The sequence below is a fragment of the Herpailurus yagouaroundi genome, unplaced genomic scaffold, assembly GCF_014898765.1.
Source record: "Herpailurus yagouaroundi ecotype Mexico unplaced genomic scaffold, PumYag 142, whole genome shotgun sequence".
Classification (NCBI taxonomy): domain Eukaryota; kingdom Metazoa; phylum Chordata; class Mammalia; order Carnivora; family Felidae; genus Herpailurus; species Herpailurus yagouaroundi.
The window spans coordinates 19,825,922-19,898,010 of NW_024412397.1; the positions used below are offsets into that span (position 1 = coordinate 19,825,922).

The following is a 72,089-nucleotide window of genomic DNA, read 5'->3' on the forward strand; positions in this document are numbered from 1 at the left end:
AAATGTGTATGGAACCACAAAAGACCTCAAATAGCTGAATCAATCTGAGAAAGAAGAACACAAGAATTGCAATTCCAGATTTCAAAATATACTACAAAACTGTAATAATCAAAACAGTTTACTGTGTGGTACTGGTATGAAAATGGGCATAGAGATGAATAGAACAGAGAGACCACAAAGAAACCCACACTTATATGGTCAATTAATCTATGATGAAGGGGGCCACAATATACAATGGGGAAAAGACCATCTCTTTAATAAATGGTGCTGGGAAAACCAGACAGCTATATTTAAAGAATGAAATTGGACCACTTTCTTACCCCATACACAAAAATACACAGAATGGACTAAAGACCTAAATATGAGACTTGAAAATGTAAAAATCCTAGAACAGAATACAGGCAGTAATCTCTTTAAAATTGGCTGTAACAACCCTTTTTTAGATATGTCTCCTGAGGCAAGGGAAACAAAAGCAAAAATAAATTATCGAGACTACATCAAAATAAAAAGCTTATGCACAGCAAAGGAAACTATCAACAAAACAAAAAGGTAATGTACTAAATGGGAGAAGATATTTGCAAATGATATATCTGATTTGTGGTTAATATCCAAATAAATAAAGAACTTCTACAACTCAACACCAAAAAACCCCCCAAATAATCCAATTTTTAATTGGATTAAATGGTCAGATGACTTGAATAGACATTTCCCCCAGGAAGACTTACAGATAACCAACAGACACATGAAAAGATGATCAACATCACTAATAATCAGGGAAATGCAAATATAAACCACAATAAGATACCATCTTACACATTTCAAAATGACTAAAATAAAAAAGGCAAGAAATAGGAAGTGTTGGCAAGGATGTGCTAAAAAAAGGAACTGACATACACTGTTAGTGGGAATGTAAATTGGTACAACCACTAGGAAAACAGTATGGAGGTTCCTCAAAAATTAAAATAGAAATACGTATGATTCAATAACTCCGCTACTGGGCATTTACCCAAAGAAAACAAAAACACTAATTCGAAAAGATATATGCACCCTGTGTTTACTGCAGAATTATTTACAATAACCAAGATATGGAAGCAACCTAAGTGTCTATCTATAGCTGTATGGATAAGAAATATTATATACATATATGTATATATATGTAAAATAGAACACAATGTACCATAAAAAAGGGTGAGATCTTGCCATTTGAGTAATGCAGATGGACCCAGAGGGTATTATCCTAAGTGAAATAAGTCATATTGAGAAAGACAAATACCATATGATTTCACTCATATGTGGAATCAAAAAAAAAAAAAAAAAAGAATAAACAAAAAGCAGAATCAGACCTATAAATACAGAGACTGAACTAATGGCTGCCAGAGGGAAAGAGGGTAAGGGGATGAGCAAAAGGTAAAAAGGAGTGGGAGATACAGGCTTCCAGTCATGGAATGAATGAGTCACAGGAACAACGGGCACAACATAGGAAATATAGCCGATATAATAGCATTGTATGGTGACAGCTGGTAGCTATACTTGTGATGAGCACAGCATAACCTATAGACTTGTTGAGTTACTATTTTGTACATCTGAAACTAGTGCAACATTGTGTGTCAATGATACTCAGAAAATTTTTTAAATAAATATCAATCAAGCAATCAATAAACAAAATAAAGTGCTGTCTTTATAGGCACTTATAAAATTGGGTCATGATTTTCTAATCTAATTATACAACATCTGTGTTTTAATTGAGGCATTTAGACCATTTAAATTTAATATGAGTATTTACCTGGTTAGGTTTAAATCTATCAACTTGTCATTTGTTTTCAGTTTATCCTACTGGTCTTTTGTTCCCTTTCTCTCCCTCTTTTTTTTTATTTTACTTCCTATGGATTAACAATATTTTTAATAATTTCATTGTTATATCCTTTGCTGACTTATTAGGTAAAATTCATTGTTTTGCTATTTTAGTGATTGTTTTACAGTTATAGTACACATTTGAAAATTTTTTTTAACATTTATTTATTTTTGAGAGACAGAGAGAGACAAAGCATGAATGGGGAGGGGCAGAGAGAGAGGGAGACACAGGCTCCAGGCTCTGAGCTGTCAGTACAGAGTCCAATGTGGGGCTTGAACTCACGGACCACGAGATCATGACCTGAACTGAAGTCGGACTCTTAACCAACTGAGCCACCCAGATGGCCCTATAGTACACATTTTTAACTTATTAAGTAATGTTATGCTATTTTGTGTATTCAAAGGATAGTATTAAGTAATGTTATGCTATTTTGTGTATTCAAAGGATAGTATACTACCCACGTATAATACTATAACTTTGCAGTGGTATCTTACCTTTTTTCCTCTGTCAAACTTTGTGCCGCTGACCTCAAACATTTTACTTTTAGATATAACACCCACGCTGTAAGTATTTCTTTTCTTTAAACAGTTAGTTAACATTTTAATGTAATTCAAATATTAATTAACACATTTATATATTTACCATTGTAGATACCATTTCCAGTCTTCTTCTCTTCATTCCTTTGTTTAAATTTGTATTTCCATCTGGTATCATTTTTCATCTAACATTTCTTTTAGTGCAAGTCTGATGGTGATAAATTATTTTACCTTTTATATTTTGAAAATGTGTTTAGTTTGCCTTTGATTCTTGAAAGACATTTTTACTGGGTATAAAAATTTAGGTTGACCATTTTTTTCTTCCAGTACTTTAAAATTATGCTTCATGATCTTTTCGCTTACACTGTTTTAGATGAGAAATGTACTGTCATTCTTATCTTTGTTCCTCAGCATGTAACATGTTTTTCTCCCCCTCTGGCTATATTGAAGATTTTCTCATTATCACTGTTTTTGAGCAACCTTATTATGAGGTGCTTTGGTGTGGTTTTCTCTGTATTTTTTACGCTTATCTCAATGAGATTCATTGAGGCTCTTAGATCTTTATAGTTTTCATCAAATTTGGAAAAATACCCATCATTATGTCTTCAAACATCCCTCCCAACTTTTGGGAACTCCATTTAAACCTATATTAGACCACTTAAAATTGTTCCACAGTTCACTGATGCTCTCTTCATTTTTAAAAATTCTCCTTTCTGGGGCGCCTGGTTGGCTCAGTTGGTTAAGCATCCAACTTCAGCTCAGGTCATGATCTTACGATTCATGGGTTCGAGGCCCACATCAGGTTCTGTGCTGACAGCTTGGAGCCTGGAGCCTGCTTCAGATTCTGTGTCTCCCTCTCTTTCTGCCCCTCCCCAGCTTGTGCTCTGTCTCTCTCTCTCTCCCTCAAAAATAAATGAACATTTAAAAAATTTAAAAAAAAATTCTTTCTCTGTGTTTCACTTAAATAGTCTTTATCATTATGTCTCCAAGTTCACTAATCTTTTTTTTTCCTGCCATGTCTAATCTAGCATATTTTTCACCTCACACATTGTAGTGTGTATGTCCGAATCCATGTCACTAGTTTATTTTTTTTTCTACTTAACTTAGTAAACTCATGGAATACAGTTATAATAACTATTTCACTGTCTTTGCCAGCTAATTCTTTTGTTTAGGTCAGTTTTGGTCCTTTTTCAACTAATTGATTTTTCCTCATTAGTGGATATGTTTTCCTTCCTTTTGTCATGCCCAGTAATTTTTAATTGGATACCAGATTAATTTTACATTTTTGGGTACTGAATATTTTGTATTCCTATAAATATTCTTCATTTTTGTTCTGCAACAGGAGTTACTTGTAAACAATTTCATCCTTTCCAGACTTACTTTTAAGATTTATTAGACAAAATTATAGCAGTGCTTATGGGAGGGTTAATTATTCTCCACTATTGAGGCAAGATCCTCCTGTATATTCTTCCCAATACCCTGTGAATCATGGGATTCTCCAATCTTGCTAATGGAAACAGGTGGTACTTTCAATTCTGTGTGAATGTAAAGCACTGGTATGCCTAATAATTTGAAGTGATCCTTTTCCTGGCCTGGAATAATTTCATCACATACATGATCTGATCAGCACTAAGCTAAATATTTGGGGAAGCCCTCTGTAAATGTCCACAGTCCTTCCCTGTGCAACTCTTTCTTCACCCATATTCTGCCCTATATAATCTAGTTTCTTCTCTGTGCAGCTCTCAACTGTCCCATACTCTGCTCTGTATAATCCAGCCCTCTTGATCTTTCTCACTTCTGCCTTAATTCAAGGATTCAACTAGCTTCCATCTGGGTTCTCCTCCTTGTACTGCAACCTAGAAATTCTCTCAGAGTGGTAATCTTGGGACAATTGTATAGCTGGCTTACTTAATTTGTTTTAAAAATTTTATTTAATAGCTTGTTGGCCACTGTCTTGAAATCCACTGTGTCACATATTTTGGTTTTGGTTTGTTATTGTTTGTTGTTGTTGTTCTTGTTTTATTGTTTCAGGCAGGAAGGTAAATCTGATCTGTGTTATTTCACCTTGGCCAGAAGCAGCAGTGTTGTTATTATTTTAAAATTTGCTTCTTTCGGGGCGCCTAGGTGGCGCAGTCGGTTAAGCGTCCGATTTCAGCCAGGTCACGATCTCGCGGTCCGTGAGTTCGAGCCCCGCATCAGGCTCTGGGCTGATGGCTCAGAGCCTGGAGCCTGTTTCCGATTCTGTGTCTCCCTCTCTCTCTGCCCCTCCCCCGTTCATGCTCTGTCTCTCTCTGTCGCAAAAATAAATAAAACGTTGAAAAAAAATTAAAAAAAAATAAATAAATAAAATTTGCTTCTTTCCCTGGCAGCACTTATAACTGATTTCCTGTGTGATAACAGAGAGTTCTGGTCCTTAGCACATCTCCAAAATAATGGCTTGGACATTCCAATTCATCATTGGGTCTCCAAGGTTACCCAAGTGAATGGCAGTGCTATAAAAATATAAGCATTTTCTATGTCTAACTGACAGAGGGAAATATAAAGTTTCAGGGGAGTTTCCATATAATGTCACATTTCTAGGTGTCCTGGAGTAGAACAACCTTCTACTTGATAAAAGAAATCACACAAATGATAATAGACTATTATCATTACTCAGTTGATTCTGTCTTCATTAAAAAAAGGCAAAACAAAACAAAACAAAAAACTATACAGTGTAAAGGATAGTAAAAAGAAAAGATTTAACATATTTAAAAGAAAACTTCTTTAAAATTTTTTAATGCTTATTCGTTTTTGAGAGAGAGAGAGAGAGTTTGTGTGTGAGTGGGAAGGGGCAGAGAAACAGGAAAACACAGAATCTGAAGTAGGCTCCAGGCTCTGAGCCGCTAGCACAGAGCCTGGGTGTGGGGCTCAAACCCATGGACTGTGAGATCATGACCTGAGCTGAACCACCCAGGTGCTTCTTTTAACATAAGCAGATAATTATGTACAAAAGTTTGGACCATTTAAAAACAAAGCACTGTCTATTTATTTAAATAAGTTACTTAAGATCTCTATGAAATAGTTAAATGAATGAGATTTTTTAAAACCTATTTGAGTTATTCTGTCTCATCACTAGTTTTTCACAAATTCTTTTAGTTACCGCATCAAACACAGATAAGAACTGCTATCTGTGGCAGATGGCCCTGTTCTCTTTCATACCTTGAAGTGACAATTTTCTCTGTTAAATATATTCTCCAATTCATCCTGCTTTTTTCTTCCTTAAGTCTAAATTATATATTGATAAGTGTGCAGCATTTAAAAAAATTAAGCCTTTTTGTGTGCAGACACCAGTACACTTTCATTTGGGAAATATAAGTTTTCAGAAAAGAAGATCTTCACTGAGCCCAGAGCGGCAGGGCTCATTTGCCAAAACAGTATCGTCTGACTTGCATTTCAGTCTTTCAGCAGAAAGAATGAGAAGACTATAAACTGAGTAAAATTACCGCCCAATAAAGTCTTACCTATCTTAAAAAAGAGAGATGGCTTTCACAAACATATATTTGCTTTAATTTATTAAGCTCTGATGAGAAAATGTCATAAACTCTTATTACCTCTACACTGTGACAGAGAAGTCCTACATTTTTCTGCCTTTCAGGGATACATGAGGACTTATCCTATCTTTTGTTAGGAGTCTAGAAGAAAGAAGAGCAGGGGCTGGGGTCAGGAAGGGCTTCACTGGGTATGAAGTACTGAAGACAGGACTTAAACCATGGATAGCATTTCAGGTGTAGTTCCAAAGAAGACAGGGCACAAGTTGAGAGATGGCAAAGATGTCACGCCTTCAGAAAGGAGTGGTTGGGTGATTTTGTTAAAGCAGCAGGTTTGTGTGGAAGGATGGTGGCAGCTAATACTGGAAAGAGAGGTTAGCTTTGTCATGAAGGGGTTTAAAACCTAAGCTAGGATCCTTGTTCTTTAGTTAGCCACCGGTGGTTGTTAGATATTTCTGAGTAAAGGATATAAAAATAGATGTGCTTAAGGAGGATGAACATGGAAACAGTGGTTAGACTAGATGGTGGACAGCATGAGGAGCATGTGACCTTAGGGATCAGGAGAGAAGTAATGGTTCCCTAAATCAACATGGCCTTTGTCAGATTAAATGTTCTTTCACAAACAGGATCTTATCCTTCTAATAATCAGGTAATATAAGTAGAAATACAAGAAAATCAAGGTTCAGTTCAGATCCTTTGATTCATGCCAAGGTTCTCTTCACCATACCATCCTGCATTTTGGCAACTTGGAAATCAACTCTACAACTAGAGATCAACTCTAAAACTTGGAGATCAACTCTTCAACTTGGAAATCAAGTTTACAACTAGAGATCAACTCTACAACTTGGAGATCAACTCTACAACTGTGAGACTTCAAATAGTGCTCAGCCTCAGAGGTTCTGGGAGTTCCTTCAAGGGCTGCAAATGTAGGCTCAAGGCTGTCAGTCCAGCCTCTTCTTACCATCACTGCCTTTCTTACATATTGGAATTTCTTATACAACTTCCGTTGACAAAGATGTTGTGGAGGCAAACAAATAAATCTAATTAAAAAATTAAAAATTGCCAATCTACAGAACTTTGTGACTCATTAGCTATGAGGTATGAGGGAGATAGGGAAATCAAGACTTCTTTCATAAGATTAGGGCCTGGGTACTTGGAACAATCATAGCAACAGCAATAGTAACAAGGAAAGCAGTCACAATTGCACCAAGAATCATGAAATACCTAGGAATAAACCTAACCAAAGATGTAAAAGATCTGTATGCTGAAAACTATAGAAAGCTTATGAAAGAAATTGAAGAAGATACAAAGAAATGGAAAAACATCCCATGCTCATGGATTGGGAGAATAAATATTGTTAATATGTCAATACTTCCCAAAGCAATCTACACATTCAAAGCAATCCCAATCAAAATTGCACCACCATTCTTCTCGAAGCTAGAATAAGCAATCTTAAAATTTTTATGGAACCACAAAAGACCATGAATAACCAAGTAATATTGAAGAAGACCAAAGCGGGAGGCATCACAATCCCAGACTTTAGCCTCTACTACAAAACTATCATCATCAAGACAGCATGGTATGAGCACAAAAACAGAAACATAGACCAATGGAATAGAAGAGAGACTCCAGAATTGAACCCACAAAAGTATGGCCAACTAATCTTTGACAAAGCAGGAAAGAATATCCAATGGAAAAAAGATAGTCTCTTTAACAAATGGTGCTGGAGAACTGGACAGCAACATGCAGAAGAAAGAAACTAGACCACTTTCTTACACCATTCACAAAAATAAACTCAAAATGGATTTAGGACCTAAATGTGAGACAGGAAACCATCAAAACCCTAGGAGGAGAAAGCAGGAAAGAAACCTCTCTGACCTCTGCCGCAGCAATTTCTTACTTGACACATCTCCAGAGGCAAGGGAATTAAAAGCAAAAAATGAACTATTGGGACCTCATCAAGATAAAACCTTCTGCACTACAAAGGAAACAATCAACAAAACTAAAAGGCAACCGATGGTATGGGAAAAGATATTTGCAAATGACATATTGGATAAAGGGCTAGTATCCAAAATCTATAAAGACCTCACCAAACTCCACACCCAAAAAAACAAATAATCCAGTGAAGAAATGGGCAGAAGACATGAATAGACACTTTTTTAAAGAAGACATCCAGATGGCCAACATGCACATGAAAAGATGCTCAACTTCACTCCTCATCAGGGAAATACAAATCAAAACCACACTCAGATATCACCTCACACCAGTCAGAGTGGCCAAAATGAACAAATCAGGAGACTATAGATGCTGGAGAGGATGTGGAGAAACGGGAACCCTCTTGCACTGTTGGTGGGAATGCAAACTTGTGCAACCACTCTGGAAAACAGTGTGGAGGTTCCTCAAAACATTAAAAATAGATCTACCCTATGACCCAGCAATAGCACTGCTAGGAATTTACCCAAGGGATACAGGAGTGCTGATGCATAGGGGCACTTGTACCCCAATGTTTATAGCAGCACTTTCAACAATAGCCAGATTATGGAAAGAGCCTAAATGTCCATCAACTGATGAATGGATAAAGAAGATGTGGCTTATATATACAATGGAATACTACTTGGCAATGAGAAGGAATGAAATCTGGCCATTTGTAGCAACGTGGATGGAACTGGAGAGTGTTATGCTAAGTGAAATAAGTCATACAGAGAAAGACAGATACCTATGATTTCATTCATATGTGGATTCTGAGAAACTCAACCAAGGACCAGTGGGGAGAGGAAAGGGGAGAAAAAGTTACAGAGGGAAGGAGGCAAACCATAAGAGACTCTTAAATACTGAGAACTGAGGGTTGATGGGGCTGGGGGGGAGGGGAAAGTAGGTGATGGGCATTGAGGAGGGCACCTGTTGGGATGAGCACTGGATGTTGAATGGAAACCAATTTGACAATAAATTTCATTAAATAAATAAATAAATAAATAAATAAATAAATAAATAAGGAAAGCAGCGAGGCTGGTGTGGAAAGACAAATATACTAGGTTTGGTTTTTGATGAAGCTGAAGATATTGTTTAAACATTCTGCAGGATCTAAAGGATAGTTAATACCTAATTTCTACTCACAAAGATTTGAAATTTTTACCAAAAAATCCTAGTCATTAATTCCTAACAGTTAAAGTTAAATGAATAACTCAATCAATAAGTACTTCAAAGAGAAGAACTATTGTGGACTAAAGTCATCAGAGAACTCTTCACCAAAAGCTTAGAATTGATCTGCACTGTAAATACTGTCTAGATGGTTGACAGAGGATTTGGGCCAGAACAGAACAGTGCTGGGTGCTTACATAACTCGCCAACTCTTAATTGCATAAATTTGGTAAAAGCCAGTGGTTTATAATTTTGCAAATGTGTTAGGATGAGTTCATTTTCTGGCATTACCATAGGAAAACGTAGAGAGAGATTGTTCCAAACCCCAGAGACCCTCCCATGGACCCAGAGAAATCAGACAATGACAGCTTGATGTGAGATGCTACTGTTACCAGCATTCAAGGGTTGGTCCCTTGCTTTTCCATCATGTCTAGTGATGAGGTTGACTCTAGATCAAACCAGACAGCAGGATGTGAGCATTCAGCTTCATGAATGTTTCCACAATATCAGTAAAGGGATCAGATAGAAGAGAAGAGGTAGCCAGGAAAGTAACAGCAGGTTCCACAAGAGAGAAAGGACATAACAAAACCAGAAGCCTAAAGAGTTATGATGATTTTCTGTCTCTTCTCACTTCTATGTGGCAAATGAAAAATGGCTTCATCCATAGGCTCTGTATCTACTGGACATGGCTGGGACTTCTCAAGCCAGTCCTCTATGTGGGATTTCAAATGTCCTCTTACTCAAACAATACCATTTAAAAGGCCCTGGAGAAAACAGCAAAAAAACAGATATGCCCACCAAGCCTCCTGAAAACTCTTCAGCCTAGAATTCGGCCTGAACAAAGAACCTTACAACATTCTCTTTTCCATCATTCTGAAAGATTGTAAAAGTTTCTAAATGTAATTTTTATCACCTTTCTTTCCTTTCCTTTCCTTTTTTTTTTACCATTTATGAACATATGTGTTTTTTATGATATTCACAACATGCTTGTGTCACAAGATTCAAATTTAATTTCCTGCAATTACTGCACAATATGCATGGCAAAAAATGATATAAAAATGACAGAAAATAATAAACAGTTACTCCATTTCTGCTAAGTTACCTTTTGGAAATAAAACTGAAGCATAACCCAGCCAAGGCTTTTGATTGGCTGTCTCCAACCCATGTTGTTTAGAGGCATCGGTAATAATCGTTAGAAAATTTCAAATCTTCCGATAGTAACAGGATTTAGTTTATTGGGAAATTATCATCCTGCATGTCTAGAGATTTAAGAGAGGTTGTAACTTCCTTCTTACTACTCAGGAAATGTGGAATTAGGGTGGTTAGCTAGTAGTTTATCAACAATGCTTTGCACCTTCTAATTTGGAGTCAAATGCACTTGAGTTAATTTATTCATATCATCATGTCTCTCATTTCTTACAGGTAGCAATGACAAACTTACCAGACAAAGGCTTATTTATGAGAGAGGTAGAAGATACATCCTTCCTCCTACTATATCCGCGGAGGCATAAAGCACATCGATTAAGAGCTCTGAATCTGTGGAAAGCAGACTGGTTTAAAATCCTGCTCCACCACTTGGTAACAGTGACATTGGGACAAGACTTTTAACCATTATAAGCTTCAATGTCCCCTTAACTAAAATAGTCATTTGAAAGGTTTCTACTTTATACGTTTGTTAGGGATTAAGTGAGGTAATACATGTAACATGCCTGGTAAAATGTAAGCATTTAATACATATTAGCTATTGTTATAATGATAACGCCACCCACAACAATGGTGAGTGTCCAAGGCCTTTTTCAACATAGAGAATAGCTACGGTACCTTGAAGTAGAGGTAAGTGTACAGTAATTTCTGTTGCATGAGTGACACCTCCCACCTGTGTTTATTTGCTGAGTTCTAATTCAAGCATCCAAAAAAGGGACAAAATATGTTTTGCTTACTAGGTGTAATTTTCATGAAATGTCATCCCTGAATTGGCTTAACTTCTCCCAAATGTTCATGAGTGGGAGAAAATTCTCAAGTAAATAGGAAAAGAAAGGAAGAAAGAAGGAAGGAAGGGAGGGGGGAGGGAGGAAAGGATTGCAAGCCAGCAAGAACTGCAAAAGATAACTGATTTTAAAGATAAAATTGTTTGAAAAAAATAAAAAGAACAAAAAAGAAACACTAATTGACATCATCTCCCGCTAATTAAGGTGTATTGATACCATTATGTTGGCATTTGTTAGGCTACATTTCTTCAAGGATGAGCCATACTTTAGTTGTTTTTACTCCACTAAAACATAGAAAAGACCTTTCCTGAATGATAGTAGGTCTACTGTTCCAACTATTTCCTTTCTTTAGCTCACTCACTAACAAACAAATGACCCAGCTACTATAAATAAAATGACATAATGGAGAATATTGGGGGATTATTTAAGACTCCCTCAAGTTGCCTCATTCCCTGGCTGTTCATTGTTTCTTGATATTTCAAGTCTTCCAGCCCTTCAATTGGAGTCAACAGGAATGCAGTAGTTCAGGATGAATAAACATTCCTGAGACATCTTTACTTGAAGAACACAAAGGTGGAGGAAGGAGACCACTAGAAAGGAATGGACTCCTTGAATGAGATTGAAAGAGAATGGCAAATTCTTAGACCAATTGTGTCTCTTGGCTGCCACGAATCCTATGTTAAGAGTGAGTATGATCTTGTATCCAGGATAAATGGGAATAAGTACCAGTCAAGAATGATTACTGAGCTCTGCATGGGCCCAGTATAAGAGTCACATGTCTATGTCATCCTTGGTCCAGAAGGTAGGGGCTCACATTGGATTATAAAGGAATCCAGCGTACAGGGCAGTGGTAGTAAAGGAAATAAGGAAACTGGGGCCATAGAATCCTATTTTTCACAGAGAGATCATGCCAGTAGGTGACTGATCTATGGGCATCGATGAGTATCATGTCTCTTCTCTGCCACAGACACAGTCGAACAACAAAACCAGGACTGTTTAAACAACTGTGGATTGTCTACTATTTCCTACCACTACCACACTCACCCCCTGTATACACACACCTTCTCCTTTTATTGAATTGAACTAAACATCATTTGACATGAAATTTTTTTAAGTTTTTTTGTCATGGAAGCCAAGGTCAAAAATCAAAATCTGTGTACATGTTTATCACTCAGGTATTTTTCATGTTTTTAATTTCATGAGTTTCACATGGGTTATTAAAACATTTTAATGAAAAGACAGCCATAATAATTTTTAAGTGATTCAACACACGTAGGTCTTGCCTAGCGTGGAGTACATTTTAAAATGTGAGTAATAAGCCAGTGGCATGGAAACAGCAGGTTTCCACCAAAAACCATCTTGAAATCACATTTTGCACAGACCAAGTTCACGTGAACAGAAGTCTCTCGTCACCAGAATTTCCACTTCAGTTAACAACATTGAAACAATCCACTGGTATCTGCTTGAGTCCAAGGTCTTTCCATGGGCAAGTGCCCCCAAGCTAGTTCTCCTCAATGAAATAAGGGTCCATGTACGGGAAACATGTACAGCTCCACTGTAATGTACATGTAAACATTCACGGAGTTGATTTATTGTGACCCCCATTTTCTTTTGAATTAATACCAAATGGAAAAGAAAATGCTTTAAAATTAAATGTTTCATAACAGTCACTCATGGAAAACAGTGCTAGCAGATGTGGACCGAGCATTATAATGTTGGCTCAAAACTGTCAAAAGTAAATCAGTGACCTTTTTTGCACGAGCAGAGGCTTAAGACTCAAAGAACTTTTTCCTTAGGCTGCATTAATGCAAGTAGAGTCTCCATATCCTGCACAGTGCTCTTCGGGACACATTTATTAAATTTGTTTTCAGTGCTGATTCCCTAAAGGTAAGAGGGACAGTGACATATGAGGATAGAATTGTTCAGAAGAGGACAAATGTAAGGGACAGGGGAGTTCGGGAATCATGTGTTATAAGAAGCAAAGGAAGTGGATATGAGTTTTTAAAAGTGTAAGTTGTCTTCACGTAATTACCAGGATAATCTGAGGAATAGAAGCAATCTATTCTTTGTTGTTTCCCAGAGTAGAATGAAGATGAGGTTGAGATATTAGAAAAGCAAGTTTTACCAAGATATGAATGTTTCCAAAGATCAGAGATTTGGCTTCCTCATTATGACTTGTTCCAGTCTTTACTGGTTGGTGTGCTTTAACCTCAATAAGGGTTTCCATGCTCTGGGAGGAAGGGGGTACTGCCTTCAAAAAACTCTGTTCATCTAATTTCCTATCACGCTTTGGTCTCTGCATTTGATTCCAGTCAGTCTTCATCTATTTATCTGTCTGTCTAACATTTATCTCATAACAACCAACAAATGGACCCATTTGTTAATTTTGTCAATCAAATATTTTCATAGATAAAATCATGTTATAAATGCACTCAACTAACTCGCTATTTAGAGGAAACAGAATACAAATCTTTTGTTAAGAATCCTTTTGCAGTGCAAATAATTCCTTCCAAAATGAAACTTTCCCCCCTTGAATTGGTATTTCTTACAGAGACATCTGTATATCCCAACAGCGCAGGATAGCCCACAAATCACAAAATAGAAGAAATTCTGAATCTTACAACACCGAGGATCAACTCTACTCCTCCTCTCACTGAATAAACACTTCATTAGAATGCTTCACACTGGAAATATTAACACCAAATTAATGAAGTTCAATGCCATCAGGGAGCTACGACATTAACTTCTTGTGTTCTGTGAGGGAATTAAAGTCCTTTTTATAGAGTTCCTTCACAAGTGTAGCACTAACTAGCTATGAGTTTTGCCTCAGCTGCTTGAACTTCAATTTCCTCATCTATAGAATGGCGGTAACAGCACTATATATCCTTGACCGTGAGAACTGCGTCCAAATATACGGCCACATGTAAAACATGCAGCTTCAAGGTGCCTTGAAGGAGCAGCCTCTGTTCTGCCTGGGGTGGCCACATCAGGAATATTTGAAGACAGAAGGAATCTTTAAAGGAATCTTTAATCCAATGCCAGGCAGCACCGCAGCTATCAAAGTACTTTTAATATAACCTTTTCCTTCTAGTTTCTCTAGCAAGATTAGTAATTAGAGAACCATCCCATCTAAAGCAGTGAATGACAATAATGTTACCTAAAGTTGTAACCAAGAGTAGACAGTTAACAACATGCTTAGGAGTTAGTATTTAGAGGGCTTTATATGAGATTAAAGCAATTATTACAGAAAAACACTGGATAATTTATGAAATCTTATTTTCAGGGGGGCAAATGTGGGAGTTTTCTTAGGGGCAGAATCACATTTTGTATGTTCTTGGCACTGTTTTAAAAAAATATATGTATCTTTCTTTCTGCTAAAAGGTTCACATGGTCTCCAAGCTACTATGTTGGTGAGGTTTCTAGTGAGTAGCAGATAGCAGTCTTTTTACAAGCATGAATATTTACCCCATCAGGTCAATGCCCAACTGGTCTCTGGAATGTCTACAATCACAAAGATATGCTATGATGTACCATTATGTTCTCCAATCCAACAATTTATGTTTTCAACAATCCAACATCTAGCACTATCCTCTACTGATGAAATTTTTCTCCTTCCCTCCCCTTCCTTCCTTCCTTCCTTCCTTCCTTCCTTCCTTCCTTCCTTCCTCCTTCCTTCCTTCCTTCCTTCCTCCTTCCTTTCTTTTTCCTCAAAATTAAATGAAAACAGCAAGTCTGGTCGGGAGGACAAAAATGGCTGTGACACTTGCTGTGTGACTTCAGGCAAATCATTTCCCCTCTTGGTCTCTGTTCTGTATTTGTATATAAGCAGGTGGGAGGAGATTAGGAGTTGGCAAACCCCTGTCTATGGGCAACTCTGGCCTGCTGCTTGCTTCTGTATGATTTGAAAATAGCTTTTACATTTCTAAGTCATTGATAAAAGATCGAAAGAAGAAGAATATGTTGTGACATGTGGAAATTATAAGAAATTCAAATTTCAGTGCCATAAATAAAGTTTCATTGGAATACAGCCACACCCATTCATTTATGTATTCTCTATGGCTGCTGTTGTGCTAACATGGCAGAGCTGAGCAATTATGACTGAGATCATAGGGCCTGAAAAGCCAGAAATATTTACCATCTGGCTCTTTGAAGAAAAAGTTTGCTGACCCCTATACAATTACTAAGGTCCTTGCCAACTCAAATTGTTCATAATTTCTTCCCACTAACTTAATTTTAACTGCCTTTCTTTCCCTGATCTTTAGGCTTGTAAGAATTATGGAAACAGAATCTAAAATAAGTGAAGCAATATCAACAAAGTGACATGGCAAAGCTGGGGATGGAATGCAGGCCTTACTTTCGTGTCCTCCACAGTTGTCTGCCTTTCTTATCTCTATGGGGTCATCTTTTCCTGTGAACCTCTGCACCTCCCCTTTGACCTTTCTTGCTTGGGCTCACTAAGGTCACTTCTTGTACACACCACCCCTGTCCTACTGTATCGTAATAATAATAGGCCCTTAGATTTCTATAAACATGCCAAACTAAAGAAGGGGGTATGACTTTATTTTACAAAATAATAAACAAAAATTCCAATGGAATGGAGGTAGAATTAAAACCCTAATCTTGTGATTCCCCATCTGGAGCTATTACTCTTGTGTCCTTTGTCAGTGGTTCCTTCCAGAAATTCAAATGATTTATTGTTAACATTTATTGAGCATTCGTGATTAAGTGTAGATAGAGTCTTGAACTTGGGAAGCAGTCATTTTGTATGTCCTCAGAGCCACAGTCAGACATCCTTCCTCTCTTCCATCACCTTCAATCCCTTTGCTGTTTGCATTGTCTGGGTACAGTTGCCTTGAAAAGAATAGGTGCTCTCTTGTAAACTGTATAATCAAATAAAAACTGTTGCCTGAAATCTTCTCTTTTTTATTACACACAGAATATGTATAACATTCTCACATAGGCTTTATCCCCTGAACATAAGATTTCATAAAATATCAAGAGGTTGTAGGTAAATTTCTCTAAATGTCAACTCCGACCAAGACTGTGTAAAACATCTACTCCTGATCACAGCTTTAGACAGCACCTTTGTCATTCTAGGGCATGGATCCTCTCCTCTACTAACCTCTTTAAGTGGACAATCAGATATTTTTGCAGATGTACCAGGGTGACAAGTATAATAACAAATCTCAGTGAAACTCAAATTTGGGTATTTTTTTAGTAATGAAAAAAAAGAAGAATATATGTAATCTTTTAAAGGCCCTAAGAGTAAACTTGTTCAGTAATTTGAATTTAGTAAGTCATTGATAAATTCAGCAAATATTTACTTTTGCCTTCTGGGTTCAGGATCCTCTGCCAAATATTATAGAGTGTAGACAATAGTACAACTAGGAAGGGCAAGACAACTAAGACACAGAAGAGTATCACAACATGACTGTAAGGGGGCCCACAAATAAATGCCTATGGAAGTTTACAGGTCCATGTTCCAGGTTGAACATGGATAGTTTCTTGGAGAATGTAGCTTGTGACCTGTTCCTTGAAAGCTTGGGAGGATTTCACTGGAAAATATAAAAGAGATATTTTTGACCTGGATGAAGACATATGGCCTGAACAGAGGCCAACTGAAATGTGTCCCTGAAAATTCCTCTAGCAGATTTTTTTTTTCTGGGTTTATTACTAAAAATAGAAAAAGAAAAAGGATAAAGTGTAGTTTTGAAGTCGGGATTTTTCTTCATTGCTTTTTCTCACTTCATATCTTTAGAGTTCAAGTGCCCTTTGAAGACATCTCTCTAAAGCTTTTACAAACTAATCTGAGGACATTTGTACCTAATTTATCCAGAGATGATAGGCCCTTGTACCGCACACATGGTCTGCATATTCTCGATTGCTACAGCCATTCTGATGATCCTTTTTATTGGTTTTATGATGGTGATAAAAAGGAAGTGTGTTGCATTTGCAAAGATTTTTAAAACATTATTTATACTTAGGATATCTGGTTGCATGCCCCTAAGTGCTGAAAATGAGTGGATTTGACTAAATGTGTGGAATAATACGGGAGTAATAGAAATGCGTTTGTCTGTCATCATGAGGAGTGTTAGGGCAGGAGGATTAGGGAAAAAGACTTTGAAAATCAGAGTTCTTGTTAGTGTCTCTTAATGGACTAACAATTTAGATCTAATTGATCACAGCCTTAATTGTCCATAATCTCTATATACTAGGGTAGCCTTGTGGGATATTACTAATCAAATTAAAACTAATTCAAAGCAATCTCCAATTACAGAATGTTTTGTCTCTCCTTTCAGGCTTGGGGAGTCAGGGGCAATGTTGTGTTGATGACAGGCTGAGCCACGTGCCACACAGGAGTAAACGGTTTCGAAGGCTCATTTTCATGGTATTGTGCTGCGTAGTGGCCTTACGCAATTGTATCTAACAAAAAAAAAGACTTAATTTTTTTTTTTAACTAAGAGAAAATGATGACACAATTATGCTTCCAGTTCAAACATATGAATCTGCCAAGCCCTTCACATCAGGCTTCATGGTGGCCTCATTCATTAGCAACACACAGAGTCAAATAAAGTGTTATAGACTGAATGTTTGTGTCTCCCCCAGATTCATATGTCAAAGCCCTATTTCTCCCCCTGACTCCATGTAGTGATATTAGGAGATGGAGATCTTGGAAGGTAATTAAAATTGGATGTGGTCTTGAGGGTGGAGCCGTTGTGAATGGGATTAGTGACCTTGTAAGGGTCCCACAGGAGCTTGCTTCTTTCTCTTCTCCCCATGGAAGGATGCAATGAGAAGACAGACTTCTACAAGCTAGGAAGTGGGCCCTCTATGGATATCTGATCTGTACGGCCCAGACCCCAGAACTGTGAGAAACAAATGTCTGTTGTTTCAGCCACCCGGTCCATGGAAATCTGTTATAGCAGCTCAAACTGATTAAGATGGGAAGTGATAGAAATCCTTGTGAACCTCAAGAGTAGGTATTTTTGTTACAGGTCAGTGTTGAATCATGTGATTTTATCATGTCGGGTTGTAGACCGGGGAGATGAGTGAACTTTCACGACTCTACTTTAACAGGGCAAACCTTAGCCCAAAATCCCTGTAGTCACCACCACAAGAAAACACGGGAAAACAAACCAGACTTTCCCATCCCTAACTCACGGCCAAATCCATCCACATACACTTTTTCTTGGTACATGGAAAATGCTTCTCCATTAAAAGCATTTTTAACTAACAAGGAGAGGGACATCATTTTGAAAATCTACTCAGTGGTTGCTAAAGGCTGCTAAAAATGTCACAAAAGACCGCAGATTTGTGCCACATATTAGGTAGGTCTTGTTTGGGGGCTGGTGGCAATTCTCATATCTATCCCTAGCTGTTCTCCAAGATGAAATGTTTCCAGCCTCAGTCCCCATAGCTGCCATCAACTTCTTAGCCTTCGGAATCTTCCCATGTAGCCATATAGAGCATCTCCTACCTTCTCGCTGTCAGTCACATTTCCTGAATTTATCTGTTACTAGGAGAGTGGCACCCTCCATAGATGTTTTCAAGTACCCCATATTTACCTACCTCTTAACTCTTCCCATGCTGTATTAAAGTTGTCTATTCATATGCCCATGTTGCTCATATGACTGTAAAATTCTTGGGGACAGAAACAATATCTTATTCATACAGTATCCCCAGTATCTAGCACAGATTATGGTACAGAGTAAGCGCTTTATTAATATGTTGAGTGAATCTGTAATTTCTGTGTGTATGGCCAAGTCCGAGCAACTTCTGTTCTTATCCTGTACTTGGTTTGAAGCAGAATTCAGCTCATGAGTGCATTTTAGAGCTCCAGTTCCATAGGGCATTGGACAAAATGGTTTTTAACGTCTCATGCAGAGATGGGAAGATAATTCACATCAAACCCTATCCAGAACACAAAATTCTTATTCCTCATTAAACAATCTCTGGTCTTCCCATCAAAATTAGTTTTCTCAGTCAGTTTCTCATCTCTTACCACCTCGCTTACACCATGTTCCTCTAAAAGGTCCCCCTCTGTTGTCTCTGCAATTCATGTCCTCCCCTCTCCTTGCAAACCCCATTGAAAACAAGTTGGCAAATTAGCTAAACAAGGATGATCTCATTTTCCTCAGTACACTAGAATGTTATAGGCTAAAGGAGAAGGAATGGGGAGGGGTCTGAGTTAACCACAGATAATGGATTAATTAATGACCAATAGCAGGCTAAAAGCTAATTAGAGAACACATTGTTTATCTATTCAAACTACTTCATCTTTTCTTTTCAATTTCTTGCCCGTTCTCTGCCTTCCTATTGCACATTTTTCTGAAGCTCAGCAAATATTTTGAGAAATCTGTCAACAATTTCTCTAGTTGAGTCCTCTAACAATTTTAAATTTTTTTTTAATGTTTATTTATTTTTGAGAGAGAGAGAGAGACACAGAATCCAAAGTAGGCTCCAGGCTCTGAGCTGTCAGCACAGAGCCCGACGCAGGGCTCAAACCCAGGAACTGCGAGAGCATGACCTGAGCTGAAGTTGAAGTCAGATGCTTAACGGACTGAGCCACTGAGGTGCCCCGAGTCTTTTAAAGAAGGTACTACTTCTTTAAAATTACTGAAAGTTGTTGCCTTTGAGGAATAACTTCTAAACTTGGCACCAGTCTCTTACCAAAAGCTTTTTGTTCCTTAATGAAGATGATTAAGATATTTCTGCAACTAACACTAGGTATTCAAGTGGAATTCCTGGCCACAATAACACAGAGGCATAATAACATCATCTACCTCATAGGGCCACTAGGGGTACAAAGAGAGGTACTACAGTTTCTAGCACATTGTGAATAAATCTTAGTTTTTATTGATGATAATATTAATTAATGCCAATATTGATTAACGACTATTATAATCTTGAGGAATTGCCTCAAGAATTTGGGCAAAGGGCCTTAAAAAGATAGTATACAAAGGATCCTTACTAATTATTAGCATACTGCACTTGCAACTGAACTTAAACTAATAGCCATTTTTAGTACAATTATTAATTACTACTGCTACAACCTGAGGCATTTTGCCCTAGACCTTCCGAACATACTTGATTACGAAGGACGCCGGGCTCCAAATTCTCTAACAAGAAAGTCAGCTGTCATTTTTCTATTAAGTAGCAAAATCACATGGTTTTCTATGTCCTTCCTCCTCTTAGGGTATTTTCTTGTAGACACAAAAGCAAGCATGGAAGTTTTAGAAGAAACTAATGTATCAATGGGCAATCATGTTGACTATGGACATGAGTAGCTTTTTTTCAGGAAACTTTTGAAATAAAATTAGAAAGAATGGGGAATAAATAAAAATTTGATTTCCAGGACAAGATGTCTTGTGGTTAAATCTCCAAAGGCAAGGAAGGAAGCCTAGATTTCACAGAAACTGTCTGCATCCACAGCAAAAATGACAATAGTCTAAAGGTAGATTGAGTTCCACTTTTGTGATGTTCTACTAGATATTCTAGTGTAATAAAAGGGAAGCCAAGGAAAAATTGGCCTTTACAGGACCATCTGGGAGACGTTCCCTGGGAAATTCAAGATTAGGGATCCTGCATTTGAGTCATTTGTGGCTTAATTCAGTGGAGAACCTTATGAGATGAGACTCCTTAGCTCAAGGAAAGAAGGGCTTTAAAATCCTATAAACAAAGGCTTCTAGGAAATCAAATAGCTCTTACCAAACATCTGATGAATTAAGTGCAAATGATTTAGAAACATGTGGATTAAATTTCCTTTAAAGTGCACATGGGTTTAAAAGTTAAAAGGGAAAAATTTGCTTTATGAAAGTCATTTTGGGTTTTGTTAAACCCAATAAAAGGAGGCAGGTCTGTGTTTCCTCCCATGAATGTATCAGTGTATTAAATGTTCCAGTAATAATCACTTATTGTTCAAATTCTACAAGATTCCTTGGGGTAAGGCTGAGAATGAAATTCTGTATTCTGTATAAGGCAAGACTTAAGGAATATCTAAACCGACCACAGGAAGATTTGGGTTTCTCTTACGTATGTCAAGAAATTACAATATATAAAATTTTAGGACAAGTTCTGAACTAGATAAAGTGATATATTCTCTAATCTTATAAAAAGTGATTGTAATGAAAAGAAAACAAAGTGTGGAATCCAAATTAGGTTTGGGCCTCTCCACTTACAAGCTGTGTAATCTTGGGAAAATAACTGGCCATCTCTCAATCATACTTTAATAACATCTGCTTAAAAAGACTGCTGTGAGGATCCTAATGATAGAGTGTACGTACAGACACTAGGTGAGTTGTTAACATTTTATAAAGGTACTCTTTCCCTTAGGTTTCAGTGATACAGAAAATATAAATATATACCTACTTTCTAATCCATTGGGAACATTAAGAAGCTAACTGAAAATCAAAGAAAGGTAGTTTTCCTTTAGGTTATCAGACTCACAGGTTAATGATCTATTAAGATCTCAGAAATTCCCCTTTAAGCTGTTAAGTATTTACCACCTGTAAGAATATTTGCCAAAATCTATTCCTTGATTCAACATTTATACAACATGATATGGTTTCAAAATAACATTGAATGATCAGAGAAGTTTGCGAACCACCGCATATTCTAATAGGGAGTCAAGATGATCTGTAGCATATTAAAATCACTGAAAAAAAGACATGAGTGAATCAGGTAACCCCTCCCCTCTTTTTTTAGCCTTGTTAATATCATGGAACACACTTTTACAAATCCTTTAAGAAAATGAGTTTTTTTTCTGTATAGATTGGCTTGTGTAAATAAGGATTTCCTTTAATTTTCCCTACACCCTCAAAAAATTTCTTCAAGCTTCTAGAAACAAGAGGAGAAAGTTAGTTTCCTATTCCAGGATGTAACATGAAAACTGATCTTCCATTATCCATATCTTAAAGATTTTATTTTAGCACAAGGCCTGCATGTAACAAGTACTTTATAAATACTGACATATAAACTTTGGCCTTTTAACTTTTTTCCGCTCTAAATAGTTTCTTTAGTCATGCCTCATGTAAAGTTGCTCTATACTCTTGACAATTTTAATTACTTTATTCTCAGTCTTCTCCAGCTTTTTATTTCTCTCTTGAAGTAGACAGATCAGAACAGACTTGAAGTATTTCAACTGTGGACACCCTACATGTAAGACAAGATTTGCTGTTTTGTTTCTGATGATGCCCAGCACCTTGTAGACCTTCCTGGTGTAAACTCAGGAGGGAAGTAGATTTCCACCTTGGACTCTAGTCTGTAACATATAGTCTGCATGTCACTTTTGTTTTATTGAAATCTTGTATTAAAAATGAGGTATATTGGGTACCAGGGTGGCTCAGTTGGTTGAGCATCCAAATTCAGCTCAGGTCATGATCTCATGGTTCGTGGGTTCAAGCTCCATGTCAGGCTCTGTGGTGACAGCTCAGAGCCTGGAGCCTGCTTCGGATTCTGTATCCCTCTCTCTGCCCCTCCCCTGCTCACTCTCTCTGTCTCTCTGTCTCTCTGTCTCTCTCTCAAAAGTACATAAACATTAAAAAAAATAATAAAAAATGAGATATATTAAGATCTCAATATGCTATGATTTAAGAATACTGTATAAAATTTCTTTTTGAGGAGTTTTCACTACATATTGCATGTGATGGTAATTTGAAGCCAACATTTTAAAAAAATTTGACCTTACTAATCTGCCTTCTCAGAGTTCAGCTCATTGCCATGGCCTTCTCCCTTCTGCTCTTTCCCCATGCCTTTTAAAAATCCTACTGCCTTTATCAAACTTCCTTCCTTTTCTTTCATTCATAGCTCCTATTATTATCCCTGCATTCCCTTATATGTTTATTTAGATATTATTCATACAAAAGAATCCTCAAAGAAAGTTCCACATAATATACATTCCATATGAAATTCCTATATATTATCTCTTTCTTTTTTAAGATTCACAGGGCACATTAGTACAAAAAGGCTCTGAGAAGTCCTGCAGAAAAAGAAACCTGGTGAACAAAGTTTTGTCCAGTGTGTCCAAAGTATTGATCACTGTACACTATTGCTTAATTAATATCCAGTTTAGAAATAGAATGATTGGAAAGGCTCGTGTTAAGAAGTTTATTATCTCCTGTGTACAGCACAGTGCCCAGCACTTGATAAACACATGAAGAGTTTTTATAAGTCCTTCTGGAGTTCAGTGAACACACAGAAGAATTAAAGCGGGAATTAGAGAACCTGAACTATGCTTTCAGGATGCCAAGTGGCAAACAATAGAAACCAACCTTGTTAAATTTAAGAGGAAAATAAATTTTTTAAGGATAATAAGTAGCTTCCAGTATCTCTGGGTCAAAAGTTTAGAGACTACTCAGCCAGGGACATCTAGAATGACAATAATGTTCTCTAAAGCTGTGATTAGAAACATTTATTTTTAGAGAAAGAGAGCGTGAGGATGAGGGCCAGAGGGAGGGAGGGAGGGAGAGAGAGAGAGAGAGAGAGAGAAGAAGAAGAAGAAGAAGAAGAAGAAGAAGAAGAAGAAGAAGAGAGAATCTCAAGCAGGCTCCACACTCAGTGCAGAGCCTGATGTGGGGCTTGATCCCCCAACTCTGAGACCATGACCCGAGCCAAAATCAAGATTCAGATGCTCAACTGACTGAGCTACCCAGGCGCTCCTAATTAAAAACATTTTTAAGTTTATTATTGTTCTCTTTTCATTGTTTTTAACAGTGGAAGTATGGTATTGTGGCAAAGAGACATGGGTTTGCATCCCAGCTCTTTCTGAGCCTCGACCTAGAAAAGTCAGCCATTCAATCTGAGTCGTGCAGAATAACGATCATAGAACATACTTTGGAGGGCTCTTAGGAGGCTGAAATAAGAAAACACATGTTAAGCTCTTGGTACACAGTAGATGATTCATAAAGGGTAGCTATGTTATATTTTAAAGAGAAATGTGTTTCTAATTCAGGGAATAATCCTTTTATCACTTGGAAACATTGAAGGTCCAAGGAAGAGGGGGCAGGTGATCAGGACACAGGCTTTTACTGGGAATCTGCACTTGTCCAGTCTGATCTTGGCCCATCATGCCTTGATGGCAGAGGTCTCGCCTTAAACCCAAACCTCAGGGACTCTTCTGGCATATGCCTCCTTTTAGGGAGAAGGCTAAACGTTTGGACCAGATGACTTTGACTTCAATTTTTTTTAATGATTTATTGATTCTAATTAAAAATTTTTTTTAATGTATAGCAGAAACTAGTTAGCTTTAATTTAGGACTGACATTTACATCCTGCCTGAGAAGTAAGAATCCAAGGTGGACAGTTCATTTTCATTTTGGTGAAAAGCATCATTTAAATGTCAGAAAACTGCATATTTAACATTTGCAGTAATTAAGGGACTTTAATTTAATAATAAATCTCTCTGTCTTTATCTATTTACACACTTTCCTCTGTCCTGGTCTGGCACTTTCCTTAGTGAATCAACTATCACTAATTGCTTCTTTTTGAAGTGTAAATATGTTTTAATTCTTCTTACAGGCCAAGTAGCACGTTTACTATTTAATTGGTAATTACTTCTTCCATGAATTACTTCCTTTTGGGGGCTTCTCCCAGGGGAGCAAAGAATTTTGTTTACACTTTGCCACCGTGGAAATCAATCTCTCTCTAATTCTGAGGGAGCCTGCTCCATGACATTCACCTCCAACAGGCCTTCCTCTGAGAGCCACACTCATCACAACTGCCAATGGGGACAGTACAGTGTCTCACAGGGACACACTGGATGAGGATGGAAAGAGCATGGAAATACTTTGTGATTTTAATTTGCCTTACATTGCAGAGTACATGTTTAATATTACAAATTTGTAGCTGAATGATGGCTGACTTACATTTAAGGGTTCGGGTGGTCAAGGTCTATCCTAAGGTCTATTAGTCAAAGTGCTGGTTTCCATATCCCACTATAAGCAGCTTCAGTAAGGTTGAAGTCATGGGAGAGGGCAGGAGTTCAGATGCCCTTTGGAGAAGGAAAGGTCAATATATGCATCCCAGATAGAGCATGAGATAATAATTTATACTGAAAACCAATCAATACAACAGGAACACATAGTTTTCTGATATTCTGGGGCACACAATAAACGAGGAGCAATATAATTTAGCCTAATGTAAACATTACTCTTTAGCCTATGAATTGAAACAATGATTTTCTTTCATTTACCTAGAAAATGCATACATATGGACACGACGTTGAGAAGCACACGAGTGTTCGGTGATAAGTTAATATCTGGCTGAAGTCCATCAGCCATTGTAACCACTATTCTCTCTTTTCTTCTATACTCTTCTGGGGATAATCTGCACACATATAAGTATGTAAGCATACATATTCTTTTGTGTTTCACAAATGACAGCATACCATACATGCTGCCTGTGCCTTATTTTATTTTCATTTGACAATGTTTCTTAACTGTAGCATACACATGGGATAAGCTCATTTAAAAAAAAAAATTTTAACGTTTGTTCATTTTTGAGAGATGGAGAGAGACAGAGTGTGAGCGGGGGAGGGGCAGAGAGAGAGGGAGACCCAGAATCCGAAGCAGGCTCCAGGCTCTGAGCTGTCAGCACAGAACCCAACGCGTGGCTCAAACTCACAATGTAAGATCATAACTTGAACCAAAGTAGGACACCCCACCGACTGAGGCGCCCCTAAACTCATTTTTAGTAGCTGTTTAGATAGAATTCCATTGCACGGAATTACCATAATTTATTTAATCAATTAAATTAATTAAACAAAGAGACCCTTATACTGAAGTTGTTCTAATGCCATGGTGGTTTACCTAAGCAAACCAAAATCTAAGCCTGTAGATGCCTCAAGATTACAAAATTGAAACTAAGTACAATTGATCACAAACAGCCAACTAGGCTTTAAGCTATGGCCAATCAAGAATTTCCTTACTCTGGGGTGCCTGGTTGGCTCAGTCGGTTAAGTATCTGACTCTTGGATTTCGGCTTAGGCTCACGTGATGATCTCATGGTTTCATGAGTTTGAACCCCATATGGGCTCTGCGCGGACAGCCTGAGCCTATTTGAAATTCTCCCTCATTCTCTGCCCCTCCCCACCCTTCTCAAAATAAATAAATAAACTTAAAAATTTTTTTCATACTTTGCTTCTGCCTTTTCTTTATAAAATCTTCCCCAGCTCCTGTTGTTAGAGGGCTTATAACCACTTTTGGTTTGACATTGCCCTATTCGAATTGATACACTCCTCAATTTTTAAATATATCTTAGTTTATCTTTTAACACCTGTTCCCAATCATTGTAATTCACACTGCTTCTAACTAATCCCTATAAAAAATACTATAGTGAATATTCTTGATTATAAATTATTTCATAGCTGTGGAAGTGAACCTATAAAATAAACCTGTAGAAGTAGAGTTGCTTGATCACTGGGTACATGCTTTTAAAATGTTGACTGATTTTGCTATATTGCCATCCATGAAAGCTGCAGGCATTTATACTCCCACTAGCAGTTTAAGATGTTTCTTTTCCCACAAGAGAGCTTCACTGTTATTCATGTGCCAGTATCACACCATTTTAATTGTAATTCATTATTGTACATTGTACCTAGTTTTCCTTAATTACTCTTTTTTTTCCCCCAAAATTTTCCTGGCTATTCTCGACAATTCATTTTTTCATATAAACTTGAGTTTGCTACCTATAGTTCTAAAATAAATCCTGCTTATATATTTATTGAGATTGAGGTAAATATACAGAATAACCTATGAGAATTAGTGTATTTTTGACATTGAGTTTTTCTATAAGAAAAAAAATGTTTTGTTTAAAAAAAAACTCTTCTTTTAATGTTTCTTGATAGTGTTCAACAAAATCCAGTATCCATTCCTCATTAAACCTCTCAGCAAATTAGCAGTAGTAGTGAATTTTGTCAACCTAATATAGAATATCTACAAAAAAACTATGGCTAAAAATATGGTTAATGTTGAATGGTTGAATGCTTTCCGCAAAGATCAGGAATATATCAAAGATCTCTTACCACTTCTAGTCAACATTATACTGTGTTGAGGCCTACTCAGCACAATGAGGTAAGGAAAAGAAATGAGAATTGTTTGCAAAGAGAGAAATAAAACTACCTTTATTCACAGATGATGTGACCACTGTGCAGAAACTCCTATAGAATCTATAAGAAAACTACTAGATTTGGGGCACCTGGGTAGCTCAGGCAGTTAGGTTTCTGACTTCAGCTCAGGTCATGATCTTGCAGTTTGTGAGTCTGACCCCTCGTGGGGCTCTGTGCTGACAGCTCAGAGCTTGGAGCCTGCTTCAGATTCAGTGTCTCCCTCCCTCTCTGCTCCTCACCCGCTCACGCTCTCTCTCTCTCTCGCTCTCTCTCTCTCTCTCTCTCAAAAATGAATAAACATTAAAAAAAAAATAAAGAGGGGCTCCAGGGTGGCTCAGTCGGTTGAGTGTCCAACTTCAGCTCAGGTCATGATCTCACAGTTCATGGGCTCGAGCCCCGCGTTGGGCTCCGTGCTGACAACTCAGAGCCTGGAGCCTGCTTCACATTCTGTGTCTACCTCGCTCTCTGCCCTTCCCCCACTCATGCTCTGTCTCTCTCTGTCTCCCAAAAATAAGTAAATGTTAAAAAAAGAAAAAAAAAGGGCACTTGGGTGGCTCAGTTGGTTAAGCCTTCGACTTCAGCTCAGGTCATGATCTCACAATTTGTGAGTTCGAGCCCCATGTCGGCTTCTGTGCTGACAGCTCGAAGCCTGGAGCCTGCTTCAGATTCTGTGTCTCCTTCTCTCTCTGCTCCTCCCCCACTTGTGCTCTGTCTCTATCAAAAATAAATAAATGTAAAAAAATTTTTTTAATTAAAATAAAGAAAAAGAAAACTACTAGATTTAATACATGAGTCTAGCAAGGTTGCAGACAACAAGACACATATACAAAATTAACTGCATCTCTGTATACCAGCAATGAAAAATCAGAAATTGAAATTTCAAAAATTTACAATGGAATCAAAAAACCTGACATACTTAGGGGTAAATCTGACAAGTGATGTGTAAGATTTGTACACTAAAACTACCAAACAATTTGAGAGAAATAAAAGAAAATCTAAATAAATGGAGACAGATACTATTGCCATGGATCTAAAGACTTAATATTGTGTTGACTTCAATTCTCCCCAAGTCGATATACAGATTCAATACAATCCAAAAAAAATTCAAATCCAGACTTTTTTTTGTAGGAATTGAAAAAGCTGATTCTATAATCTATATGGAAATGTAAAAGGCCTAAAATAGGCAAAATGACTTTTAAAAAGGAGAACAAATTTGGAGGACTTACACTATCTCATCTCAAGACATATTTATAAACCTACTGTTTTCAAGACAGGGTAGAATTGGCATAATTACACATAAGTTGATCGGTGAAACAGAATAGAGAGTCCAGAAATAGACCCACATATTTGCTGGCAATTAATTTTTGGCAAAGGTGCCAAGATACTTCAATTTTTATATACACACACCAAAATTTCAATACATAAAAGCAAAAAATGATAAATTGGACTTTATCAAAACTAAGAACACCTGTTCTTTGAATGATACTGTTAATAGAATGAAAAGATGAGCCACATACTGGGGAAAATATTTGCAAATCTCATATCTGATAGTAGACATTTATCTAGAATCTATGAAGAAGTCTCAGAACTCCATAATAATAAAACAATTTTACAAAATTAAAAAGGAAGTTTTTAGGAAGCTAAATCTAAAAGCTAGCAAAAGGTAAGCCTGACTGAGACAGACAATGGAAGCTAAGCAATCAATTATGACAAATCCTTAGTTGTTTTTTATTTTTATATTTTAATTTTGTCTATAAGCATTCTAGTATATGTCATTAAATAATAAGGACTCTTAATAAAATGTAACCATTATACCATTATCATGTTAAGGAGCAATTTCAATCAATAATTCAAGCATAACAGTTGTAGCATATTACATACCAACTATATGGCACAAAGTTTAAAGATATTATTGAATGTCTCATATAGGAGCCCTATAAGATAGATACTAAAATTCCCTCTTCAAAAATAAAGAATTAAGGCTTAAGAACACCAAATAACATGTTCAAGATCATTCAGCTCAAAAAGTTGTAGGACTTGGATTCAAATCCATACGTGTCTAACTAATATGTCATGATCTTTCCACTGTCGTATCCAGTCTTTCAGTAATTGTAGAAGTAGTGGAATGTAAGCAAAGAATGTTTTTCAAATTCCATGCCATATTAATTAGGCTATACACTAAGCTCCTATAACTAATTCAAACATGACAGAAAACTTTAAAAATATAAGTAAGATAGACATTCATTTCTCTCTCTCTCTGAGTAGTAAAGAAAAAGGTGGCCTAAGACTGCTATGGCAGCTCTGCTCCATGAAGTCATCAGGCACCTAGACCACTTCTATCTAGTTGCTTTACTGTCTAGACTGATGTCTACATGTGTATGAGTCAAGCCAGCTCATTAGTACCCTTTCTTGCTCATGGCAAGAGGAAAGAGAGAGCAAGCTGATTCCTTTTATCAATTCAACCCAGAAGCTGGACAACTCTCTTGCACTCATACCCAATGATTTTAGTCTCGTGAACACACATAGCTACAAAGATGCTGAGATAGGTCTTCTCCAGCTAGGCTCCCAAAGAACTCAACTTCTAAAAAGAAGTAAAGGTGGCAATTGGGGCGAAATTAATTATCAGCTTGCTGTTCTTTCTCTAGTCATGTGTTTTTGACACAACAGATCTGACTTCTACTATGGGGTGACATTGGGAGACTTGTAGCTATCAGCTCTCCAACCTTGCAAAATCATTGGCTAAACTAAGTGGTTGCTCCGTACTTCATATACTCTTATTTCTTGTGCTCTGCTTCCCTTCTAGCCCATAAGCAGAAAAATCGTAACTTTTTGAGCTTGGAAACCTAAAGTAGTAACTTGAGTAATAGGTATTATTAGCCACATATAGCTATATATAATATACATATGGCTATAGTAATAGCTATAATTATTTGTATATTTCCTATGTTGTACATAGCCAGCAATTCTATTGGGGAAGGGAGTGAGTATAACAGGATGTTCTTGGCCTCTTATCAAGAGGAAGACACCAAGATTAAGGGACAGACTCCAAAACTTTTAACTAATAATTTATTAATGGGTGAAAAAAAATCAGACGAAGGGGCGGTATGCATTGAAAGCTGAAGAAATGTCACACTCTAAGCTAATCCCAATTGCCATTGCCACAATAATTCACAATAATTTATAGATCATCCTTTCTCCCCATTTGAATTTTGAATTTTGAATAGAATAAAATACCATGGGCTAGAGAAAAGTCAAAATGTATCCAGAACTACCTTAAAAAGCAATCCAGCATTAGAGTTATTCAGTGGTTCTAATATGTATTTTGTCTTAAGGCCAAGGAACTTCATAATGATGACATCAGGCTCTCCTTTCAAAATCCATTGACTTCCTAAACATGAGAGTAATGTCTGAAACACAGAGGAAGCCTTCAATTCTGAAAGACAGACAACTCTCAATTTCCTCCTGGGTAAACATACGACTACCACAAGATGGGAAGCTCAACTTATCATACCAGAATAATTAAATTATAGTCTCAAAAATGTTTCAGTAATATAATGTAAACAAATACAAGATGGCAACACACTTATTTCCTGGCAGTAATTTTATAGTGTAGAAATTATAAATATGGAGACAACTTAGATTTACTGGGCAATACCTTCAAAAGAGGATCTCTTAAAAAGGACTTGGTTTCTAGAAGGGTATTCAGGATTCCTATGGAGCAAGGGTGGGGCTCAAAACTCAACTGGTGAAAGTCAAGGAGAGATGGAAGAAAGGATATGGCATTGAATATGAGAGGGATGTTTTGAGTCTAAGAGTTTATTAATTCCATCTTTGCTTTCTGCCCAAGCAAAACTTTTCTAAGATATAACCAACATCTTTTAGAAATTTTAGTTATTATTCCATTCATATTCAAGTACAGTTTTGTTATACGACTACATAACACGTATATGACAAGTTATGATGTTGTATATGATGCTGCTGGAAGATCTGAGTACATTAAAAATGACTTTAGCCACTGGTGGGTCATAGAATGAGCACAGAGTGAGCATTGAGCTGTGGAAGTCTATTTTCTGCCTTTCTGTTCTGAAGGGAAGACTGGCTGTCTCAATCATTTTTCCTTGTTTTAATAGTATCACTCTACTTTTATATATGTAGTGAAATATCCTACTAGACCAGAGGCCAAAAACTAGTGACTAACAAGCAAATTCACACTAAGTCATGTTTTGATGGCCAGCATAGTGTTTATCTTTTAAAATTTTAATTGATTGTTTTAGTGGAAATTCATCATGCTTTTTGGTCACCTATTTCTTTTGAATACTCCTATTGTTGTTCACTCCTTCCTTCTTTCTCCTTCTCTTTCTTTCTCTCTTTCCCTCACTCTTTTTCCTTTCCTTTCCTTTCCTTTCCTTTCCTTTCCTTTCCTTTCCTTTCCTTTCCTTTCCTTCCCTTCCCTTTCTTTCCCTTCCTTTTATCCTTCCTCCCCTCCCTACCCCCCCTTCCTTTCCTTTCCTTCCTTTTCTTCCTTTCCTTCCTTCTTTCTCTTTCTCTTTCTTCTTTCCTTTCCTTTCAATCCCTGCCCTTTCCTTTCCTTTCTTTCCCTTCCTTCCATCCTTCCGCCCCCGGCGGGGGCCCCCCGCGGGCCGGGCGGGCCGGGCGTCCTTTCCGTTCCTTCCTTTTCTTCCTTTCCTTCCTTCCTTCTCTTTCTCCTTTCCTTCCCTTCTCTTCCCTTTCTTTTCCTTCCTTCCTTCCTTCCTTCCTTCCTTCCTTCCTTCCTTCCCTTCATTTTCTTCCTTTCCTTCTTTCTTTATTCCTGCCTTGTAAGTTCTTTTCTCTCTAAGGGAAAAAACTGATACTCTTTTCCCCAGGCTTCCTTAAAGCAACCGTATGGGTTCTCCCAGTCAGCCACACTAAAGTGTAACTTCACTTCTGCAGTAGGCACTAAAAGGAATCCTGTCTGACTGGGGTGACAACAGCAGTGGCAGAAGTTTCTGTCTGGTAGTTAGCATGGGTGGTGTGAGTTTGAGTGTCTGTGCCCAATTGTGGCTACTGTAGGCTCTTTACTAGGCTAGCTCTGCAGTATATTTTGGGTATTGTTGTTAACTGCATAATCTCTAAGACTGACTGTTTTAATCTGTTCAGGCTGCTGTAACAAAACATCATAGATTAGGCAGTTTATAAACAACAGAAATTTATTTCTCACAGTTCTGAAAACAGGAAGTTCAAGATCAGGGGGCCCACATGGCCAGGATCTGGTGAAAACCCTTTTCTGGCTTGAGACCACTGACTTATTGCTGTGTCTGCTCAATAGTGGAAGGAGCAAGTGAGCCTGTCCCTGGCCCCTTTTATGAAGGCAGTTATCCCATAATGAGGTCTCTGTCCCGAAGACCTACCCAAAGGCCCCACCTCCTAATAACATCACCTTAGGGGTTAGGATTTCGGTGTATGAATTGAGGGTGGCAGGGCACAAGCATTCAGATCATAGCACTGATTCTCTGGTCTTCTGGAGCCTATCTAAGTCATAAATTTTTCAGCCTTAAAAAATTGAAACAATTGACCAAAATGCCCAAATTTCTGGTTTAGTTCAGGAGAGCATATTTGGCAACCTTGAGCTTACATTCCTATAGGTCAACATTCAGCAGCACTACTCATACTAGGCTGTGATATTTTTATTTATTATAAGAAATAATATATATACTTGGTCTTCATCCCCATTTTTGGCATAGAGTTCCTACAGCTCATGACATTTTCTGAGTGATAAGAGCAATGGGAGTGTCTTTTGCTGTAATTTGGCCTCTGGTGCTGAGTTCCTTAAATCTCTTTAAAGCTATAATGGTAAAATGGGTGTCTTGCTATTCATAACAAGCCTCCTTCCATCGCAACTAGGGTTAGGTTAATGAGGTGACTCTTTGGAAACACCTAAGAATAGAGACTGGTTGCCACAGAAACATCACATGAATAGATGGTTGAAACTTTCCATCCCACCCTCTGATTTCCTGGTAGGGGAGAGGGCCAAAGGCTGGTTCAATCACCAATGACCAAAGTCAATTAATCATGCCTGTGAAATGAAGCTTCCATAAAAAAAAAAAAAAAGAGGGGGTTGAGAGAGCTTCCTGGTTGGAGAAGCAGAATACTTCCATATACCACCATGCCAGGCCCCAAACTCCATGGAATAACAGCTCCTTTGCTCAGGACCTATGTATCTCTTCATCTGGCTATTGATTTGTACTTTAGTATCCTTTGTAATAAACTAATCATCTAGTGAGTAAATCAGTTTCCTAATTTCTGCAATCCTCCCTCTGGCAAATTAATCAAACACAAGGAGGCGGTTACGGGAACCTCTAATTTATAACCACTGAATCAGAAGCACAGGTAACAACCTGGACTTGAGATCTGCATCTGAAGAAGAGGACAGTCTTGTGGGACTGAGCCTTAACCTGTGGAATCTGACGCTGAGTAGATAGGGTCAGACTGAGTTGAATTGTAATACACCCAGCTGGGATTGGAAAAATTGCTTGGTGGTGTGAGGAAATCACCCTCACCACACACACATAGTCACATACATTGAAATTGGTTTGCTGAAGTCTTCCTTACAGGCACATGTCATGTACTTTATACATATTTACACTTGGTAAGTATTTCAATGTTTGATCCTGTGATAGTTTCCCACAGGCCCCACCATTCTCTATTTTCATAATATCTTCTCAGCTGATGTATTTATAGCAGCTGATGGCTTGACCAACTCAAAATATAGTATTTTTATTCGCTTGTTTTTAATTAATATATACGTTTATCACTGGGATCAATAAGTAATCTTTAAGAAGTGAAGATATTTGAGAAAAGATAGGGATGTAATAAAATAAACCACCATGTAGATTATTCACATTCCACAGAAGCTATAGGTCATGTAGTGTGCATCATGAAGTGTGCCAATGAATATAAAATTACCCAATCACTTACTCATTCACTCAGAAAATGTGTATTTGCAATCTAGGCACAGAATTTATGGTTAAGTTCTTACAATGACCCAAATGTTTCTGAATTATTTGCTCCTACTTGTCTCTACTGACCACAGTTCTTGAGGAATTATCAAATAAAAAAGAGGGGGTGTGGGGTGTATGGAAAAGGCAGGAGAGAGAACAGGGGATAAGAGGAAAGGGGTGAGTATAAAGACCATATGAAAAATGTGAGTATCCAAAGATTACTGGTTATCTTCATGAAGAAGTATGGGCTGGAAGTGGTTCCCTGAACTAGTTTGAACCATACTTCTCTATCAAACTGCCACATGACTCCATCAGATATATCTAATTGTTAATTATGTAGATTGATTATGGAGCCCTGCCACAGTAATTAGATCATATTTAAGTGTCCCTACTTTCTATAATGTATGGTTGTTTTGGTATTCAAGAAGGCAAAATTTATTGCTATAAAAATCTTAGTACCCGTGGTGGGAATCTAATAGATGGTAGAAAGGGGAGTCTAACTATAAACAGTGCCAATGACACTTCACAAATCAGTGATACTTCACAAATTAGATACAACTAATTTATTACTAATAGACACACTTGTTGTCTTCTTAAATTGTTAATCGTTAACCATAAATACAGTTTATATTATGCATTTGCTTTGGAGTCAGATATTGACCTTGCCACTTGACAATGATTTCGCAGTCTTGAATTAGTGACATATTAACTCTGAGTTTCAGTGTCCCTATCGGTGAAACAGAGATATAATATCTACTGTGAAGGTTTTAATAAGAAATAAATATAAAGAATAAGTATGCCAAACTGGATTGATACACCCTAACCTCCTCCCAGCGCATATACATACTCACACAAACACCATCCTCCCCAACTCATAGAAATTATGACTAAGTCTTTAGCAACAATAAAAGTAAACTGTTGGGGTGCCTGGGTGGCTCAGTTGGTTAAGAGTCCGACTCTTGATTTCTTAGGTCATGATCTCATGATTTGTGGGATCAAGCCCTGGGTCAGGTTCCATGCTGACAGCACAGAGTCTGCTTGGGGCTTTCTCTCTCTCAAAATAATTAAATAAACTTTTTTTAAAAAGTAAATTTTAAAACATAGGCAAGTGATTAATGAACATGGGCATTTAGTGTCAGTCGTTCCCAAAATTTCTTCAAAATAAAGTATATAAACCCTTAAAGGCAAGTTGAACAGGAGAAGATTCAAAAGAGAATAAGATGTGTTACCAAATGTTAGAAGACAAAAAGCAGCTAATATGGTGATAATGGACAGCACAGAGGAGAAAATGACAATATAAATGCAAAAGTGTGTGATAATACACAAAACGAGTGCATTTGTTGGATAGAAACCTAGAAGGTGTTCAAGAAACATAAATACTTGATTTGGTGGAATGTGGTAGAAATGGAATGTGGAAAGGCCTAAAAATAGGTGGATTGGATAAAAATTTGTATATCCAACACTCCCTTCCCCAAGCCAGACAATGACTCCATTGCCACATTATGGATTTATTTATTTGGGGGGATGGGGAAACTAAGTTGGAAGACTTTAGGCTTAGAGACCCAAGGCTCAGTAGAGGGCAGTGAATCATTGAGTGAACTGAAAGGCAAGGTGCCCACCCCTCGCTCCTCCTGCCTGCCCACCCCCCCTTTCTCCTGAACCTTAGCTACCAGGTAGGAGACTGGAAGATTCTTCTGAGAAGCTGAAAAGCCTCAGAGGGGAAAAATACCTCTGTTGGTTATCCTCCAACAAAAAAGCTAGTCTACCCTCAAATCACACTACCATGAAATCTATCACTTACACGAAATGCTAGCCAAACACCACTGGAACTGCGAAGATGGCTGGCAACATGAAAGGACCCAAAACAAAGAGGAAAGAGGAACTTGGAGGAAAACAGTAGAGGAAGCAGAAGAAAACACCAACAAGCTATTGCTCACATATTTGATAAAAAGAAGACAATGTAGACATGAAACAATAATAGGATATATTTCAAAAAGGAAGAGAAAACATGGAAAAGCTTTGAAAATTTAAATGGGATAGTGAAGACATAAACTATCAATAAAATGGATAAAGTCCAAGGATAGAATAAAAAGGCAATGACATGTGCCAAGATACTTCACAATACTAATATCTTCTAAAAAGATGTTGAATACAAAGAATTAGGAGTCAGATGGCATCTGATTTTCAGGAATGATACTGGAAGCTAGAGATAGTGGAACAATTCAAACTTCCAAGGGAAAATGATTTCTATACCCAACCAATCAATCCAACATGAAGTCAAAATAAAGGTATTTCCAAATCTATAAAGTATCAAATAGTTTACCCCTTACGTGACTGTTGTAAGAAGCAACTAGAAGAGACAGGTCCACAAAACAAGGGAATAAATTTAGAAGTAAATATGGCATACAACAATAAATAGCAAAAAAAGAGAACTCTCTAGACAATATCTGTCTAAAGAGAACTAAACACAGATTAGAGAAGGAAAATAGGTATGTAAAATATGGGGGTTACCAGGAAAAAAATAAGACTGATGAATTGCTGTGTTTATGAGTTTGAAATAAAATATAAAACAAACAAAAATAGCTGTGTGTTGTTTAAAAGAAATACTTTTACAAATAAAACAACACAAAATTTAAATATAAAATATGATTAAGAGATATTTCACACAACTCAAAAGACAACTGCTCTAAAAATATTGATATCAGACAAGGTGTAATTATGGCACAAAAAGCACCAACACTGAGGCACTCCTAAAAATAAAAGGTACATTTTGCTGATTAGCTACAACAATCATGTTTGTCTTCACTTAAAACCTAAGCGTAAAAATTAATGCAAAAATTCTGATAGAATTCCAAAGAGAGTATCTCTACAATCATAATAGGATATTTCAACACCTATCCTTCAGAAACTGAGTTCTCAAACAGACCAAAAATTATTAACACTGTAGAAAGTTTCAATAATGATTAACAAGCTAATAGCAGTCATGGAATTTTTTTTCTCACTCACTTTTGCATCCCTGTTGCCTAGAAGATTTCTTGATATGTAATAGATACGAAATACTTTCAGAATGAATGAATGAATGAATGAAATTGATGAATATGTGGAAATCTGCAGTCAACAAATAGAAAATCAACATTTTTAAAAGTATGTGTAACACATTTATAAAATTGACCAGGTACTAAGCCATAAAGAAATTTCTAGAAAAAATTGCCAGTGATGGAATCTGTGTCCTATGTCAATGACTGACAAGTAGTTGGTGGTTTTTGTTTTGTTGTTGTTTGTAGTTGGTGCTTATAAGCACCATCTCATTTCTTTACAGAGAATGTAAATCAACCCCTTTGGATTTTTTTTTTTAAAGAAATCCGTATTTCTAGAGCGTGAATTATGGAGAGGAAATATGCTGAAGTTCTCAGTTGCTACCTCCTGCTCTATCCATAACTAGAATTCCCACTGGGTCCAACTGAAGCAAGTCACTAAATTCAGAGCTTCAGTGCCCCTTTTGTAGAATCTGGAGGTTGAGTCATTTGTATCTAGGGTCCCTTCCAATTCTAAGACTTATGTACTGCTTATCCATATAAAAGCCCTACCTATCTTTCCTTCCTTATCTCCCTAAATTTGCTAATCAAAGAATGTAAATGTGGCTTATTTTTAATAATAAAAAGCATCCTGACCCACCCCAAACTAGGTTGAAAAGACACTGTCAAAAAGTTTTCACATTGAGCACACAGGAATGTCGCCAAGTATAGAGTGAAGCTTAAATAAAATATACCAGGGGTGAGGAGCTGTCAACCCAAACAGACTCAATAACACATACATTGTGTAAATGGAACACATACTGAAAGAAGGTAATTTCTGAAATGCCACTCAGTCATTAAAGATGGCCTCTGGGGGTCAGCAATTTTTCCAGAAGGGAAAGAAGCAGCCTACCTTGATCTGGAATGGTCTTGGCATTCTCCTGTGCTTCCTCCCCCAGTTTAAAGCCTTGATATCCATTCAAATTGTCACAGTACTCCAATTATCTCTGGTACAAAATACACCACAGTTCAGTACTGTAAGACATTGTGTGGCTTATAAATGACTAAGTTTTGCCCTGACTGATAACATTTTCCCAAAGTCAAACAGACTCTGCTTTTGTCTCTCTGCTTTTCTCAATATAGCTGCACTTTATTTCAATACTTCTCTTGTAATTGAGCAATTCCATAAAATCAAATAAAATGATTTATAATGGAATGATTACTCCAGGGTAACATTTCAAGTGAAATTAAGATTGAAATCTAATTTAAAAGCTTTAATGTAAATGGGTCATTAGAGGAGCCTCTCCAGGGAATTTGCAATTAAACTAAAGTGACAAGGGTTTTGTAGGGGTGATAGACCTAAAGGTGTTACAATACTGATACATGCTCATTTTGGATGCAGCTAGCCTTATCACAACTGCTCAACGAGATCAGAGTCACTGAGTGAAAGCTGCAATCAAAGTCCAACAAGATCATCCCAACCCATTACAAGAATTTCTCACGAAAAGGAAAGTTCTGATTTATGTAAGGGCTTTAATGAATTCAGGATGCTTAATTGACATTAATTAATCTAGTTAACTATTGTTAACCATCTCCGTATTATTTTCACATCCATATCTTACTTTGATTAACTATAACTATCCATTTAATAATAACTAAATTTTCTCTTGATGTAATCTTTAATATATAAATTGCTACTGCATAATCTCTAAACATAATAATGAAACACTTCTTTCTTCCTGGCCTTTTTGGATACAGCACGTCTTCACTTTCAGAGGTTTCCTTTTGCCTGTGTGCTTCTTTGACGATTAATCATTTACCTTATTTCCAAATTCCACTTATTTTTGTTCTTGGAGCTTCTGCTGATAGTTAACCTTCCATGTGAATAGGTCCTGGTTCTCCAGAAAGAAATCATATTCAATTCTTTCTTGAGTCCCTACAGTGCTCAGAATACTGCATCACACATAATAAGGGTAATAAATACTTGATCTTATTAGCAATAACAATTATGTTAATAGTTAACTTGTATTGATCGTTAAAAATGGGCAAAGTGTTGTTCAACCCTTAATGCAAATTACCTCGTGTAGGCTTCGCAGTCCTTCAATAGCAGAAATATTGCGATCTCCATTTTGAAGATCTATAAACTGAAGATTAGAAATGTTTCAGTAAATTGTCCAAGGTCGCAGGGCTAACAGGTGGCAGATCCAGAACTTAAAACCACAACTACATATCTCCAAAGCCCCTGGTCGAAACTATTATGCTACACAGTTGAAGGCTGATATCGAATATGACCAACAGGAGAACCAAGGTTACGATGGTCTCTTCCTATTGTGTATATCTATACATCTGATTGATTTTGTATAGTGCCAGATTTAATTGGTTGCAGCTCTTCAAAGCTGGACTCATTCAAAAATGATAAAAATAAAATTCCTGAGCCATCCAGCAGATGTTTCCAAATGTTTAGATTTATTTTTATGAAGGTTTTATAAAAATCAATTTCAATTTATATGCTTTATTTTTGTGGATGACAGAGATCTGAAGAGCTCTATTGACAGAAGTGGTTGAAGTTTTACTTATTGCTTTTGAAACTCTTCAATTTCATAGATATGACAGCTTTTTGCAGAAGAAGCAACATGCATTGCTCACAAACCACGCTTTTTTCTTGGATATCACATACAAGGCCAGGGTCTAGCGACTGGAGAGGTGTTCAGATCATGAACTCTACAGCTCAACAGCAGAAAATCAAGAGATTGCACAAACCACTTCAAGGAAGGGAATTTGGAGAGAAAATAAACAGTCTGAGGACATATACTTTTCTTGCTCTCTTCTTACAAGAGATACAATCTTTCCTTCAGACCATCAAAATAATTATCTCCATCATTTTAATGTTGTCACATTTGGCATCTTGCATATCTTTAATTGACAAAGCAGTGGGGGTGGGGGTAGATTAAGCGAGGGTGACAGTTTCCAGGGGGAAGCAAGTATCTAACAGCAAGCACCTAGATACTCAGAAATACTGGCAACATGCTTTAGTTTGTTCTGCCAGGACCTCACATGGAAAAGCAGAAAGAGTAGATATTGTCGGGCTATCTCAGAGGATAGTCAGGTATCTGCCTGCTTCTCAAGAACCGCATGGATTGGTTTTGATGGTCAGAGAAATGATGTCCAGTCACAACTTAATTCCACCCAGAGCTGATTTTTGGAAAGTTATGTTTTATGTTGCAAAAGACACCAAGGAAATCTTCCAGGAAAGATAATGCATTTAACAACCAAGGCCTCCAAGCCATGCAGGATCTGGATCTCTACTCCAACCATTCTAGCTTTCCATGGCCCCTTGAATACATCAAACTTCTTCCTGCCTTCCTGCCCCAGGGCATTTTCCCATGCTACTCCCTCAACATAGAATTCTCTTCCCTAAGACTTTTTCTTTCTTTGACTCTTCTCATCTTTTAAATTTAGGTCTTTGGTCAACTGTCACCTTCAGAGAACATTCTCTGACCATTCTGTGTACATGTACACATACACGCGCGTGCGCGCACACACACACACACACACACACACACAATGGTTCCATAGAGAGAGAGAACTTTCTCTCCTTTTAAAAGTTGACTGTAATGAAAAATGAGGAAAGATGGAGAAACTAGCACAGATTAGAGAAGTCTAGAAGACAAAATGACTATATGCCGTGTGGTCTCCAACATTAGATCCTGGAAAATAAAAGGATTTTAGTGGAAAACCTGGTATAATCCAAATAAAGTCTTTAGTTTAGTTCAGAGTATTGTACTAATGTTCGTATCTTAGTTGTGACAAATGTACCATGGTTAATATTTTAGCTTTGGAGAAACTTGGTGGAAAGTATCTAGGAACTCTCTATATTATCTTGGCAATTTTCCTAACATTATTCTAAAATTAAAAGTAGATTAAAATTTAAAATCTAAATTATCTAAAATTATTCCAAAATATATTCAAGAAAATAACTTCTATATAAGTTCTCTAGGTTATAATAACTTTTTGTGTCATGAAGCATGACAGTTAACTAATACCCCTGTTGCCTTAGTTTTCCTTCTCATTCTTGCTTTTACCCTGTCTGAAGCTTAGTTTATCACTGTAAGACTTTCAGGAGAGGGCTTGTATCCTTGGTTTGTTTGTGGAGGTATAAAGGAGAGCATGATGAGAAGGTCTAGTGTCAAATCATTCAGGGCATTGTGTTCATTCTGGATGTGCTTTGGGCTTCCCTGGGTACAGACATCAGAAGACTTCCTTGTTCCCTCCCACAAATGCCACAGATGACCTACAGTGGCCAGGAGTTTTGATCCACTCAGAGACTTATTAAAAACTGTGGACATCACACTCCTAATGGTGAGTTACAAAACACTCTATGGCTAGATTTTTTGAATGTAGAGAAGTTTTCATGTGATATCAAAGAAAGTAAGATTTGGTTACAGCAAGCAACAACTACAAGTAAGGAACTTCCTTAGCCCTTTGGGGACACAAAGATGAATCAGACACAGATATTTCAGAGAACCATCTGGAGAACAGAATATGTCTTCAGAAGGCCAGCTTTTGTGAAAGAGAAAAACTGTGTTTATGACACAGAAATCAGAGAATGAGTGACCCTTTCAGATAACATATTTTAAGTAAATTGTCTGGTACATGGTAAGGACTCAATAAATGTTATTATAATTGTTATTTAAATAAGTATGTAAACAGCAAATAATGTTAACAGTAAGAATTAAGTTGAAAAGCTAATATCTATTACTGCTAATCATTCATTTATTATGTTATTCTTCAACATTATAGGTTATGGAACCTACAATTTAAATGTCATTTTATCTGCTGATTTGTACAAGTATAAGCAAAAAAGTAATATATACATACATTCCTTCCTTCCCACACATACAATACAGGCCCCTCGCTTTGCCCAAAAGATGTTTCTCAAAGTGGAGTACAAAATAAAAATCTTGTAGTTTGCAAAAATTTTCTCTTAACTGACATTACTAATTATCTGAGTGATCTCAAACTACCCATTATTCTTGAGATATAAAATGTTGGTATTTCCTGCTCTGTTTAGTTTACCTTTGATATATACAAAGTTTACCTAATAATATATACAACACTGTAAGGTATTTGTCCATCCGCCACTACCATTCCAGTCTTTTGGACCAATGTAAGGGAGGCACTGATGATATGTGATCATCTCCAGGTTTTGTAAGATACTTTTTGCCATTTCGACTGGTAGGTTAATTCTGCTGATGTTGATGTAATGGAGTAAAGCTAATGACATCATAGGAGACAGAATCCCTCAGTAGGATAGTACTCTAGAGAGAGAACAAGATCCTTCCAATAGTAAGGTCTACCTGTCCGTCCTGCCTCCAGCATTACCATCTGCCATCTAACCTGAAGTGTAGGCTTTCATAGCCTAGGAGAGAACAGAGAGAAAAGTTTCATGGGCTTTGCATACTGGTTTGCCTGGGCTCAGAACTGGGAAAGTAGAAATCATGTCATCAGAACATGATGACATGTTCTTTTATTAATATAACCCTTTGCTTTGCTTTAACATGCTTTAATTTCCTGATTTCTGGAAAGATTTCTATGTTATAGATGGAAGATTCTCAAAGAAAGTAGAAATACTGGTTCTTTGATGAAGGTATTGGCTCCTGACAATTTTGACAAAACCATCCATGTTTCTTTCCTGTTCTTTGTTTCTATTTTTATATTCACTGTCTTCTTAAAAAAAGCAGTAGAAAGAACACAAACTGTTTAGTCAGAGGCACTGAGTGCAAATTCTTGCTCTATTACTCACAGCTCTGTGACTTTGGGCAAGTTGCTTGTTCGTCTGTAAAACAGATGATATTTTACATATTAAAGTGTAGAAGATGGGTGCTATGTTTACATGACGTGGTGTTTACAGTATCTCTGAGAGATAAGAACACTGAGGTGGAGTAGGGGAGGGACTTGCTCAAGGTTGCAATAATCTCTGGAGCTGGAATTCAAACCAGATGGAAACAATAAAATGAGCTACACCTGCTGAACTCCTACAATGAGCCAGTGCAGTACCTTATATGTATTAACTAATTTAAACTTTGCAGTTCTTCTAGGAGGTAAGTACTACCATTATCCTCAGTTCACAGATTATAAAATTCACTCTTCTGCCTTCTTCTGTCAACACACTTCTCATCTGTAACCCCCTCCTTTATATGTGGTTGTATGAAAGTTTCCTGATTTCTTTGGGACACATTTAAACAAAATGCTAGTAAAACCCAGGCATGTGTTTCCCAATGGGCCTTGAGTGGGTTTTCCCTTTCAGACACCTTTTTTCCAGGCTGCTTTGTGGCATGGGGGGAAGGGCATAATTTATCCCCCATTTGCAGAGCTTATTTAGTCTATATATATATATATATATATATATATAATAAAATGCCAACCTTATTTATAAGATGTCACCATTAATTTAAAAACCTTTTGTGATTTTTTACCACTTTTGTATTTTCTTCTGAAGAAAAATATAACATGTTACTCATTAAAAAACCACCAAGAAGCAACAAATTTAATGGGAAATTAATGACCAGGAGAATTATTTCAGTCAAATTCTGAAGGTTCTAAAATGTTCAATCAAATATCACCATCCTAGTGTCAAAGGTTTTTTTTCTTTTCTTTTTTTTTTTTTTTTTGGCATCATGTAACTTCCTGTTTCTAAGAAAAAAGGATTAAAGTGTCCCACTTAAAAAAAAAAAAAAACCTCCAAAAGCTTCTTGGACATCAAAGAGACCTTACACAACAACATTTTGATGAGTTAAGTGTAAAGGAATCAAAAACACATGGATTAAATTTCCCATAAAACCCACATGTGTTTAAAAATCAAGGAAAAACGTGCTTGGCCAAATGCATTTGGGGTTTTGTCAAACCCCAAACATTTGAGGAATAGTGTGAGATGTTTAAGGAACCCAAAACACAGCTGGATCAGCCTATATCATTCCAAAAGCAAATGCCAGTGGAGACAATACAGAGATAAACCCACACAACTACACTTTTGGCCTAAAAATCACATCCCTGATTATTGATAAGAAGCTTCCAGATATATATTTTTAATTGCCTCTAAACTTAGAAAATTACAATTTATATTACCTTCTAAAAGTCACTTAAAAGTGACTTATCTTCTAAAAGAGCACTTCTATTTTTTAAAAAAACAAAGAAAAAAAGGAATCATCATTTCCAACCTTCAGGTTTTCCAATTTAACCAGATGGGATCTTTTCCACAGCTTCCAAACCTGGATCAAGTTGCCCTATGTTTTGTATTATCCTTGATTTAGCTTTGCTAGACTAAGCACATTATTAATTGGTTCTCCTTTTATTTACAATACTATTGCTTGAAATATATACTAGAGTGTATAATTGAATTTTGGGTTTGCCGTAATTAAAAAAGTCAAAAGAGCAATAAACATAAGCGTTAGTAAATAATTGCCTCTGAGAACCAGCATAAATCATTAAGATTAAATGATTTTATATGATATTTAAACTCCTTAATTTTAATTTATGATTGCCAACCCATTTTCAGTCACTGTTGACTAGAATTTCTTGTCAGTGCTTTACATCGTTAGAGGTGATGGCAAGGGACTCCTGAAGATTCCCTTTTTATGGGGGCCTATGTTACCAGGCCGAATAAATTAATCCATGGCTTTCCTTTCTTGACATATTCCTGGTTCCCTCTATTTATCTAAAAAATTAGCCCAACTAGTAAGAGGGGCAATTTGATCATACATAAGTACTTCTCCACATCTACCTTCTAATTTAATAAGATTTTGATCTTTGGGGAAGATCTAGTTTGTAGATATCTAAGTAAGCAGATGTTTCCTGTAGCTAAGCAGTACTGTATATATCACTTTGTGAGTGAAAAAATAATTATTGATAGCACTGTCATGATTTCCAAGGAGGTTCAAAAGTTAATGAACACATCCTACTCTGCCTTCTTGACCCCCCCCCCCCCAAATAGCTAGTCAGCTATTTGGACTCAACAATCAGAAATATTGCAAATTCCTCTTTCTCCTTTCTAACACAGACAACGTAGAATATCCTGCAAAAATACAATGCAATGAAAATATATAAAAAAGAAAGTATTTTTCCCTAATGAAAGCACTGATATGGGAACGATGTATATATTTTTCCACTCTGTCTCAAATCAAACGCTGCAATATGAATTAACAGTTTATACACACTTGAATCCAGGCTCTGTTCTCCACATGGTAATTTACGATGCATAACAAGGTCACATCTCAAGAGCTAACCCTGTACACTAATAAAAACAGCAATAGCAACCAGAATACCATTTATTGGAGCCCACCATTTGCTAAGATCTGAATGTGATATTTTAAGACATTCCCTGTAAAACACACAACAACTTGGACAGGTAGATTTCTATTGTTTCCATTTTACCATTGAGAACTTTGAGTATTGAAGAGATTAAATAATTTGCCCATGAATATGCAGACAGACCTGTTTGGACACAAAACCCACACCCTTTCCTCAACCCTGTTGTCTCTTATACATTTAAGGCAAATAAAAGAAAACAGTGACTGCTTCTTAGGAGAATGAAGAGAGGGACCACAGGAGAGAGAAGAGTAATATAATCCTGTCTTAAGAGGTTGTCAGGCTCTCACATCAATATGGTTTGTAGTTCTTGAAATCACAGATCCTGTTCTGTTGCCCACCCTAATGGCTATTCTATGTCCCAACGTGATACATCTTTCACTCTGGACATGACTTGGATCGGTTTGCTGCATTTATAGTCTTTTAAATTTCCCTTGCACATGCTCAGGGCATCATTCTGGAGAGCAGTCAATTGCTCAGGGAACTGATTCTATGATGCTTTCAAGGCCGTCACCTGTTTCTCATTATTTCTTTCCTGAGCTTAGCTAACAGACATGAGTGTTATACCTTGGGAATGAAAAGTCTGTGGCCAAAATAACAAAATCACATCCACCATCACTGTGCTCTTCCTATTAGATTCTTGTCTCCCTGGTCAGGGTGATGTGTCATGGAATGAAGAGAAAACATGCTAAATGACAAGATTTTTTATACATCACAGCATTATAGGCCTTCCCACTAATGCTGGGGGTCAGTAACTGGCCCGATGGGTCACGTTAGATTGGCAGCACATGGTAAAATAATTAGGAGGTGATCCTATACTTGAGCAGGTGCTGTCCTGTGAATGAGAACTGCAGATAGTCTACAGCAGGCCAAGGTTGTGAAGAAGAATGACAAAAACCAAAGTCGCTACATGAGAACAAATCAACAAAGTGAAATCTGAAAGAGGGACAGCTCCCCACCACCACCAAAAAAAAGACAAGAAAAATGTGCTTCTTGACATTCAGAGTATTTTCAATTAGGTTGAACTAAAACTTGGGGAAATGGCAGAAGAGAAGATGGAGAAAACAGATACCTTCAAGTTATAAAAAAAAAAAAGAAAATGAGTACATGCCTTTTTGGTGGTTTGAAAAAACTGGAAGCAAATATTTCTAAAAGTCCAGTATGAGTAGTCAACAGATAAATGGGCAAATAACGGGAAGAGCTAATTTACAAAGGAGAAGAAATGTAAAGAAAAATATCCCTTTCCACTAGAAATAAACCTATTTTTTAATGATGCATTGTTTTGGTCTGTTAAATTCACATTTTTAGAAGTGTGTAATTCCCATTGATGGTGAGGATCAGAAGAAATGGACACTTTTAAACATTTCTGATGGTACTCTGAATTAGCACTACTCTTTTGCAAAGAAATTTGGCAATGTGTATCAAAATTCTCAAGTGTTTCTATACTTTAGCCTCTTCAGAAAATTGATTCTCAGAAAATAATCTCAAGTATACAAACAAAAATATTCATTGCATTATAGGTCATTTTGACCCATAGTCAAAATATGGAACAACCCCCAAAATGTCTTGAAATATAAGAATGACAGATCCATTTAATGAAATATGATTGCAAAAATGATAATTATAAAGACTATACAAAACCTAGGAAATGATCTTCCCATAATATTGACTGAAAAAGAGCAAGTAAAAAACTTCTATGGTAATAACTGTGGATGGACAATCAAAATTTCGTATCAGTGAAAAGACTGGAAAGAAATATACTGAAGCAATAGCTGAGATTGTACCGACATGGTGGCATTCTTGCTGATGATATATTTCTTCTCCATTTGCCATACCTTCTTCAATGTGTGGCATGAGAAAGAGAGAGAGAGAGAGAGTATGCAAGAAGGGGAAGGGGCAAAGAGAGGGAGAGAGAATCCCACGCAGGCTCCACACTGTCAGCGTGGAGCCCAATGTGGGCTTGATCCCACAAACTGTGAGATAATGACCTGAGCCAAAATCAAGACTCAGATGCTTAACTGAGCCACCCAGGCGCCCAGGAATAAATGTGGTATTTTAAAAATCAGGGGCGCCTGGGTGGCGCAGTCGGTTAAGCGTCCGACTTCAGCCAGGTCACGATCTCGCGGCCCGTGAGTTCGAGCCCCGCGTCGGGCTCTGGGCTGATGGCTCAGAGCCTGGAGCCTGTTTCCGATTCTGTGTCTCCCTCTCTCTCTGCCCCTCACCCGTTCATGCTCTGTCTCTCTCTGTCCCAAAAATAAATAAACGTTGAAAAAAATTAAAAAAAAATCAGTATATTTTTTAAAACCTCATTGAAGGAACAATACAAAAAACAAAACAAAACAAAACAAAAAAAACATAACCAAAAAAACAGCAAAAAACTATGAGCTAGACAAGTACAGTTACAGATAGTATCCATATTTAAGAGAAAGCTAGTAGGAAGACATCTAAATAGGTCCTATGATTTATAAAATGATGGATCTCTTTTATCTGGAAGACAAAAATGTATTGAAACATCCAAAGCTTTGTAAAGAGGAATTCACGTCAAATGAATTGAATTTCCCTCTAAAATAGGTTGGAATGTACACAGATAAGGGAGAAAATAACAGATATCTATGAGACGGCCTGGGCTAAGAATATTGTGTTCTTGCCATTTTAGTCCCCATGGAGTCTATCCACAGTCCTGTTGGACAGTGTTTCAGAGTGTTTTCCCTGAGGCCAATGGGCTCTATTAGACTTCTTGAGTTCTCTTCCAGCTCGACAATTCTGTGAAATGTGTTTAATAATTAAACAAGAAACTAAGCAAGAAAACTTCCCTGATATTTGATTCCAGTTGGTGAATTCAGTGAGATCCAATCATTAAATGAAAAAACCTGTTCTTGTTTTTTTTTTTCAATTCTTGCTACAAGTGTGGTCACCTCTCATTGAAATAATCTTTCCACAAGTTGTTCACTGCCTGCTCAATCAGGAAACAGAAAGGAGACACTCTTTTTACCAGTAAATTTTTTTTTAAATTCTTGTAATTGACTATGATAATATCTACCCAAACAGAGACAGAGCATGGTTAAAATGTCTGGGAACGAGCAAGGAAACGTGGTCTAATGCAGTAGTGGTGGACTCACCACAAGATGGTCCAAAGGGTTTTTCTCTATTTGTAGTTCCCATATTGAAGAAAAATTTGCAATTCTTGCACTTTCATGGAACAACAGACTGCGATTTAAATTTCTCAGTTTGTGTAGCTCGTTTTGTACATCACCACGTTTTGTGTTCTATCGCATATCTGGTCTTTATACTTTTTGACTTTCCCTCAAAGATACTGGGATGTCACAGGTGTCCTACTGGGGACACTGGAGGCCAGGTGGGGACAGGAGGGAGCAGCACCCTCCACCGCTCTCAGAAATACCTTCCTCCTACACTTGAGACCCACGTCAGGACGACATTCTGTTTGGCTCCAGAAATGAGGAGTGAACACAAAGGTATTTCCAATGTAGGTGGAGAAGACAGGAAACAGAATCAATTTTGTGGAGTGCTTGCTTTTTGCACAGTATGTCACTGCCCTAGATGAAGGTCAAAAAGAGTTTAGAAAGTGCCTGTTGTCTTCTGAAGAGTTAATACTCTAATGGGAAGACAAGTATACACGGAAAAAAGAAGAGAAGGTTAATTTCTATAAAAAATTAAATGGAGCGAATGAGGAGGCAAGAAACATAACAAATCCCTTGGTTGGTGTACAATTTGTCCCTGAAGCCTACAGTCTAAGATCTTTGTAAAGGGAAGAATTACAGAAACTTTACTAAGAACAGCAAGACTTGAGAGTAGAGAGGTCATTTGCCTCTGGTTGTAGGCATTTGTTCATGTTCATACCAAATGATAAGGTACTCTTTATTTTTTGAAGTATATTCTTAGAAACACCGTGGCTCATTAGTTTGACGTCTCTAGTGATGTTTGTCAATTACATTGTTAAGATTCAATGTTTTTTGAGAAGCTGCATTTTACAGAGACTACAGTGCTAGTGTTAATAATTTCTCTTTGGCTGATTATGGTCCAAATCAGGGGATAATAGAAGCCCGAGATTCAATACAGCAAAGTGCTATATGCCCTTCTCAAATTCACAGGAGGACTCATTAAACTTTGTTGTCCATCCTCGAGTGAATCCCAAATAATTTCGATGATTGGATGAGCAGCATGCTATATGGAGAAGAAGAAAGGCTGACTTACAGACTATTTCTTTATATGTGTGGCTACTTGTTTTCTTTCTTGCTGTGAAATTTTAAAATCCTGCAGGAACTGGGATGTGCTTAACCATGTGCTGCCCAGAAGGGATTACGGCAATAATGAAAGGAAATTGCAACTCAGTCTGAAGAATGCCCTGCCTGTGCTAGCATGGCAAGTATGTTGTCTTATGAAAATATAAACAACTCCCCTTGCTTCAAACTCACATGTTTTGTTAAGATGGTAAATACGTCACCTTTCCATGTGGGCCTGCTGTTGATTTGCTTAGTATTTTAGCGGAAAGGACAAGAGTTTACTTTCACACCAAGGAAAAAGCCCCAAATTGACGAGACTTTGTAAATGAGAGTTTATGGCAGGCTTTTAGAAATATTGTGATTGTCCCTGGAAAGAGCAGTAGATGTCTCCTCTTCATTTAGACTTTCCAAGTATCTATTGTCCCCAAATGACTCTACCTGTCTGGAATTTACAGGGTTTGAAGCCGCCGATTTAATGTGCCGCCCCCCAGGCCTGAAGTTTTGAGTGAAGGTGAAAGTAATACTTTCAACCAAACAATAATGTGCCTGCTTCACTCCACCACTCTGTCTTCTTCTACAAAAGAATCCTCCTCAGACAAAACAAACAAACACTTTACTATCAAATATATTAACTGATTCAATATATGCTAGAATAATATATCTATATGTGAACTGGTCTCTTTTCTTTCCACATTCTTACCTTAATCCAGAAAATGTCATCAGCAAATACGAAACTCTGGCCAGGTTAGGCCCTGATTTTAATCCACATCAACCACTATTGCCTGAAATCCACCTGGCAGGGACTGGCATTTACTGGGAACTCACTTTATGACAGAGACTATAGAGTAATTTATACCTATTATTTCAGTTGATTCTCACGACCCACTTTGGAGATAATGGTCATTATTTCCACTTTACAGATGAGGAGACTGAAGCAGAAAAAATGTAAGTAAATGTCCTAAGGTGATTCAGCTACTAAGTGGCCAATCCAGTATGAAACCTCAGATTGTATGCTATTTACTACATCACTGCTAGATAATCATTGTGCAACTGCAGGCGGCTTATAGAATTCACTGACTCATCTTATAAAGCAAATATGCATCTACGAGCACAACACTGGGAGTTTTTAAGAGATCAAGAACAACAATAGTGAAAGGAAAGAGCAAGTCAAGATTCCTAAAAAGACAAACAGCAGGTTTAGCAGGTGTTAGGGCCAGATGCAATCAACACACATGTCATGATAGGCACCAAATATTGTATTTTTGAAACATTTAAGGAAATGATTTATCTAGATTAAGATCTTGATTCAAAAAAATTACTCACATGAGACTAGTCATATAGGAATTTCATTTTGAGGTCTTTTTAAAAAAATGTATTAAAAGTTATGTTGCAAGGAGTTTCAACAGAATGGAATTTTGTTTTCACTGAGTGTCTGCTGTGAACATCCCACTGCTCAGAATGGTAACTGCTTGAGGACAGAGAGAACATTTCATTGGTTTTTGACAGAGGGATTGATTGATTGATAAAGCAATCCTATTGATTTTGAGGCAGCCCCTGACAGGATCTGCCAGTCATGAAGAGAAATTTCTTTGACATTGGGATTTGGTGTATCTTGCCCAACTTGTTAGGGCTGGATAACAGTCCCAGCAGGAAGACTCAGGGAAAGGTGGAGAACCAGGGGATAGGAATAAATGGTGGTATTAGGTGATATACAAAATAGCACACAATCCAAAGGCATGTTATGGTATTTCTCTGTCTAGATGATTCAATTAACAGCAAGGTGGGTTTGGGGGATGGGTAGAAGTGAGGAAGCATTCTTTCATTCTTTTTCTAAAAAACCTTCAGGAGGTTTTTGGGGGTTTTGGTTTGCTTTTACATTGTCATGATTGCTTATAAATAAAACATTAAAAAAAATACACACACACGTGTGTGTGTGTGTGTGTGTGTGTGTGTGTGTGTGTATTTTACAAGGCACTGTCATCAATGTGTTTGATGATAGATTTTTTTTTAATGATAACTCTGCTCCTTTCTCTAAATTACAGATAATCACAAGCAGAGTTGGGGGGTGTTTTCAAATGGTTGCAAATCCTCAGCTCATGTGATAAAAGATGCTGACATTAATATTCTGGTGTGCAAGCTCATTCCTTCAGCCAGCTGTGAGGCAGAGGCTCTGCGACCGAGGTGAGACTACCGCAATGTGCAATGTGTACGGGGTCCTCCGAAAGGCTGATCTGTTACTTGCACCTTGAGCAAATTGTGGCAGCTTGACTGTTTCCATGGGTGAGCGGAAGTGGCTCTGTTTTCTCGCTGCTGCGTTCAATTTACTGGCTGCCTCGGAAGGTTCAGAGCAGGCCCAGGGTTTGACTGTTAACTATTTATTTTCTATCAGTTTCTAGACTTCATCCATCTTTGAACTCCCTGGCTTACAGAGGAGAGATGAAATCAATAGTATTTAGCTCTAGTGACCGCATGTGTTCATTAAGCAAATCTCTACCTTGCTTCAAGCCCCAGAGAACAGCCCAGTGTTTTAACGGGTAACGCTAGGTTAAGTTGCAAAGACTTCTTGGAGAGGAAAAGTACCCCACACCCACCTTGCTACTTTCTGGATGCTCCAGCAATGAACCTATACGTTCTTATATCATTACCTAGTTATTTCTTATGTTTTCTTGCCTTCCTATACAGATCTATGTCCTTGAGTTTAGAAAATGATGTCTCCTTCAAATCCTTCCCAGCTTCTAACTATACGGTTGGTTTAAACACAACCCTTACTGGTTGTGAAGAGCTACGAACAGAGTCCGTCAGACATCCAGCAAATGCTCTGTGAATGTTTGTTGCTGTTGAAATTTAAAACTGAAGTTATTGAAAAAAAGCCACAAGGTTTGACATGACTAAGGAGTATCTGGGCCATTTCTGGCGGAGCCTCCGTTTCTTTCCATCCTTCTTGCCCTCTGGATTGATGCTTGGCTCCGAGGCTTCACCTCGGCTCTGGCTACAACCAAACAAGGTCCTTCACAAATACCTCTGCCCATCAATACCCCCAACCCAATCTCTGTGACTCCACACTCCAAAGCGACCTCGTACTCCAGCTGAAACAGACTCCGGGCTGCCTAGTATCTGTGCCATACGTGTCTGCTTCCCACTGCCATGCTTTCCCAGGAATGTCCTCTCAGCCCACATCCAGGCAATACCTCAAACCCCTCCTCGCCGAGGGCTTTGCTGACCTACTCACTGAGATTGATGACTCCTTTTGTGTCCTCACAGTAATCTGTATACTCTCGACATCATTGATCCTGCTTATTTGGATATCTCTCTCCCCTATCAGATAGAAGTCTGCAGAAAACAGGGTTGTGTCTTAGTCATCCTTGTAGCTCAGTTCTTGACATGTAAGGTGTGGTAAATAAATGTTTCTAAATGAAAGCATGAACACCCACCCCTCTGTGTAAATTTCTAGGGTAACACTTGCTGTGCCCCACCCAAATCCTGCATCCCAGCATCCACCCAGCCTCAGGGCGATCTGGTCATTTGGCCTTTGTCCCCCTTCCTGGCACTTTTTTATCTACCTTTTGGATTTTCTCTCTATTGATTGGTGGAGATCTAGTAATTATGATTGTTTAGCACCAAAATTCTTCCTTTATTTGAAAAGGAGATAGGCTTCTAAGAGGTACTGAAGGATAAAATAAAATAGCCATCTTGAGATAATTTAGCTCAATCCAACTATCCAACCATGCGTGCTGTTGCAGACCTCATAAGAGACTGTTAGTGTCCTACTGGACAGGGAAAAATCTACGAGAATGAAGTACCTGTATACTTAAAGCCACGACTTTTTCAAAGACTGAGCAGAAAAATATGAAGAACAAAGAGCCACAGGGACTGATGACGAGAGAAACAAAAGCAATCATCCAGTCCACCAGCTCAGAGCTGGTCACAGAGGTTGTAGGTGGTTGAGCCTCCATCAGAAGGAAGGCCTCATATCACCCACAGAAGACTTATGCTATCAGTGTTTAGGCAGAATTAAAACATCCTATGCTGCCAAGCATAACCATCCTTTTGGTCACAGACATGGTCATTGGGTTTATTCAGTGACAAACCAGAGTCTTAACATTGCTCCTTATGGGTGGAGAACAGGTGATAACAGAGAAGTTATTTTGTTTTTTGGGTTTTGTTGGGTTTTATTTGTTTGTAAATCTCATGTTTTTAAATCCATGTGCATACTACTTCCAGCAAAGACATTTCTTACATTATGCACTGCACACATAGTTGAACATACACCTTCATCAAGGAACAATGAAGGATGACTGTTTTTCTAATAGCCATAGAGGAAACAGGATAATGGGGAAAGTGGCAAAATCAAAAGGAATGCTAATGCCTATGCAAATAAGGACAAAGTATAAGGAGTTCAGAATGGTCAAGCAGAGAACTAATCTGTCTCTTGCCACTGTCCTGTTCATCCAGCTGAGCTGGATGTCTGTTGAGCTGAGGGAAAGTCTCTAAAGGGCTATTCTCGGAGTCCTCTCTTTTTAGGACAAGATAATCTCCACTCTTCAGCCAAGACCCTTTGAGAGAGAGACTTCTGGGTCACCTTTTAATTTCTCATAGCCCTAGAGCAGTACCATGAACAGAACAGATATTTAATCCCTCTGTGTTTTAAGAACTGAGTGTGGAGGAAGGAAAGAAGAGAGCAAAAATAAGTTCATGTAAAGAAAAGCCCCAAGGCCAGAATGGTAGAAGGGAGAACCTTCTACAAAGGTTTCAGAGAACAAAAACTTAGCTCTGTGGGAAAGAATTCTCTGCAGATCCTCTGCATAAACATAATACCTGCAATCGTGGGTACTCATCACGATTTGCAAAATAAAACAAAACTACCTAGCCTCCAGCACTTTAAAAGCAGGGCAAGGGGCCAAAGACAGGAAAACTTCTTTCAAGGCAGATATTTCCTATTTTTCTTTCCTTTTAACCACCCAAAACTAACCACAGTGAGGCGGATTTTAGCATATTGGCTAAATATGGCTTAGCATATTTCATTGATCTTCACATTAAGTTCTCATTTTTTGGTCCCATTTGAGAAGAAAGAAATCAGTACCTAACAAGAAGAATAGAGTTGTGGAGTATTTTTGTACTTTAGAAATATCTGGAGTCAAAAGAACCTTTTGTTCAGTGGCCCAAGTTGGAAAAGCTTACAAAGATGGGTAGAATCAAGGCCCCTTCTGTAGATGCATCCAATAGGTGATCAACCTGTCCAAAGCTACAAAACTCGGACAAGCAAAATCCAGGATCTGGATCTGCAAACTTCCAAGTGAAGATTCTTAAAGCTTTCCGGATCCCTTATTATACTATTATTTTTATTTTACTTTGGAAGTTTATGTATTTATTTTGAGAGAGAGAGAGAGAGCATGAGCAGGGGAGTGGCAGAGAGAGAGGGAGGGAGGGAAAGAGAGAGAGAAAGAGAGAGAGAGAGAGAGAGAGAGAGAGAGAGAATCCCAAGCAGGCTCTGTACTGGCATCGCGGAACCTGATGTGAGGCTCAAACCCACGAACCTATGAGATCATGACCTGAGTGGAAACCAAAAGTCGGATGCTTAACCAACTGAGCCACCCAGGCATCCCTTCTATTATTTTTAAATAGTAAAGAGATACATTGAAATCACTCTACTTTTTAAACTACTAGAATTCTATTGAGTTTTAATTAAGATAACCTGATTTTTTTGCTATCCATATTTATGTCATCATTTTACAAAAGGAGAATTAATCAAATTTAATTTTCTGTAGTTATAACTATAAATATTCAATATAATTATTTTATGATGCACTTTGGTGTATATTGTAACATATTGTTTGTGAGTTAATTTCAAGCCAGATAGGGAATATTTTGCCTCATGTTAAAAACGATGACTGAAGTACAGAGCAAAGAGGTTTTTAGAAGATGGGTATTTGGGGGGGGACATAGGAGGAATGTAAATAATGTATCATTATCCATAATATTTTAGAAGTCTATAATGTTTTCAACTACATTACAATTTTTGTTGTGTTTTATGCCAATTCTTTTAGATCAAGGTACAATGAATTATCATCATCAAGGCCAAAGTATTCCATTGGTAGAAAATGGGTTTGATTCTACTGCCCTAACCCCAGGAAGGTAGGTTAAAATTCTAAATGAAGAACTAGAAAATGGTTGAAACTAAGTGATTTCTGGAGAAACAAATAGCTAATAAGACTGACAGATGACCGAGGCTCTTTCTGTGTAAAACCTAGCATGAGATTCATCTTTCCAAATGAGCTTTTTGGTCATTTCTCTCCTCAAAACTTCCAATGACTCCCCATTGTCTAGAGAATCAGGGTAGACCATCTTGACCTGACATTAGACATGGCCTCACATTGCCCAATTACGTGCACCTGTGCCAGGGCAGCTCTCTACTGTATTAATACTGCTTTACAAAAACCCTATGCTCCACTGAGGCAATTTTCTGGGACTGACATCTCTTGACAAATAGGTAACATAAGGCTCCAAAAAACGTGAAGGTAACTAAGATGCAACAGAACTGTGATGTTGGAAATATCCTATATGTGCTGTCTAAAGCAGTGGCTATGAGAATCTCAGATGTGACTAGTGAAACTAGCAAGTGTTTTAATTATTTATTGCTGCGTAACACCCCAAACTTAGTGGATTACAACAGCACTTATAAATTCTTTCTCACAATTTTGTAATCTTGACTAGGCTAAGCTGTGTGATTGTTCTGCTCTAAATGGTATTTGCTGGGACAGTGGGATCCAAGATGGCTCCTTCACTCACTCATCTTGTGCCTTAGCTATGATTGCTGAAACAACTGGGGACTGGCTGAGTGTCTTTCTCTCTTCCCACAAAGTATCTTCCCGTGGCTAGCCTTGGCTTTCTTTCAACATGGTAGTCTCTTTTTACCTGGGACTGGCTTCCTAGAGAGAAAGTGGGAGCTTCCAGACCTTTAAAGGCTGGACTTAAAACTAGCACAATATCACTTCTTCCACATTCTGTTGGCCAAAGCAAGTCACAAGGCCATCCCAGATTTAAGAGGAAGGGAACTTGGTTTTTCCTTTAGATGAGAAGAATGGCATGTGCACAGAGGGAGAGGAGGAGTTGTGGCAGCCATCTTTAGAGACTAACACAGCAAGTCTAGTAGAGTTGACTGGCCCTCAACAGAGCTGACAAATGAAAAATGAAAAGCAACCTAGAGCTGCTTTGTAACAATCGTAGAAAGGAGAAAAGAGAGGGAAGTGGAGAAAAGAGTCAACTGTCTGGAGACCTATGAAAGCAAAACATCAAAACAACCAGAAACCATGAGGGTGACCACCAGCCAATTCAAAGGAACACAGCTATCCATAAGTGGTCTGAGGGATAACCACTGGTAGGTCTAACATAAAATATCCACAGAATCGTATCTTTGACCCAGTTTTGTCTACTGAAGTTCTACCTGCAAACTCTTCATTAGTGATCACTCTGACCCTCTCTAGGATGTTGTCTTGAGGCTACATGCCTTTAGGGTCCCTCAAACAGAACCAGGAAACCTCTCAGCTTCCTCAGAACAGAGAGGAGGCAAACTCTTTTTTTTTTTTAATTTTTTTTTCAACGTTTTTATTTATTTTTGGGACAGATAGAGACAGAGCATGAACGGGGGAGGGGCAGAGAGAGAGGGAGACACAGAATCGGAAACAGGCTCCAGGCTCCGAGCCATCTGCCCAGAGCCTGACGCGGGGCTCGAACTCACGGACCGCGAGATCGTGACCTGGCTGAAGTCGGACGCTTAACCCACTGCGCCACCCAGGTGCCCCGAGGCAAACTCTTATCAAGAAGCAAAATAGGGGCACCTGGGTAGCTCAGTCAGTTACGCATCCAACTTTGGCTCAAGTCATGATCCTCACGGCTGGTGAGTTCAGCCCCATGTCGGGCTCTGTGCTGACAGTTCAGAACATGGAGCCTGCTTCCGATTTTGTGTGTGTGTGTCTCTCTCTACCCCTCCCCCACTCATGTTTGGTATCTCTGTCTCTCAAAAATAAACAAACACTAAAAAAAGAAGAAGTAAAACATAACTGGAGAAGACAATAAGGCCTCTTGCCTTAGGAGTTTCTCCTACTAGATGAATCAAACCAGATTTGCTTGAAGCAGAATTACCCCAACCTCCCAAATCTGTAGAAATGGCACATCACCACATGAAAAAAGTGCTGGCAATGTTCTGACCAAAATTAAAGGAGGATTTTTATTACGATATTGACCGGTATCATAAGAGCTGATTCTCCCTTTTCTTTTTTTTTTTTTTTTTTTAATTTTTTACGTTTATTTTATTTTTGAGAGCTAGAGAGACAGAGCACAAGCTTGGGAGGGGCAGAGACAGAGGGAGACACAGAATCGAAAGCAGGCTCCAGGCTCCGAACTGTCAGCCCAGAGCCTGATGTGGGGCTCGAACTCATGAACCATGAGATCATGACCTGAACCAAAGTCAGGCACTTAACCAACTGAGCCACCCAGGAGCCCCAAGAGCTGATCCTTTCTTATTGAGACACTGGTAGAATAGGGCAAGAGACATCTAAAACAGAGAAACTTAAGTTGTTTATGTGATCTTGGACAATTTATTTAACATCTCTGTATTTCTGGTCTTTCATGCAAACAATGAACATAATTCTATTCACCTTGTAAGGCTGTCACAGAGAATTAAATGCCAAAAAGGTAGGATTCAATGATCACTAATTTCTTTTCCTTAGCTTCATCCTGAGTTTCCTTCTTGCCTGTTTTAGGACATTAGGTGAAGAAAATCCAACTGTTAAATGGATTATTAAAGTGATGACTTTCTAAATGGCCTGGAAAGCATATGATGTAGTCACACTCTAATGTTCTCCATGAAAGGGAGAACTTGAGAAATGTAATGGTATTTCTGTAATAAATAAACTTTATCAGAATTTGAGTTGCCTTCCATTGCATTCTATACTTCAGAGAGGTTTAAATTTAGTTGTCTTTTCATCTGAAAAATTAACGCTGCATTCTTCAGTAGCTACAGGGGTCTTATTCTGGGGCACCTGGGTGGCTCAGTCGGCTGAGCGTCCGATTTTGCTCAGGTCATGATCTCATGGTTCATGAGTTCAAGCCCCGCGTCGGGCTCTGCGCTGACAGCTCAGAGCCTGGAGCCTGCTTCCGATACTGTGTCTCCCTCTCTCTGTGTCCGTCTCTCCCTCACACTCTGTCTCTTTCTCTCAAAAATAAATAAACGTTAAAAAAAAATAAAAATAAATAAATAAAGGGGTCTTATTTTACCTAAGCCTGATGATTTTGATCCAACACAAGTCCGCACAGATTAACTGCCATGGGAATACACCATATCAACTATCCTAATTTTGCAGACTTCCATACAATGCCCCATCACTCCAAATCAGCCATTTGCCATTGAAAGTCTACTTAGGTACCAAGGTCAGAAAATACAAAGAGGCATCATAATTTCTCAGAGAAGGCATAATCTCATTGCGGAGAAAAATATACAGATTACAAGATAGCCCACAATGCTGGGCTTTGCATAATGTGTTCCAAGTGAATGATATAGAACTGGTGTGCCATAGGAGGTCAAGGAGAGCACAGCCTCACCGCGTAGCACAGTGGGCCCAGGTTGCACCAACATTGGGAACTTTACGTTAGGCCAAAAATGAGAAATCACATGTAAAGAATGGCAAAGGAGAAGAAAAGACAAGTGATATGAGAGTGGGCTTGTGTGGGGACGTGTAAAGTTTCACGCAAACACACCAAGAAGGCACATCCGACTGGAGCATGCGTCATCCTCGGGCATGATAACAGTGACTTGGTCCAGGCCATGAATCCTTGGACCCTTGAACAAAGAGCCCGGATAGAAAGTATTGGGGGAGGGGGGTGGAAATAACTTGAGATCCGGAGAATGACATGCACCAAATGTTCTCAGAGGGTATGGATTTATTGCCACGCCTCCCCCAATTACATTTACCTTCAATTTTAGTTTAAATATGACAGCTCCTGCCAACAGCAGATCACAGAGCACCTATCACAAAAACTTGTGTATTGGTGATCCGTAATTTCCCGCTGAGCTCAACTGAAAAGTAATTTGACTAATTTGACTAAAAGTAATTCTATAACTTGTCTTGCTGAGCCCTATCAAGTTTCCAGCAGACATTATCACTTTATTCCTCTTCCTAGACACATGATTTCTTACCACCTTGGCCAAAGGAAAAGAGAAAGATGGCCTAAGTCATCAGTGAAAGGGACCAGAAAAATACTAAAGTTAGTGAGTGAAATGAAATTTTAATGTAAATCTCTTCCTTATTCACAAATGTAGCAAAATGTGTAGAAAATACGCAGAAATAGTGAGGACCCTATGAGTAGACTCAGATCCTGCACATGACCTGAGGCATTGGGGAAGAAGTGCAGAGTTTTCACCATCAGTCTAGAAGCTACGTTCAGAATCCTGGACTCCTGCACATTGAATCTCTCTCAATCCGACAGACGAATTGACTAAATGTTTACTCTTGAACTTCTTTGAACACTAACTTCTGCTTTTCAGTTTGTCGTGTCAATTTGTCTGAGCACTGAAATGGAAAACTGAATAGTTATTTCAAAAGTACAGATGGAGCCCCTTGTTTATAGTATAATTCTTTACACCAAATGGAACTGCAGGAGGTTCAAAATTTGTAAAGGTCTTCCAAAAATCCAAACACATTATTCATTTCAACAAATCTGACAATTTTTGAACTACATAAATTTTTGAACAATTTTTTTAGTCCATTCGTGTTAACTGAGGTTAATTTGAAGATACTGCTACTTCCCAAAAGAACTAGTTGAATTCCAGAAGGCAATTTATGCCAGAACATAATTCAGTTAGACTCTTCTACTTAGGTGAACAAAGACACTACCTGTAGTAAGGACATTAAAACTTTGGGAAATCTAGTCTAACTCATTTTACAGTTACCAGATAAATGCTTTCCACAGAGTGGTAATGGCTTTTAATCTACTTGCATGAAAGATAAAATCCAGACATTACCTTTTCCCGTCTCTAATTCTTACACTATTATCATTACATTTGTTATAAGCATTTAGTGTTGTGCTTTAAAAAAAAAAAAACAGATTTTTCTGAGGTGGGGAGACTAAAGTTTAATGGGAAAATAATTTTAATTTATTTCAGCACATTGTGTTGGCTAGAGAGGTTGTGGGCTGAACTATCCAGTATGTTGACAATGCTCCATTGACAAGGTGTTCCCAGTATAGGTGATTTTCAAAGCATGCTTTTGGAGACAATATGGTAAATCTACATTCTTCTGGCATATTTTTAAATTTTGAATGCTAAACTTGCTACCTATAAAGAGAGATGAACAGAGAACAGTAAAAGCTGGAAGTCTGGCCAATTGTAGAGCTTTTAAACTTTCCTTCCCCCCTCCCCCAACAGATACATACAAATTGCTGTTTGAAATAAAATTAGTTTTTATCTTTGTACACCCTCAATGAGATGTTCGTGTTTATTTTATACGGAGGAGAAACCCAAACCTGAATTTTCCAAGTCACCTTTGCATTTTACTGCTTATTGATGCTATAAAATAAGAGAGCTGTGCCCAGAAAGCAGTTTCCCAAAGCGAAAATAGATGATTTGCAAAGTGACTTGCATAATTAGGTGAACTGGCCACCCAAGTGTGCCTTTCTGATACCATCAAAGATACCATGGAGGGGACAAAATCTAACCCCGTTTCATTTTTAAAATGAATCTCCTTCAAAACAACAAAAGGGAAATTTGGAATTTCATGAGGATTACTCAGAACCCTCCAAAATAGTCTTAGCTTTGTCAAATCTGGATTTAAATGTCAGTAATTTAAGGCTAGCTTTATGAATACAATGTCTATCTCCTGCAGCTGGGCTATATTATTTCAGTGACTTTTTTTATGCTGAAGTTGGCTATAAGTTCTATGCTTGATTTATGAAGCAAAACACTCTATTTACTGTACAATGCTATAGTGCTGACATGCGGGGTCACTCCGTAATGCATTTGGAGTGGAGCGTGGGAACAGGGTTAAATGAGCAACATGCAATGGTTTATGAATGTAAAATGTGGCTTTTACAAAAAGAAAGCAAGATTCTAAGGGCCCAAATGAAAATTGTGACAAACAGTAGCAAGCTGTTTGAATTTATTTGAAAGCACAAAGATTACATTTGACTAGGCAACTTTGGACTGAACTGAAAAGTACAAAATGCAAAAAATAAATAAAAATGGAAGTACGGACCTCCCAGCAATCCTCAGGGTAGTAGGTTTCCATACCCTTAGGAATTTCTCCTGTTTCTATGGGTCCTCCACTATAATGACTGCCAGGAAGTCAGGAATATAAGAAATAAACAGAGAAATGTTCTACATGGATGGTGTTAGAATTGATCACAATTGTCAAATCTGAGGGACTCATAACCTGAAAAGCCTCAGGTGCACGTGCATTAACACAACACAGAAATGATTTCATCATGTTTTCAGTTTTAATTCCAAAATGGAGAGTACACACTCACAGAGCTTCCTTCTTATAGGATCAACAAAAGAGGAAATACATGGACAAAGGATAGAACAGGCTATTGATATTCTCTCCTGGTAGGTTTTTTTTGGGGGAGGGGGCCAGGGGAGAGCAATTTTCAAAATTTTATCAAATGACCATGAAAAGCATGTGGAGTTCAGGTGTGAGATGAAGACTATAAACCTGGAAAAAAGCTGAGCAAGTGATGTGGTAGTTCGTCAATCAATCTGTGATTTCTTCTAAAAGTATTTACCTAAGTAGAGATAGCAGAATTTTAGACTGAAACATTCCAAGTGTGTGTCACATGGAAACTGTAGAATGCTCTTCTCCATGTGTTGAGTGTCCAAGGACATACCAAGAGTGTCTAACTTGTTTTAGGAATATGCTACTGGAAGATGTGAGCCCCAGATATTCAACAGCAGGAAAGAAAAGACAGGCGAGAACTAAGCTAGATGGGAGCAACAGCTGGAAAGTAATTGGTGAAAAGGAAAGAAAAAGTGAATGAGAAAAACACGTTTGTAGAAAGCAATCATTTTGGAGGCAGATGAATCTTGTTGTTTTCATTTGAGAATAGGCTGCCATTACTACTTAACTCCTGTCAGAGCTGGATACTATTTTACAGTTAAAACAATACCCACTTGAAAAAACACAACTGATTGTCTTTTAGGAAACATTCATACAATTTTTTCCAGATTCTCCTCTGACATTAGGGGAGACTTTGCCGGGGTTACCACATGACCACACTGAGCCTGATCCTAAAAATGGAACAGCTGTGTAAAATATTAAAGCTGTCTTAAACATGCTCATTCTCAAAAAAAAAAAAAAAAAGTAATCAAAAGGCAATGCCCCAAAGCAACTGAATACTGTAAACTTATCTTACAGGGAGATCATTCTTAGATACTAAAGGTGTGACCCAAATGCTTCAGTGAAACTTAATTTCCTGCTAGGGAGGGAAGGAATGATAAACACCTAATTTGATTAACTCAGGATGAGAACTGGTGGGTCTCTTGTGACTCTTGTGACCGATAAGATTTCAGCCTAATAGCTGCAGTCAGGGAACAGCCCCTGCCTTTATATGGGACAACACTTTTGCTATCAAACTGATAGAATATTTTATCAGTCTAAAAGATGAGGGAAATAAAATTATTTGTACTCCAAGAGTCTTGGGAAATCTCCACATTTTGATTTGAACTATTGGGCTTAGTTTGCCAGGGTTCACAGCACCAAATAGCTCAATAGATAAACCCAGTATCAATAAAGCTTATACTGACCCAATCCAAAGCACCACTGGATAACTGGACTTGCTGTTGAACAAAGTACGGAGTATAATGATGATTTTATAATATTAAAACGTCTGATTGCTATCTCTCCCCTGACAACTCCATTGACATTCTGAGAAGCAATTTGATATTCTGCATGGAGCAAAAGAAAGATTGAGTGAGCACAAGCCCACGAGTTAGTACAATCGAGTACAATGCAGATGTTGACTCCCCGCTTAGCTTTTTCTACTGCTAGATGTCTGAACCGCAAAGTACAAAGAGAAGGAGGAGTTGCAATAAAATCCTACCTTCAATAGGCTATTAGGAATTAAAAAAAAAAACTTTTAAAAATTAAAAATGAAATAACATTAGGTAGAAAAAAAATGTAAAGAAAAGTATCAAAATTAAGCAATACAAAAGGAAATCATTTTCAAGGGTTTGAATTCAACTCTTTGTCCTTCTCCCCCAACTACATCTGCTTTTTGGCACCAACTGACTCCGCCTTATCAAGGTTCAAACTTACAGTCACTTTGACTTCTTGTAAATCATAACTTTCAAATTATGAAGATTTTTAACCATGTTTCTCTATTTTTTTTTTTTTTAAATTTGAGAGAAAGAAAAGAAGAGGGAGAGGGAGAGAGTGTGATCAGGGGAGGGGCAGAGGGAGAGGGAGAGAGAGAATCTTGAGTAGGCTCCAAGTTCAGTTCAGAGCCTGACTTGGGGTTCAGTCTGATGACCCTGGGATCATGACCTGAGCCAAAATCAAGATCAGACACTCAACCAACTAAGCCACCCTGGTTCCCTGTAACCATATTCCTCTTAAGTATGTTCCTTTCTTGTTCTTACTACCATTTTTGAAGCTCTTGTCTCTTCTCATCTTGTCTCCTTGTCTCCTGTCTCTTTTTTATTTTCATTTCAATTCATGCTATAAGCTGGTGGCAGAGTGACCTGTTAAAAGGCACATCTGAGTGTCTCATGCCCCTGCTCTGAAATCTGCACTTATTCCCCATTACCTAAGGAATTAGATTGCTAGCTCTCCATTATTGTTTTCATGGATCTGTACACTACAGCTCAAATTTATCTTGGAGCCTCCCTAGACATTCCAGCCTGACAATAGTTATCACCATTCTCTAAACCTAAAGTTTACTACTTTACCATTGCACATAAATTCATGACTATTTATTAAGACTCATTCCAAATACTATTTCCATCTTATAGAAAGGTTCCTATTCATCAGTTAGATGTAATATCTCTTCTTCACTGAGCATTCTTTATGGCAACTATTTTATGTTGCCTGCTCTTTTTTTTTTAATGTTTATCTATTTTTGAGAGAAAGAGAGGGTGTGCTCATGCGTGCAAGTGGTGAAGGGGTGGGGTGGGCAGGGGAGAGACAGATCCCTAAGCAGGGTCTGTTCTGTCAGTGCAGAGCCCGACATGGAGCTCGATCTAATGAACTGTGAGATCATGACTGAGCCGAAATCAAGAGTTACACGCTCAAACGACTGAGCCACCCAGGTGCTCCATGTGAGCTACTCCTCCAGCTATTTGGGTTGTTATCCCACTGCACCAAGTTTAAGTTCCTTGAGGGCAGAGCGTCTCCCACTTGTTTTTGGCATTCCCTCCAGGACTCTGAATAGTGCCTTAGACATTATAGCTACTCCATAAATATACAGTGATTTGAATAAGATGGAAATATAAAATTCAACAAGAAGGAAAAACAAAATTTTATGTAGTTTCAATAAAAAAAAAAAGAGGTAGAGTTTGAAAGGCATCATGTTCCACAACAGCTTATACATTCATAAAATATGCATTCAAAAAAAAAAGTAGATGGAAAAACTCATTTTAGGGGAAAATCTTAATGAATGTACATAATTCACATCCTGGAATGAACAGCTCACCCTTCAGAAATGGAAAGCATTACCATTACTCCCAAACATAAATCCGTAAAAATTAAAAGTGTAAAGGAACTATTAGATCATCTTGGTTTTCGCTCTGTCAACTCCAGATCTTGACTTCATTCCATCCCTTACCACGACTGGAAGCAGAAGTCAGTTTCAGTCTATTTTCAAGTCTTTACACAAATGAATATTAAATGACTCCAATGACTTATTTTTTTAGGAGGCTGGTTTCATCAACAAGGAATAATTTATTCTGCTTGCGAATAAAATCTTCCCAGTGTTTTAGAGGTCACTAGTTGCACAATGGAGGTTTACACTTTAAATCTGTTTTCCTTGAATAAGTTGTTCTGGTTTTTACCCCCACCCTTTTTTTCTCTAAAACTTAGATGGTAAGAAATATTCTAAGACCTTCAGATGTTTGTCTTTTGAATGTTGAGTTTTATTTATTTCAAGATGTCATCTAGAGAAAAATGCTAAAAACACATTGCTTTATGCCTACTGCAATTCCGTATCAATGGCAACTGTGAAGGTTGGTGCCAGGGCATCAGTAATTGGGTGTATCAAGAAACCAACTAGGGTGATGAACTTGTTTTGGTTTCTCAGGGCCTTTCCAGCTCTGACACTGAAAGTCCCATATCCCAGAAAACCCCTCAGTCCTGGACAAATGCCATGACTGGTGATCTTATTGCTAATAGCAGGGCCTGGGGACAGGATCCTTCCATTGCAAACCCTATTGTAACTCTAAATATTGTATTGAAGATATAGTACTTATTCAAAATTTTTTAATAAAAAATGTAAAATGGTGACAGCCCTAACAACCCACTTGATTAAAAAGACAAAAATGTGTCAGATAATACAAAAACATAAAACATTGATTGACTCCATCTTAGTCCCCAATGAAAAGGCCTCCCTACACCAGCAATACTAACCTGGGGATTTCCAGGCCCTTCCAGAAACTATGGAGTAACCACAAGGATCCTGCAGATTGCTATGTATACCTAATCTTATCTATAGACAGAATAGCAGGATTCACAAATGCATACATTATTGCACTTGAAACATTTGTAGGAACCACCATTGTAAGTAAAATAGGAACTCATTTACAATTTTAAAAAATTCAGTGCATGAGTCTTAGAATTACAGACTTTCAGAGCAGGATGGGACCTTGGAGACTGACTCATCCAACCCCCCCCCCTTTTTTTTTACAAATGTGGAAGCTGAGTTGCACAGCTAGTTAATGGAATGTGTGCTCCATGAACAAATCTACCTCATGGTGCTAAGCTAATTACAGTAGAGTTTATATAGCTTTTATAGAATTGTGATTAAGTCCTGTGGGGATACATGATCACCAATTTGCTATCTATCTTCAACGGCATTAAACGGTGACTCCCCCCTCCCCCACCCTGAGTTACCATACAGTGGCAGCATGGAGTTACAAGACCTGTAACCTAAGTTTAGTTCTACCAGCAACCAGTCAAGCCATCTTGGGCAAGTCATTTACCAGCTCAGTGTCTTCATCTAGAAAAAGAAAGGAACTGGTCAAAACAATCTCTTACATCCTTTTACTCACTAACATTTTATGAGCCTATAAACCATTAAGAGAACTTCCTTGGTCAAAGCTTATAGAAAATTGGCTCCTGGAGTTTTAGCGGAAGCCATGATTATACAGTCAGTCAATGGCAGAATTACAATTAGAATCTAATTCTCTGGACTCCCTGCTTTTTATCTACTTTGGTCCCCCATAGTATATATAATTAAGCTTGCAATGATTACCATCTGCCCCTAGGAAGTGTGGAATCACAGATCAACACAACCATGGAAAAGAGAAAAGTAGAGGGCAGTGATAAAGTCCAAGCTCAGTAACTTCAGATGATCTACTAGGTGAGTTATATCCAACAGTAACCATTACTGGTATTATAATTGTTGTTGTTGATGTTATTGTCATGGTTATTATTAACGACATATTTGAGGGATGTCTTAAGAGTTTATGAATCACATTACATATATGTCATCTTATTTAAGTCCACAGCCATACTCTGAAATATTAGAAATATTTGTTTTTATCATCATTTTATGAGTATGGTGATTGATGCTTTAAGAATGCACTCTCTCATAAGTTAGGTATTAGCTACATTTGGCTATTTAAATTGAAATGCATTAAAATCAAATAAAATTTAAAATTATGTTTCTTGGTCTCACTAGCCACATATCAACTGCTCAGTAGCCACGTGTGGGTAATGGGTACCATATTGGATAGTACAGGTATGGAGATTTCCACCACTGCAGAATGTTCTAGTGCAGCCCTAGAAGACTGTGACTTGCCCAATTCCACAGAGCTAGTAAGTGGCAGAGCCAGGGCCTTGGTCTTCTCACCCAAGCTCCCAGTGGCCTCATCACAGGGTAGCTTCTTCTCACCATCTAGCCTATTAGCTGTGTAGACTAAAGAAACTCAAGCCAATTTTAATATTACCTTAAAGGATGCATGATGAGGTAGCATCATTCTAGTTTACAGAATGTACTAGGCTATCAGGTCATAGAACAGTCGAGCAAAGTCTGAGCAAAGAGCTGAATCACAAGTATGTCTGTTAGTAACCTTAAAAATAAGTCTTTATTGTTCTGTGACTTTTATTTATTAAAAAAATATTTTTTAATGTTTATTTATTTTTGAGAGAGAGAGTGAGGGAGACATGAAGCCTGAGCAGGGGAGGGGCAGAGAGAGAGAGGGAGACACAGAATCTGAAGCAGGCTCCAGGCTCCAGCTGTCAGCACAGAGTGTGATGTGGGGCTCGAACCCGTGGACCATGAGATCATGACCTGAGCCAAAGTTAAATGCTCAACTGAGCCACCCAGGTGCTCCTTGTTCTGTGCCTTTCAAACACCAAAGAATTTTCAAATCTCCTTAGTGGCAGGGCTCTACTTTTCAAAGACCAATTCTGAATCTTGAGTCAGCCAAAAAGAGGCAAAAAAGCAGGACCAGAATGTATATCACCTGGAATTCTAGCCAGAGCAATTTTACCCATGTTCATCATCCCACGTTTTCTTTAAAAAAGAGAAAAAAGTATTGATAAATAAATTTAATAAAGGAACAATCTGCACATACTTTTGCCCGTATTGATTTCTGCACAGTTGTCACAGAAAGACTTGTTATTATTTGCCTCCACACCTATACTTAATTCATAACTAGGAAAATAAACTGAAGCTTACAAAAAGGGCAACAAAGCCTAGCAAATTTGTTCCCCCCGACTCACTTTTGAATAGATCAAAGGTGTATATTCTAAAAAGGAAACAGCGTGACATCTGTAAAGTCTGAGCTTTGAAGCTGCACCATGGCTTGCTCAGAATCTTCATTAAGTCTTTCCTAATTGTGGGGCATCTAGTGAAACCCTTAAACTCTCTGAGACTCTGTTTCCTCATCTGGGAAATGGATAAAACGTCACCTACCTTACTGGGTTAATTTGAGGACTGATGATAATTTACATATAGCCTTGGACCCAGTGTCTGGTGAAATACAGGTATTTAAGAAATAGGAAGTATTAATAGGAAGTATTAATTTCCCTCACGGGAAAAACACTAACCTCCCGATTAACCAATCATTGCTTCAGATGAAAAAAATCAAGCCATTAATAAGTAAAAACGTTCACCTAAAAGAATCACCATCGAAGTCATTACCTCATTGTCACGCACCATCCCATGTCACCTTAACTGTATTTAAATATAATAAACTTCTCATGGAGTGGTTAATAAAAGACTGGATCCAGAAACGTTTGTTTTTAGGTATCAATTACATATGTGTATGTTTACAGGTTTCACCCCAGGGAGAAAATACAAATACTCATCTTGTACCTATGTTTTACAAGAACAAGTTCTACGGTAACTTCTAAATTCATTAATAGCGAAGGTTGCATTTAAGATTCCTATGTCTACTGCTTAATAACACCCAAATTAGTCTCGATGGAATTAGCTGTAATTAAGGACATTGTGAAATATGGTGGGGCAAACAGAATTACACTGTATTACTTTATTAATAATATTCTTTAACTACACTGTAAATTGCTATTAGGCCTGCATATTACTGCCTGGATATGGAAATAGTCTTTTGCTATGCTAATCTAACACAATTTTCTTTTAAATGTAAACAAATTATACTCTATTAATATGCTGTTCTAGTTGCATAGTTAATTATTGTAACAGTAAGGAATAAAATTGTTCTGCTTTCTCTGTTTCTGATGGAAAAAGGGCTACATAAATAGTTTAATAGGGAACTAATTATGCAAAAAATTTAGATGCCTAAAATGTGTTTGTAATTACATTAAAATGGTCTTCTGTTCAAATATTGGAAAGCCTGCTAATTGGAGGCTAGCTGAAAATTTAAATATTGTGAATCAATGATTTTAATACAGTACATGTTTGGTTGTGTTTCTGTTCATATTTGTCTTGAAAATGAAGAGAATATTTAACAGTGTTTAATAAGAGAGGGTCTGAGTTTCATACCAATGAAGCTAGTCCGTAGCAGACTGGAATTTTAAGTGTGTATTTTACAGCATTATCACTAATTTACTCAAGGGGTATGGGCAACTTTTGGCTCAAGAACAACAACAAAAGTATATCGCTTGGAGGATAAGTTGATGGGAAAAGAAAATCTGATGCAGACCAAATCAAAGAGTCCTGGAAAATGCCCCATGACAGGCAAACCAGAGTTGATTCGGTTGTAAAATTGCTAAATTGTTTTAGATAAATAAACACATGTAGCAGATCACCTGCCGACTCTCCAAGGATTTCCAAGTGAGTCACCTTATCCAGTTGTAATTAAGGAGTGTTAAAGATGTAGTGCCTTGTTCTAAATGATTCTTCGTGGCATCCAAGCTTTTATTTTGATGCGGAACGGAGGTTCTTAATCTGAGAAAAAATGCAATGCTAAAATAAGCCCACTCTTTTGGAGAGAATTTCAACAACCTGTCCTGAATTTTAAACTATTTTGGAAAAAAAAAAGAAGGGCAAACTGTTCATTATAATTTTTACGACAATACAAATGAGAGTACTGCATATGTAACCAGGATTAATTGCACAGATAATTGGGAGCCCAGAAATAACTTTATAATTTAAAATTCTTGCCTACTTACCAGAGCTGTTGTGAGCATCAAGAGATAGAATACACTTGAAAACGTGTTGAAGACTATAAAGCCCACAAGGAAGGTAACAAGACAATCACTATGGTTATTAATAATAATGAAGAAGATGAAATGTCATCTGTCCTATAATGTAATCCTTCCTGGATAGTGCCTTCGGTACAACGCAGTGGTTAGGCTTGAGCTCTCAAAGTAACAGACCAGGGCGTGACTCCTGGCTCTATGTCCTTGGGCCTGACAGACCCAGAGATGATGTTCTGCAGATCTGATTTAAGTTCTAGCACAGGGAACAGTCACAACCAGTCAATTGACTCATTTCTAAAGAACCACTACCACATCCTTTGACCTAAAGGATATCTTTTGCTGATTTTGAAGAAAAGAAAAAAAAAAGACTCCAAAATCAGAATTGTTTTTAAGGCTACTGTCTCTTGAGCAAAGCCCAACACCTTAGCCTGGTGTTCGAGACCTTCTGCCCTCTTACCTATCACTTCCGTTAGCTCTCTACTCAGACTAGGGGGATCCCTTTTTCCTCAAAATGCCACATCCCTTCCCACATCTGCACCACTAGGACTGTTGGTCTCCTTGTCTGGAATGCTCCCTCCTTTTCCCATTCCTTTCAGACCCAACTCAAATTCTCTCTCTTCCTCTAAAGCCCTTCAGGGTCTGAATGCTCCAGGTCTCTGACTTCTCCCTTCTTTTTGAATTCCACTCACATGTAACGTCTGGGCCTTTTCCTCGGCATGTGGCTTGCTTGTTATTTACCTTTATTCTCCTCCAGGTATTCTACATCGTTATGTTTCTAGCACATGAAGTGACACATAGTAGGCTTTGTACAGATTTTTGCTCTTTCGCAAGGGCAAAAGCACACAGCACTCAAAGAATATGTGCAAATGTTCTTAAACCAGGTTAGCCAGTTTATCCCAAAACATCTATTTAATTGGACAAGGTGAGGCAGGGAGTCTGAGCCTACTGACAGTTCTATTGGTCCACATTGGCCTCTGTGTTTGTCTGAGAAAGCTTCTTGGATTATGTAGAACAGTTCATGACAAATATTGTGGTGAGGTGATGTCTCATCTAAATCTGTCCTGCCACTACACTGCAGTTACCCACCTCTCTTACCTGATACTGGAGCTAGACAGAAAACATGTATTTGAAAACTCTCAATTCTATCTTTCCTCTACTGAAATTATTTCTTATGTCTCTTCAAAAAAAAATTTCAAAGTTGTGTGATTTCTACTTCCTGTCAGTGTTCATTTGGGGGTATTTATGATGCCTCATGAAAGTCAGATGACCATCATACTCTCTGCTGATGGGAAAAAATAATCACAAACTCACTTCCCAGCTCACACTGATAGTTTAGCCATCAGTATCTACCTTTTACATTTTTTAAAAAAATATTTATTTGTCTTTGAGAGTGAGAGAGAGAGAGAGAGAGAGCAGGGGAGGGACAGAGAGAGAGATAAACAGACAGACAGACAGACAGAATCCAAAGCAGGCTCCAGGCTCTGAGCTGTCAGCACAGAACCCAATGTGGGGCTCCAACTCA

At 37.8% G+C, this 72,089-nt stretch overlaps 1 long non-coding RNA gene across 1 annotated transcript; it reads left to right on the top strand.

Moving 5' to 3' along the window:
* The first annotated feature begins 49,631 nt into the window (after positions 1–49,631).
* Positions 49,632–51,939, top strand: LOC121032628 (uncharacterized). Its single transcript, XR_005791396.1, has 3 exons — positions 49,632–49,885; positions 50,663–50,687; positions 51,785–51,939. It is a non-coding gene; the product is annotated as an uncharacterized LOC121032628 (long non-coding RNA).
* The last annotated feature ends 20,150 nt before the right edge of the window (positions 51,940–72,089 follow it).